Source organism: Balaenoptera physalus (genome assembly GCF_965194825.1).
Source record: "Balaenoptera physalus genome assembly, chromosome: 21".
NCBI classification, from domain to species: domain Eukaryota; kingdom Metazoa; phylum Chordata; class Mammalia; order Artiodactyla; family Balaenopteridae; genus Balaenoptera; species Balaenoptera physalus.
In genome coordinates, this window is record NC_138902.1 from 40190467 (window position 1) to 40262555 (window position 72089).

General features: G+C 36.9%; 1 long non-coding RNA gene across 1 annotated transcript; it reads right to left on the reverse strand.

Annotated features, from left to right (window-relative positions):
* Positions 1–27945: 27945 nt before the first annotated feature.
* Positions 27946–53516, reverse strand: LOC309651419. The gene is made up of 2 exons (XR_014258114.1): positions 45872–53516; positions 27946–45545 (listed from the first exon to the last, which is right to left on the reverse strand). It is a non-coding gene; the product is annotated as an uncharacterized lncRNA (long non-coding RNA).
* Between the last annotated feature and the right edge of the window lie 18573 nt (positions 53517–72089).

Sequence of the window (72089 nt, forward strand, 5' to 3'; positions counted from 1 at the left end):
ATCTATCTATCTATGAGAGAGAGAAAGAGAGGAAGGAATGAAGGAAGGAAGGAAGGAAGGAAGGAAGGAAGGAAGGAAGGAAGGAAGGAAGGAAGGAAGAAGGAAGGAAGGAAAGAAAGGCCCAACAGTGACCATAATAGGAAAGAGAATGTTGCAAAAATTAGAAATAGACATTAGTGGATAGGATAATTTATTAGGGTAGGAGTCAAAGACCTGGAGTTTCTCCCAGTGTCCTTCTGGACACACTTTATGAACTCCAGGAAACAATCCTTATATGTTTACATTTTCATACACGTAAGATGATAATATACTCTTTGTTCGAGGTTGTAGATTCTGTTTCCCAAGTGTCCTCATTAGGTTCTCTCAGAAATCACTATTTTTTATGAAAAATTCATTTTATACCTCTAAATTCATTATCAACCTTTTGGTTGAGGCTGATACTATCTTCTGTTCTACAAATTATATATTGGCCTTAATTAGTAAGATATTAATTAGTAAAATTAGTAAAAAAAAATCCTGAATTCATAAAGTCATTTACTATGTACTGTGTGCTCATCTTTACTTCTGAAGGTCGGAAAAACTTTATATAGGGAAACGGGAATAGAATTCAAAAAAATTATCTCTACATAGATTTGTAGTGCACTACATTAGTAGCTAAAGAGGAAAAGGTAATTTTAGGTAATTTCTTATATAGTTAAAGCCAAGGAAATGAACAGAATATTAGAAAGGGTTGTTTTATATGCCAACTTTATTTCAGAAATTAAAATTACATGGTACTCCCTCCCATTCACCAACACATACACATACATATTGTTTGCATGAAAAGATATTACAAAATAGATGGCAAAATGAGGCCCTAAAATTTTGAATAATGTGAGAGTAAATTACAGTATGAGTTTCCCTAAGACAGGTAATATTTACATCTAAAATGATTTAAATAAGTTCTTTGGGAAAAAGAATCATGAAACTGGAATGATAATAGAAGACTATGATATTAAGTCTTTCAGATTTAGCCAGAAAAACATGAACAGAACTATTTACCCCAAGATCAGATGACAACCAAATGAAGCCTCCATGAAAAGTAAACACTAAGCCTTCTTTATTTGAGAAAATAGTTGTGTCTCCAGAAAGCAGAACTATATTTACCTGTCTTTCTGTTAATATGAATTACTTTATTTCAATGATTTAATATTATAAAATCAGAAAGGTTATGTTTGCTATCAAATATGATATTGAATTATCGGGCTTTTGAATTGAATCATTCTTTTTGTCTTAAGGAACTTTCCTTCAAATCTAAGTTCATTCAGATTTACTCAGAACTTTTATGAGAGAAAAATGGTGAAATTTTCTGATGTCTTCTTGAAACTAATTAAAGTGGTTCTGATTTTTCTCCCTTGGCCCACTATATGTAGTATTTGAGTAATGGGTACCCTAAGATTATACTTTTAAAGGGTGTTAAATAAGTCAGAGTGTATTTTTCTTAATTTCTGAAATGGATTGAACAACATGTTATTGGGGGGATTTTGTATCGATTTTCATGTTATAATGGTCAGAAGTTTTCTTTTTTATGTTGATCTCAGCCTGGTTTTGTGATTGTCTTAGAGTGTTTCTGTAAATATCAGTGCACTGGGTACCTAGTTTGTCTTCCCACTCACGTAATCCGTCTTTTTTCCTCACCAGTCCACGGAGCCATATGGTCCAGGTCATCCACAATCTTCTCATCATCAAATAGAACCCATTCATCTTCCCTCCTACTTGAACTTTTATCTACTAGGTGGCATTTTTTAAAACACTTTACTTCTTTTTTTTTTTTTTAACATCTTTATTGGAGTATAATTGCTCCACAATGGTGTATTAGTTTCCGCTTTATAACAAAGTGAATCAGTTACACACATACACATGTTCCCATATCTCTTCCCTCTTGCGTCTCCCTCCCTCCCACCCTCCCTGTCCCACCCCCCTAGGTGGTCGGTCACAAAGCACCGAGCTGATCTCCCTGTGCTATGCGGCTGCTTCCCACTAGCTATCTATTTTACATTTGGTAGTGTGTATATGTCCACGCCACTCTCTCACTTCGTCCCAGCTTACCCTTCCCCCTCCCCGTGTCCTCAAGTCCATTCTCTAGTAGGTCTGCATCTTTATTCCTGTCATGCGCCTAGGTTCTTCATGACCTTTTTTTTTTTTTTTCCTTAGATTCCATATGTATGTGTTAGCATATGGTATTTGTTTTTCTCTTTCTGACTTCTTCACTCTGTATGACAGACTCTAGGTCCATCCACCTCACTACAAATAACTCAATTTCGTTTCTTTTTATGGCTGAGTAATATTCCATTGTATATACGTGCCACATCTTCTTTATCCATTCATCTGTTGATGGACACTTAGGCTGCTTCCATGTCCTGGCTATTGTAAATAGTGCTGCAATGAACATTGTGGTACATGACTCTTTTTGAATGATGGTTTTCTCAGGGTATATGCCCAGTAGTGGGATTGCTGTGTCATATGGTAGTTCTATTTTTAGTTTTTTAAGGAACCTCCATACTGCTGTCCATAGTGGCTGTATCAATTTACATTCCCACCAACAGTGCAAGAGGGTTCCCTTTTCTCCACACCCTCTCCAGCATTTATTGTCTGTAGATGTTTTGATGATGGCCATTCTGACTAGTGTGAGATGATACCTCATTGTAGTTTTCATTTGCATTTCTCTAATGATTCGTGATGTTGAGCATCCTTCATGTGTTTGTTGGCGATCTGTATATCTTCTTTGGAGAAATGTCTATTTAGGTCTTCCGCCCATTTTTGGATTAGGTTGTTTGTTTTTTTGATATTGAGCTGCATGAGCTGCTTGTAAATTTTGGAGATTAATCCTTTGTCAGTTGCTTCATTTGCAAATATTTTCTTCCATTCTGATGGTTGTCTTTTGGTCTTGTTTATGGTTTCCTTTGCTGTGCAAAAGCTTTTAAGTTTCATTAGGTCCCATTTGTTTATTTTTGTTTTTATTTCCATTTCTTTAGGAGGTGGGTCAAAAAGGATCTTGCTGTGGTTTATATCATAGAGTGTAAAACCCTTTACTTCTTGAAATTTGATTTTGTCTAGACTTTCCCTCTTTGGTCTTTTTTTTTTTTTTTTTTAATTTACGTTATGAAGTTTGCTTTGCCTGCCAGTCCCTTAAATATCAATTTCTACCAAAGCGTGGTCCACCGCTAATTCTAATTCTACTTGTACTCCCTGGACAACCTCATCCAATATCATGACTTCGATTCTTAATCACACGATGGTATCTCTATATCTCCAGGATGCCTCTCCCCATTCCCATTCTGCATATCCAGCTTCCCAATGAATATGTTTGCTGGCGTGTTCCAGAGCCTCCCAAACTCCAAGTCCCACATCTACTCCTCTGTGTCCCTAATCTGTCATCCACTAGATTTTCCAAGGCAGACCCTAGAGTTGCCTTCCTTCATTTTGTTTATCTCAAATAAACACACCCATCTGGTAACCAAACCATTTGATTTCTGTCTCATGAACATTTCTAACTTCTGTCATCTCTTCTCTGTGTCTACTACCACTTACCCTCTGAATTCCTTTTCTAATTCACTAGATTTTGTTATTTTCTATTAAGTCTTCTTTTCTCCAGTACTTTTGCCCCCAACCTATTTCTCTGGTTGTCACAACCATAATTGTTCTAAAATTCTAACATGATCATATCACCCACGAACATACAATACTTAACACCCTTAAAGAGTTCCCAATAACCCATAAGAAAAATTAAAAGTCTAATTTGAAGTGGTTTACGAAATATATAAACTGTCAGGGAAAACAAATAGAGGTTATCATGTTACAAGTAAAATTTGAAAATTTGATAATGTAAGAGGTAAAATTAATTTATACATATGTGAAGATAGGATTCAAATCTGGCCGTAAGCTTCCCAGTAATGCAAAAAAAGAATAAGAATGTCATACATTAGATTGAGCCCTTTTCCATAAGACTGTTTTCCCTTAGAAGAAAATAGGTTCTTGTGATACTGTGTCTTAAGAGAAATTTCTCCCCTGGCTCCTCACAAAACCAAAGTTATGTTATGTAATGGTCAATGTCCTCAGACACAGCTGCATGATAAAATGAAGTCGTTTTTTATGGCATTATGTAAAGGTAAAATTCTCTAGCAAAACATGATTATGAGTTGAGTCAAAGCAGCAGTCTACTTGTTTCTCTGGTGAACCATTTTCATCCAAGGATAAAGTTTAATATTTTTTAAATACTCTGTAAGATATTTTACATACCCTGCAACCGATATTCCATCAGTATTATCAAACTTCTGTTAAGATGTAGGCAACATAAAGATGTGAAAAAAGAAAAAGATGTAGGCAACAGCAAATTTCAGGTTATATTTTCTAGCAAGTGCCTGCAATACAGTTTTTTTTTTATGGTTTTAATTAAGGACAGATTGATTGTTCTTGATGTTGAACTTGAAGGGTGGTAAGATTTTAAAAGACATGAGTTCATTTTTTTTAATTAAGAAGACAAATTGACTTGTATCTGAACGGATTACTTCTTTTTTTTTTACATTAAAACAAATTTATTTACTTACTTATTTATTTATTTATTTTTGTCTGCATCGGGTCTTCGTTGCTGCGCGCGGGCTTTCTCTAGCTGCAGTGAGTGGGGGCTACTCTTTGTTGCGGTGCGCGGGCTTAGTTGCTCCATGGCATGTGGGATCTTCCCAGATCAGGGCTCAAACCCGCGTCGCCTGCATTGGCAGGTGGACTCTTAACCACTGCGCCACCAGCGAAGTCCAGATTACTTTTTAATTCCCTACAGACTTTGTCAAAGTGAGTACCTGCAGACAAGGTGAATCTTTCCCTCAGGAAACAGTTTGGGATTATTCCAGCATTCTAACTGTAAGTAAATATGTAAATTACTTAGGCCATAATATACAAAATGTGAATAATGGAAACAAGAAACGTATAAATAGAGTAACAATAACTATAATAGTGACTTAAGCATGAAAGATTGAAAATTTCTCATATATTCTCGATCAATTTCCTATTTTTCTGCAGAAGTATTTTCTCCTTTACTTCAAAACTTTGAAAATTCAACACACCTAGTGTATGTCTAGTCTTTTCTCTCTCATTCTCCCAATGACAAATATATTGACTTTATAACAATAGGTAGTCAAATTTACTGTATTCATAGTAGAAATGAAAACATCACATAGATTAAACCTAATATTCTGTGGTTCGCAAAAAAAATAAGTTATTTCTGTCTTCTTAATAGACAGCTAATGGCAAAATAAATACACTGCTACTAAGCCAGTCTGAAGCACAATCAATAAATTTACTTGCATAAATTTTATAATAAAAACCAATATAGTGATAGCTAAGCCATTGGAACTTGCTTAGGTTGCCAAAAGGATATTGGGTAATTTTTAGTTTTTGCGCCTTTTTGGAGAGAAAAAGGAAAAAATACTCCTTCAAAAAATCTACCTAAATCTTCAGCGTGGTCATCTGAATGATTTCTGACTTAGTATTTGTGCATACTGATTATGAAGATGGCCGAAATGTCAAATCAGCTTTGCTACTCTAAGCTAAAAATGATTTTCCTAAATGTAATTTAAAGATTATGTTAACACTCATGAAATGAAGGCTGGATATTAAATTTGAAAGAACACCCATCACTTACTACTGTATTTATTGGTGGCCAATTAGTTCTTCCAGTCTGTTTTAGACGGAAAACGTGTTTTAGACTGTGCTGAAAGGTCTCCAGCACACAGATTGAAAATATCACTGGCTTGTTTCTTGGCCTAAATTACTCCGTTATCTCTATGTCAAAGACTTATTATGGCACTTACTATCTAAGTGTGCTTATTTCACCAATCATACCAACTGGAGTTTGTTAAAAAGCTGCTTACACTCTGAGTCTAGTGTTAAAATTTTTAAGAGTTACTCCACAAGTCACACTCTGTGCTACTAGCGCTTTAAACAAAGTTCATGCCGTATGACGGAAATAACTGATGGTTTGCAAATTACACCCGGCAATGGGTCTCCTGCATATTTGGCTTTGTGTCCTTGGAGTGATTTTCAGCATCATTAAGCAGAAAGCACATCATTTCCTAAGTAACAAGGAATGAAGCACACACAGAGATTGACTTGGCGTCTCTTACATAAACTTTCTGTTTTAGATTTGCAGAATTTACATAATATTGGAACAAAGCAATACCCAAACATATTTGTGGTGTCAATTCAGTTTCCCCACAGTGCCATTCTGTGGTCAACCCTGCCAAAGGTTGCTAAATTTGATGACATGATTCTTTTAATACAAAAATATCCTTCACTTTTTAAAAGCATTGATTATTTTTAGAGGGTTTTTTTTTTCTATGTAATAGATGCCTATTTGAAATTTAGGAAAATTGGAAATTATTTAACATATTGGAAAATATTTTTATAATTGCTTTGGTAATTAGTAATTTTTGAAAGATCCACAACTCTCCTACTACAAGATTAATCTCAACTAAAACTATATAAAGGAATTACGATTTATATATATAGGAGTTTTATATATATAAAGGTTTTATAGCTTTTCTTTTGCAAGTGCAAACTCAAAGCTATATTTAAATATTTCTTAAAGATTTTTTTTTTTCTTTTGGAGCTCTAAAACTACATATCCATCTGCCATTTGGACGTCTTTACTGGGGCATCTGACCTTTAAAATAGGTCAGATGTATTATCTACCTAATGAAACAAAATTCTACTACCTCTGTGGAGCATTTACCCATTACCTTTGCTACTATGGGAAATGTACTTTTACCAGGAAAGGGTATTATTTTATTTCACTTATTATTTTTGCAGACAATAGCAATATCTACTAAATAATATTTTATGATTAAAATCGTGATCCTTTTGACAATAAGCAAGGATATAATAAAATCCCTCTACTTCCCAGAAGGATTGCAAATAAGCTACAAACTTGCTTTGGTGAATGTCAGGAATCATCCTATTGAATGGTGATATATGTACTACCAGTACCACTACTTAGTAACTTAGGTTGGTGCCCCTCAGAAGACCCAAAGACAAAATTCAGTTACAGGGCTCTATTTACAATAGCCAGGACATGGAAGCAACCTAAGTGTGCATTGACAGAGGAATGGATAAAGAAGATGTGGCACATATATACAATGGAATATTACTCAGCCATAGAAGGAAACGAAATTGAGTTATTTGTAGTGAGGTGGATGGACCTAGAGTCTGTCATACAGAGTGAAGTAAGTCAGAAAGAGAAAAACAAATACCATATGCTAACACATATATATGGAATCTAAAAAAAAAAAAAATTGGTTCTGAAGAACCTAGGGGCAGGACAGGAATAAAGACGCAGACATAGAGAATGGACTTGAGGACACGGGGAGGGGGAAGGGGAAGCTGGGACGAAGTGAGAGAGTGGCATGGACATATATACACTACCAAATGTAAAATAGGTAGCTAGTGGGAAGCAGCCACATAGTACAGGGAGATCAGCTCGGTGCTTTGTGACCACCTAGAGGGGTGGGATAGGGAGGGTGGGAGAGAAACGCAAGAGGGAGAAGATATGGGGATATATGTATATGTATAGCTGATTCACTTTGTTATACAGCAGAAACTAACACACCACTGTAAAGCAATTCTACTCCAATAAAGATGCTAAAAAAAAAAAAAATTCAATCGCAGGGAGTTTATTTGGAAGCCAGTTTTTGGAAGCATCAGTAAGGGAGTGAGGCCGTGATAGTAAGAAGGGAAGGTGACTTATGTTGGTACCATAACCGGAGTGCAGGTTCACTGTGGTCTTCCAGTAGACTATAGGTTCTGTGACTTAAGAGTTGTCTCAATTGGAAGGCAAGGTATTTGGGGTATTTGTTCATTTTTAGAGGGTGCATTAACTCTTTGGCATGTCTAGCCTTTTCCACAGCAATTTTTGTGCATCCATGTTGGGAAACCAGAGGTAAGCAATGGGATAGACTTTCTGGTGGTCTCTCTCCAGTTCAGCCTGGGGCCCATGTGCAGGGTGCAGACTGCGCAAATTTGTGCATAAATTTGGCAGAACTGTTTCTCTCCGGCTTTGTGAATGCATATCCTTTCTCTCTGCACCACATTTTCCAATCTTGGTGTAGCTGGTATTGAGCTAATGATCTGCTAGGCAGTTACTACTTCATGACACAGAGCAGCAGTTTTGGGTGGGAGTGAGAAGCTGGTGAAGCATTTGGTGGCACCCTGAGATTTTTGGTATCTTATTTGGACATATGGAATTGGGTTACAAAATTGGGTTACTAATCATACATAGTGGAAATGTTATGCATAACGTAATATTAATATTTTCTTCTTTCCATCCTTCTTTGGATTTACTGGAACATTCAACATGCTGTCAAGCATGAAATATTTTTAAATAAAATTCTGAATTATATACGTTTTGCCATCAGAGTATTGAAGGATGCCCAGAACTGCCTTGACCTATTTGAAATCTCTCCCTCCATATAGAATTACTTTAGGTCTCTTGCAAATTTTTTAAAAAATTTCTGGCCACCTAGTATTCTGATTGCAAATGTACCACCACAAACGTGCTGACACTTCAGTGACAGTCAATGAAATGATGAAATATCATGAGGAAGATTGTGTCCCCAATGGGGAAAAAAGGGAAAACATTGTCGAAAGCTTGGTGGTATTTACCCCGCTTTATGCAGATCAGTTTCTCCTTTGCAAAATTATTTAACAACAAGTAGTTGAAATATACTGCTGAGAGGCCTGGACCTTTCCTCTCCAGAGCTGACAGTCAAAGGAAGTCAAGATAAAACCCAACTAGCCAGTGCAGGGCAGAAGCTCCAGCCCCTCTGGGTTCTCCACTCCTGTGACTTCCCTGACTTCCCTGGATGCCAGGGAACACACATGGGATGTGCTGATTGACGCCGTCCTCTGCAGGATTAGAGCAAAGGCAGCGGGTCATCTGCGGCAGCTGCTCACAGGACGGTACAGTGATCATTACCCAGCATTCTTCGCTCACCGGAGGGCCTCGGCTGAGAGTACCAGGTTTTTTTGTTTTTAAATTATTTATTTATTTATTTATTTATTTTTGGCTGTGTTGGGTCTTCATTTCTGTGCGAGGGCTTTCTCTAGTTGCGGCAAGTGGGGGCCACTCCTCATCGCGGTGCGCGGGCCTCTCACTATCGCGGCCTCTCTTGTTGAGGAGCACAGGCTCCAGACGCGCAGGCTCAGTAGTTGTGGCTCATGGGCCTAGTTGCTCCGCGGCATGTGGGATCTTCTCAGACCAGGGCTCGAACCCGTGTCCCCTGCATTGGCAGGCAGATTCTCAACCACTGCGCCACCAGGGAAGCCCGAGAGTACCAGTTTTACCCTGTAGCATGCTAATTCTGACCTTATGCACATGACAGATTACTAACGCGAATTAAATCAGTGCTTCTCATAGACTGAAACTGTTGCCCACGGCCACTCCCATCTATTTCCATAGAACAACTGCTCCAGAGCTCTGCCATTTGACCCTGAACTTTGGACACCCAATCCTTGCCTTTAGTCCCACAGGCCAAGAAAGACACTGCAGGTTGAGCGGGACACTCTCGGTAGGGATTGTGAGATGTAGGGACAAAGCCGGAGTATCGGATGGGGCTTTTTTTAGTAAGAATTTCTGGGATTTTTCTTCCCTTTCTGCCTGGCTTGCACGTATGGGTGGCCTTTCTTTCTGCGGTTGACAGCCAAAGGATGGTGGGATCCAACTGTGTCACATCTTATTCGAGTTGGCATTTGCGGCAGCAACAGCATGCTGTGTTCACTCAGCTCCCCAGAGGCTGTGATTAGTGAATTTACAGAGGTAGTGACTCAAAATAAACAACTCTCCTATTTTCCCTCCTCTGCTGCTAGGGAATCTCACAAGCAGTCAGACTGTCTTACTTTAGATTTTGGATCAGTTTCCACACCACCTGGAGGGTTTTTAAGGGATTTTATTGTATAATTTGCAAACCACTCATCTAGATTGTACTATTCTTTTATGGAAAGTTTGGTAAAATCAGTTATTGCTGGCAATCTGAGTCTCATCTGCTCACAACAAAAGATGCTCAGTGAGCTGTATTTGTGCCTAGAGTGAAGATTAGACACGTATCTCTATATTGAAATGTGTCAGCACTGCACAAGAACATAATGCACTGAAAGCTGTGATCTTATTGTACTCCAATTTCTTATTAAAATCTTACACAATTCTCTCCAAAACTTACCTTTCTTGATTATGTTCAAAAGCATTCTTTGTTTTTATAAACATGTAGTTACCCAGGTTATAAAGAGCAGGGAATGTTAGTTACGGCAGTTTACTGTCTAACTTCAAATATTTGAAAATAAGTTAATGAATAATTCCATTAAAATTTTGAAAAGCTAAACCTTCATTAGTTCATAGTTGATTTTTAATTGGTCTTCATGGCCCAATGTACTTAAAATTAAGAAGAGTTTGAGGGAGTGTGTGGGGTTTGAGTTTACATAATTTCAGTCAGTATTATCAAGTTTATTTTGGTTTTATTTTGTTTCCTGATTTATCTTATGTGGGGATCCTGGTGGCTTGGGAGAACTCTAAGTACTATTTCAAATTCTTTGCAAAATGTTCCATGAAATAGTCCCAGTGTAATAACATTAGTATTAAAAACATAAAAACAGGGTCTTATTAGAAGGTAATTAGAGGTTATAACCACTTTAGGAAATCAGTGAAAGAGCATGTTTATTCCAAGTTGCCCATCTGCAAGTTACAACTAGAGTATTAATTTTATACTTTGAACCAAGTATAATTGTTCATGGAAATATATGTTTCCATGGCAGTGACTTCTGTGACAAAAGATACTGCCTTCCAAATCCATCCCATTTTCTCTTGAAGGAGCTTGTGGACAGTAAGGCCGTTATTGGCATATGTTTGTTTGCCTGTGAACGTGGGTCATGGATACCTGGATCATCAGGTAGTGTATTAGCATCCTGTGGGCACTGAGAGTGTGGACTGTGGGAACTCCAGTACTCAGGCTGTATATTTAGGTACTGCTTTGTCTACAACGTGCAGGCCTTTCTGCCTTGAATTACAGTCTCACCTATTCCAGTTCATTCATTGACTTAACCAATATCTACGGAATGTGCTCCAGACACTGTCCTAGGGGCCAGGTATAAAGCAGTGAACAAAGAGAGATGCAAACCCCATTTCTTTCTTTTTTTTTTTTTTTTTTGTCTTCTTTTATTTCCTCATGTGTGTTCCGCCTTCTCAACTGAAGTCCTAAGGACCAAAGAGAACAGGATTCCCTTTAGTTCCTTTCAGTGTGAGCCTTAGTGGCTTCACTTCCATTTTCTCTAAATGTAATTATTTGCATATATTTCAGAGGATAACCTGTGGCTTAATTAGTATCTGTCTTTTTTTCTTTTTAATTTAATTTAATTTTTTATATAGCAGGTTCTTATTAGTATATCTATTTTATACATATTAGCATGTATATGTCAATCCCAATCTCCCAGTTCATCCCACTTTCCCCCCTTGGTGTCCATACGGCAAACCCCATTTCTTATGGAGCTTCCAGTCTACCAAGAGGAGATGGACTAAAATTAAACACGTAAATAAATATAAAGTCTTAGGTCATCATAAGTGCACACGGGGCGGGTGCAGAGAGGCTGATGGTGAGGCAAACAAAAGTTGATAATCAGGTCATGAAAAGTCTCTGAACCGGGGTGGAGTTGAGGTGAACACTGAATGTAGGGGACAGGATTAGCCAAGTACAGACATGGAGAAGGGCTTTCCTGGCCATGGGAAAAGAAGGACAAAGGATGAGAGGGAAGAATGAGCTTGTCTAGAGATGGAAAGAGGGCAGTGGAGCTGGACCCTGATGACAAGGGGGCAAAGCAAGACATGACATTGAAGACAGGAGAGGACCAGCTTTGTAGGCCTTGTAGGAGTTCAGACTTAACTTCGGTTGAAATGGAAAGTGTTGGAGGGCTTCTGGTTCCAGAGGAAGGTGTTTTGATGTCACTGAGAGCAGTCACTATGTAATCCACCTTGCAGACTCTTCTACCTTTCCTAAATACTGATCCAAGCATCACACTGCCTGTTCAGAAGTCTTCAACGTCTCTTCAGCTCTGTCAGAGTAAAATGACAATTTTCATAAATGATGTTCTTGGCCTTCCGCCACGTGGAATTTGTGGAGCTCCTCAGATCTTACTAAGCACAGCTTCCCTCCATGCCCTCGGTGCCACGTTCAAGCTCTCTGGTCAGGATCTTCTGAAATGTATCATTTCCTTTCTCACTTTCATAACCCTGCCCGTTGCACCCCCCCGACACCCACTTCATCGCTCATTTCTTCTTCCCAAAACCCTTCCCGTTCTGTTCCCACTATCTGGACATCTGGATGACTGACGCAGATCATCCTTGAAGAGACCGTTCCTCCTTTACCACTCACTTGGCACCCAGTGAAGCCTGGCTTTGCACTATGGTTCATGAGACCAAATAAATCAACTGTGAGTTTGCCCATCAGTGACTGGGACTTTCCTTCTCCCATCACTAGCACATAGTTCTTAATATAATGGACACTCTTTAAGGCTTGAGAAAAGTGGTATAACTCATCCATGATCAACGTATGCTTATCTGTCTAAGCTGTTGTGCTTGCTGTTATTGTTGTTAAACTTGAAGCAATAGGCACCCTTCTGAGATGGCTAGTTGGTCTGGGGTATAGTCCATGATCATGAAATAGAAAAAAAAAATCAAACATGTAGAGGGAATGAGCCAATAGCCTTGAACTCACTGGCGTTATTTTTAAGATTTCTAACAATTCTGGAATGTTCAATGTTTTTCTTTAGGGAAACAAAGAACAACACCCATGAAGGGATCTATTAATTTGTCTGAGATAGTTTCACCTCAAGCCCAAGAATTTTATAAATGAGTGGAATGAGTTCATTTTCCTCCCAGATATCTATTTGGAACACAAAGCAACCACTTGCTAGAGTTTAAAAATAAATCAACATGGTCAGCTATGGCCTTTTCCAGCACTTTCCATCAACCTTAAGTCAATGAAATAGATTTAATTAGCTTGTTTTGCTTCAAAATAAACTACAGGAAAGTATTCAACATTAATGACTCTACTCCTTATGGAGTGCAAAGAAAAATTGATTTTGCTGGAATATACAACCAAGGAGTGAATACTTAGAATAGGCACAGATGTCAAAGAAATGTAAATGTCGAACTGCCAACAACTGAATTTTTCATTTTCAATTTTAGGAAAATAGAACACTTGTTAGTGTGTAGACTGTTGCCCATTATTATACTATACAGCTGGGAAAAGTATGGTTCTATTTAGACGTCGGATAATTATACATGCTAGTCACTGAAATACAGTTTTTATCAGTGATGTTTGGACTATGTAGAGCATAAGTCATCCCAGGAAATAAAAATACTTTGAGACTAATGGTGTGATCTCATAGAAGGTCAGCACCTTTATATTTAGTACAAATGTTTCTGTTAGTGAATTTCAAAATCACTTGAAATATGTAACTGAGAAAGGATCCTGGGCCATGGAACAGAAGAAACACACATGCACATATGTACACATAAGGGGAAAAAATCTCATTTGATATCCTGCTTTGCTTTTTTTAATATTTCTCAATCTCTGCTTTTATAAAAAAGATTAAAAATAAATTTAAGTGAGAGAAAAAAGGATGGGCTATGATGCTGTGATTGGAATTTGTTATACATTCCACTAAACTGTTTCTATGACATTAAGGTAAATGAAAGGAGAATCTCTTCCTCCACAAATAAGTGATCACTAACATTTTCTTCATGCACATCACCAGAAACAAGATGATGAAAAGGTCAAATTCAACTCAGCTTCTAAATATTTATTTAGTGCTCATCTTCCTTGAGTCTTCTAAAGAAACTTCTGCCAAATTAGAGGAACATTTTTCTTGCTGGAACTCAGGCTTCCCCAGCCAGATGTGAAATTGATGTTTATGAGAAGGCAAAGCCCAAATTATTCCATAAACAATTTAATAACACAAATATTATTTTCTTTTTAAATGTCTATATTTACTGTCGCTAGTATGGTATTTTAGGAGATGCAGATTTGAACCTAGAAATTAGTTTGTTCTTGTTTCCACAGTTAAAGCAGGCGGCTAGTACATGTCTGGCTATGTCAGGCTTCCTTCTGCCATACCTCTCTCTCATCTTATGCGTACTAATCTAATTCTTAGCAAGAGTGTGGAAGATTTCTGGAAGTTTTAAGCCCAGAAAATGTACCTGTAATTACCACAGCCAGTGAACCCAGGGATGAATCAGGAAGTAAACTCCTAGCTGCACAGAACTAGCTTTCCTACATGGAGTTCCTCAAGCCAAGCAAAAACATTTCCTCCTCATATTCATAACTATTTGTCTTTTTTTTGTTTTCTGAAAACAAAAATTCTGCAGGAAGGTGTAAAATCTAGCTACTTTTTTAAGGGAGTTTTAGTCTCATATGATAACCTATCATTTGTGATCATTTGTATGCGTTTTGGTTAGCATATTTCTTTTCAACTTCCATAGCCCAGACACAACGAAAAATAAAAACGTGACATTAAAGGGCAGAGGAAAAACCTCGTCCTAGTGTTATTCAGACAGTTTCCTAATTAATTCCACACTGGGAACGCCTGAGTAAAATCAAGTGCATTCTCATTTTGTATCGTCTAGAAGAGGACAACCTTGAAATGTTATCTGGCTTTTCTTCGCACAGGGTGATGTTCTTTGGAACCCTATTAAGTAAATCAAAATATCAATGATAAATAGGGGAGTTACAGAGCATTCAGTATGGTACACAGCAAATAAAACATTTTTTCATATTATTACAAATATCTAAGTCATCTCAAGTGAATTTGAACCAAATTAATTTCATAAGCATTTCTTCCATAAAAATTAAAAGTGCCTCAAAATTTTGTAATTTTGACAACTACATTGTTTTTCAATACTCCAATTTTTTTAAAAAAATAGTAAAAGATGGATATCTTTTTAAATGAGATTTTTATTGGAAAGGAAATTATAAGTAAATAGCTAAACATTTGATGATCAGTTAATTTTTTATTGAACTTTTGGATTTGCCTACCTTGGATAATGAAAAACATCTAGACCATTATTTTATTTTATGCTACCTTCTAAATTATTATTCTTCTGTTTCTTTAGTGATAAGGATAAGGCCTTAGAGTTAATTGTTCTACAGCATTCAGAGTATAAGTCCCTCTAAGGGTTTGGTAGCCACCAAATATTCTCAACAGGGTAAAACAGATCACGGAACAGAGAATTCACATGTGGAGTCTCACTGAAACCCAGTTGAACCAAAGAAACCACAAATGAATAGAGAGAAAGAGATGGCTCAGAGCAAAAGAGGACATGGGAGTGAGAGAACAGAAGACTGTGGTCAATCTAATAACTTTATCCAGGAAATAACTGATTATTCTTTTTGAAGCATGAAGCTGGCTAGAATCAAATACATAAGAAGTCAATCAGGTTTTTAAGAATATTTTATTGTCAAAACCACCACCATTCTGGACCAAAAGAGACTATTACTTTTTAAGACTTAGAGCTGTCATTGGGATCCCAACCATCTCTGAGCAGGACACAGGCAAATACAACTGCTTGATCTCAAGAGGGCTCATTCCCCAATGCTTATTAGGAAAATAAAAGAAGAAGGAAAAAGAAGGTAATGGAAAAGAAAATTTCCCAGAAGTTGGAATCATGAACTCTGGGGGACAGATGGACCAGGACACTACTTCCAGGGATTAGGGACTTCTCACAGGCTGGGGACTCTCAAAATGTCTCTCCTTGGGGATTTCAGAATGGTTAAGAGCCACTTTTTAAATCTGTGGTGAGTCTCCCATTCTTCCCCTTTCTGAATCAAATTGGTTACTCTATATCCTGTCTTGGTCCCTGTACCATGAAGGATGAGTGGGATACAGATCATTTGTCTTTTAAACCCATGTATCAATGGATCAAGAGAAGCCCCATCCAGGGATGTGAAGCTGAGGTGAAGACGCCATAGTGCATCACCCAGAGCCCCAGGACTTTGAACTTGACTCACAGCCTGGATTTTTGTGTCTCCTTCAGGATAGGGTAGGTCATTTGCATGTGAGAAGAAAAGTGAACAGAACATTTGGTGTTTAGCAGGGATGACTGTGGTTTACTAGTATCCTGATTCCCTTCTTTCTATAAGCAAATGTCAGGATGGCCATTTCCCCTCTATAGAAAGCATGTTTGGGTGATTTGCTTTGACCAATGAAATGTGAACAGTAGAGACCTCAAAACACTTCTGCAGAAAAGCCTTACCAGGTAGTGCCTGACTTACCATGTTTGCTCTTCCTGTCTCAGCTTCAGTCAAAATGTTGTCTCCCTCAGTCTGCGTCCCTGAGAGACTAGAGTGAGATAACCTCTCCCACTGACCTGCCTCAGGCTTGTCAAATGAGTATGAAATAGTTTGTGTGAGGGGGTTAAACTACTGCAATATCTAGGCAATCCTAGATAGCCAATCTAGTACATTCCAGGGGAAAATAATCATAATAATTAAAAAAAAGAACAGCATGGAGGTAGAAGAAAACAATGAAGATCAAAAAAATAAAGGAACCACAAAACTTATAGCTACTGCACCCAACAATGGGAGAATTCACATATATACATTTTTTTAAACACATGTAGAATGTTAACAAAAGTTGACCAGGTGATAAGACATAAAGACATCCTAGATATGTTTCAAATGGAATATAAGATAAGACTCATAAAATTATGAAGAATTAATATAATATACTTTCTCACAATGCAAATAATGTAGAAATCAATACCAAAGATTATCACTAGGAAAGCACTAAATATTTGGTAATTAAGAGGTTTATTTCTAAAGAAACTATGGATCAAGAAAAAAAATTATGAAAAGAATTTAGAAACTGTAACTCAAGAGCAACAAAGATGAAATACATAAAAACTTGTGGAATGCAGATAAAGCAGGACACATAGGCAAATTCATTATCTAACCTCCTTAAAATATTTTAATGTATGTTTCTATAATCATTTTGATCATTAAAATTTTTTCTAGCTTGATTATTTAGTTGTGAATAAAAAAATAAAAATAATTTCTTAAGTTCATTTCCATAATGTTTATAGTAGAATAGAAGAAAGGCTGAAAGTTAATGAGCCAATTAACATCTAAAGACATTATAAGAACAAAGCAAAGCAAGCTCAAATAAAGTAGAAGCAAGGAAATAATAAAGATAAGAGGAAAAACTGGTGGCATAGAAAATAAACATATAATAGGGAGGATACAAAGATAAAAGTTGATTCTTTGAAAAGAAAAATTAAATTGACAAAACTCTGGCTTGACTGATTAATTTAAAAATGAAAGAAGGCACAAATAAACAGTATTAAGAAATGGGGACACAACTACTGGTGCTACAGACATTAAACAGATGATAAAAGGGTATTTTGAAATAGCTTTTTGCCAATAATATTGAAAATTTCAATTAAATGGACAAACTCCCTATATTATATAACATATTAAAAAGAAGAACTATTTTTACATTATCAAGGAATTTGAAAAAGTAATTTACAATCTTCACGTAATGAAAACTCCAGGCACAGACAACTTTTTTTTTATTGAAGTATAGCTGACTCACAATATTATATTAGTTTCAGGTGTACAAAATAGAGATTCAATATCTTTATAGATTACACTCCATTTAAAGTTATTATAAAATATCGACTGTATTCCCTGTGCTGTACAATATATCTTTGTATCTTATTCATTTTATACACAATAGGTTGTACCTCTTAACCCCCTACCCCTGCCTTGTCCCTACTCCTTCCCTCTCCCCACTAGTAACCACTAGCTTGTTCTCTATATCTGTAAACCTGTTTCTGGTTTGTTGTATTCATGCGTTTCATTTTTTAGATTCCACATGTCAGTGATATCATATAGTATTTGTCTTTCTCTGACTCATCTCACTAAGCATAATACCCTCCAGGTCCATCCATGTTGCTGCAAACGGCAATATTTCATTCATTTTTATGGCTGAGCAGTAGCTGCGTTGTGTATATGTATCACATCCTCTTTATCCATTCATCTGTTGATGGGCACTTAGGTTGCGTCCATATTTTGGCTGTTGTAAATAGTGCAACTGTGAACATTGGGGTGCATGTATCTTTCCAAATTAGTGTTTTCATTTTCTTTGAATATATACCCAGGAGTGAAATTGTAGATCATAAGGTAGTTCTATTTTTAGTTCTTTTGAGGAACCTCCATAGTGTTTTCCATAGTGACTGCACCACTTTATATTCCCACCAACATCAACATTTGTTATTTGTGGTCTTTTTGATGATGGCCATTCTGACAGGTGTGAGGCGGTGTGTCATTGTGATTTTGATGTGCATTTCCCTGATGATTAGCAATGTTGAGCATCTTTTCACCAGACACAGCAATTTGATTGGCAAATTCTAACAACCGAGGAACACATAATTCTGATGAATCATAAACTATTCCAAAACACAAAAAAAGAGAACAATCTCAGCTCACTTTATAAGGCAAGTGTAACCTTGATACAAAATTTCGCATGAATAAAAGGAGAAGGAAAATTATAGGTTGATCTCATCTCATTCATGAACATAGAAACAAACATCCTAAACTAGATATTAATTAAATAAATCTAATAACTCCCAGGAATGCAATTTTCTTTTAACTTTAGAAAATAAATGCATGCAATTTGTCACACTAACAGATTTTTTAAAAAGCATACATATTATTATCATATTAAATTCAGAAATAGAATTTGATAAATTCAAATATCCAATCATTTTTTTTAATGTTTCAAAACTAGCAACAGAAAAACTTTTTAGTCTAATAAAGAGTATCTACAAAAATCCCTATAGTGGGCACCTTATTTAATTGTGAAACATTGAAATTATTCCTTTAAGATCTGGAACAAGACAAGGATGGCCCCTAAATCCAGTTCTATTCAACATTATACTTTAGGATCTATCCCCTATAGTAGAGCAATATAAAGAAATAATGTGAAAGCAAATTGTCATCTTCCATCATCTTCATAACATGATTATATTCATACAAAATGTATAAGAACCTACGGATAAATACAGAAAATATATATTGTATATATTTAGTTTGGCAAGTATGCTGCTATAAAATCAATATGGAATAATAAATCAAATATATCATTAAAAATTGGATATTACCATAAAATTTTTTAAAGAACATTTTCAAACATGTTTTCAAAAGTATCAAAAATAAAATACATGTATAACCATCAATGAAATAATTACAAAACTTTATTGGAGAAGTCCTAGATAAATGGAAAAAATACCCCATTTTGGTTGGAAGACTATATATTATAAAGATAATATTTCTCCCCAAATTGAATTATTGATACAAAGTAAGCCAATCAAAATCTCAGTAAAGTTTTCCTTGGGATACTTAACAAGCTTATTCTTAAATTTTTATGAAATCACAAAAGAATCCAAGAATATCAAAGAAATGAATAAAAGCAAATATTAAGATGAGGACATTTGTCCAAATGGATATAAAGGTTTATTATGAATCTATAGTCACTAAATGGTATGGCATTTTTCTGGGATAGAAAAACTAATGAAACAGGATGAAAAACTGAGAAATAGCCTCATGCAGATATGCATGCATTTGATTTATTACTGAGCAGACATGGTAGACACTGGACAATAAATTCTCCTGGGGCATTTGGATAACATGAAAAAACGAATTAAACTGGGAAATTTAACTTTAAGTAGATTAAAGGCCTAAATGTAAAAGGCAAAACTGCAAAACATTTTCTAGAAGAAAATTCCTTTGTAATCTTACAGGTAAGGAGGGAACGATTTCTTAAACAAGATATAAAAAGTACAGACCATAAAAGAAAGAATTGTTCAGTTTGACTACAGTAACATTAAGAACTTCTGTGTATTAAATGACACCATAAAGAAAGCAAAAAACATAAAACATGAATTATGCAAATGTATTTGAAAAATATATGTGATTAATATATGTATTTAAAAACTCTATGAATAAATAAGAAAAACAACCCAATAGAAGAATATTTGAAAAATGTGGAACCTTACAAAGAGTCAGGGAAATGCAAGTTTCAACAAGATAGCTTTTCAGGCCCATCAGTTTGGGAAAAAAAATTAGTGTGAAATATAAAATTCTGTAGATCATGTGGAACAAAAGAAACGTTCAGTGACTTCTAGGGGGATGTAAATTGGTACAACTGAACTTTAAAATGACTTAGTATTTACCTATTTAAGTTGAACAAGAGCAAACTGGACACCAAAGCAGTCCCACTTCTGTATATAGACGTGTTACACCAGGAGACACGTACAAATACATTCGCAGAAAAATCGCTCATAATTGCCCCAAACCAGAAGTGGCACCACAATAGAATGGTAAATGCACTGTGGCATATTTATACCGTGGAATACTCTAGAGCAGGGAAAGTGAAAGAACCACAACTAAATGCATCAACAGTGATGAATTTGAAAAATATAATGTTAAGTGAAAGAAGCAAGTTGCCTGTGAATATACAGTTATAGGATAATTGGTTTGTATAATATTGAAAAGCAGGCAAAACTAAGCAATATATCATTTACAAATACGTTCATTGACTGAAGCATTTTGAAAAATCTGTGGAATGATTACCACAGAATTCAGGATAGTAATTACACGTTTAGTGGCCAGGAGAGAAATGCAAATAGGGAGAGGCACTGAGAAAACTTCTAAGATACAAGGGATTACCTATATTTTACTTTGAGTGAGAGATACAATTTAAAAAATAGTTAAATTTAACTAATTGGAATAATGCATCTATAAAGAATAACATAGTTTTAAGAAAATAGAAGTGACGTAATATAAAAAATAAAAATCATAAAAAGAATCTTGAATTTAAAATTCTAGAAGATGTCAGCAAACACTAGGGGTAGAGGGGAAATGGATCGAGTGCAGCAAAACTGTGCAGGGTCTCATTTTATTTGAGAGGAAGTCACAGATTTTTAATAATTCTCTACAATGATAGAAAATATAGATTAAATATACTTGGTAAAAATATAATGGTGACCATAAGAATAGAAATATGCTGTAGAACTTTCAAATGCCTAGATAATTAAAAGAAAGTCATAAATCTGGGGAAAAAGATGAAAAGGGAAAAGGAAATTAAATAGAAAACAAATAAGATGGAATGAATAAAGTCAAATATAACAACACAATGTGTATCAATGTACAGAGCATATCTATATAAAAAGTTAACTTTTAATACTAACCTTTGTTCTTGATTATACATTTTTGCAAAGGAGAATAACAGAGGAAACTTGTTCTAACAGATATCAATATATAATATTTTAATAATTAAAACAGTGATATAACCCATGGGGAACTCACCTAGTGACTGACATTCACACCGCTTTACAGGAGACGGGCGTTGAAATCTTTCTTACACATCTTTTTTAGCAGCAGTTCCGTGAAAGTGTGAAGCAAGACTAGAGAGTGGAGGGGGTGGGGATGACAGAGCAGAACTCCCAGAACTTCAAGTTCAAAGACAAAATTCCAAATGTGCCTAATACTGTCCCACATGATGCTGATTTGACAATGTGCGTAAATCCATATTTGGGAGGTAATAAAGAAAGTGGCGTTCATTTTGCCAGATCCTCTCAAAGCTGAAGTTCTGGATTGAATTAATCTGGCAAATTTAGAAACCAATGATCTCTCTTCAGATTATGAAGTAAGAACCAACTTTAAAACACTGGGAAAATACGGCACTCTTTCCTGTGCCGACTTTTCACTTCTCCTTTCCTTTTCACTCTGCCATCTCTAACGACTCTTCGTAATGAAGAAACTCCCCTTTTCTGCAAACTTTGCCAACACCTCTTGGCCTTAATTGAAACATAACGTTTCCTTGAGGCACCATTCCTTCCGCTGCACCATCCAGAGGAAGATGTTCTTTCCCTCTCTCCACCCCTGTCCTCCTCTCCTCCAATAAAAGTTAGATGGGATCTGTGTGTTTCATGCTACTTTTAGATGATCAGGTCTCCACTCGTTATGAAAGCAGCTCTTTCTTTGAGGTTTCTCCTTGCTGACTGCTCCACTTTCTATTCCGTTTGTCTCTGTCCTTAATCCACTTCCTGGTCCTGCTCCCTCAGTACTGAAAATGCTCACACTTGGTTCAGAAGCTCCCTCTACCCCAGCCCCACCATAAATCTGTGCCACGTCAAGATGTATGAAGACAATTCCTCCAGCATCCTGGTTTCTTTGTGACTTGTCAGTTATTGTATATATAGTCCATTCTAGCTACTCCTCTCATGGATACATCCCAGAATGTCTTATCATTAAGAAATGTACCACCTGTGTAATGAAATTCCAAATTTCCTATTACCTGATCATTAACTTCAATCCTTAAACACCACTTGCTTTATCATTTTCAATGAACTCACTCCTTAAAGCATTTCAGGACATCAGTTCATTGACCCACTCCTTTCTCCCTATCTATCCATACCTGATTGTATGCTCTCTATATATAGATAGGAATGAAATAGTCAAGAACTTCATTTCCCTTTGACTAATAGTTTAAATGCCCTCGAGATAACTCTTTTTGTTTCATTCACTCAGCACAGCCCCAGCCTGTAAGGAGCTTATCTGACTGTCTGTTCCACTCCTGTCCCCAGGTTCTGAGCATTGCCAGAATAAACCACACAATAAAACAATAAAAATTGATACCACTATAATATTCATGGTTTTCATGATCAACTGGGACCTCAACATGGACTTACAGTCTTATGATATTTCCCTAGACCAATGTATTTCTGGTTCTCCACTAGCATATTTTGCAATTTCTCCTCTCTTGAAATGTTTGTTTCTTCCTTCTTCCTGACTATCTTGCCCTCATAAGATGATCTTGCTTCCATTCATAAAGAAAATAAAAACTTCAGGAGGGAACTTCCTAAATCTCTTGCTTCTGTTAAAAAAGAAAGAAACTAATCCTTTTACCTCTGGTCCGAGTCGAGTCGTATTCCTTAACTTCTTCTCATTAACTTCTCTGTACTCTACTGATATCTTCCCATCAATGTCCAAACAAACCCAAACTTTTCTTATCTTAAAAAACAATGAGGGCTTCCCTGGTGGCGCAGTGGTTAAGAATCTGCCTGCCAATGCAGGAGACACGGGTTCGAGCTCTGGTCTGGGAAGATCCCACATGCCACGGAGCAACTAAGCCCGTGAGCCACAACTACTGAGCGTGCGCGTCTGGAGCTTGTGCTCCGCAACGGGAGAGGCCGCGACAGTAAGAGGCCCGCGCACCGCGATGAGGAGTGGCCCCCGCTCGCCGCAACTGGAGAAAGCCCTCGCACAGAAACGAAGACCCAACACAGCCAAAAATAAATAAATAAATAAATTAACTAATTAAAAAAAAAAAAAACTTCCTGGTCCACAAATGTTATAAAAAAAAAAAACAGTGAGGTTTCTCTGACATAACTTTCTTTTTTTTTTAACGTTAGTGGACTGACATCACTTTCTATACTTACCATCTTGCCTTCCTTACGATCACAAACAATTTTTAAAAAATATTTTCAGCATATCATAAAATAAATATACCTTTGTCAAAGTGATTTTACTGACAGTGTTACTCATGTCAATAAAGGTAACACAATTGATTCATTTGCCCAAGACACAAGATACAACATTTATCCTTTGTATCTTCCTCTTGTTAATTCCTGCATATCAGTGACAAAGTCTGGTTACTTCTACATCTGAATAGTTGTTCAGTTTGTTAAATTCTTTCCATCCGTTATTTCTCACTTCAGTTTCTGCCCCAGCCTTCGAAGGTGGTCTCTCTGCCTCCAACCTTGCTCTCCAAGAAGCCATTCTGTGCACTCAGAGGTTGCCATTCCCACGTCCCGTTGTCCCCACGTTAAAAGAGGTGGCCTTTTCTGCCTCTCTTTCCCTTCTAATTCAGAAATCTATATCCAAAGCCAACGTACTTAAATTCTTTGATTGTGCTTCTCTTTTTCTCATCTCCTTTCACCACATTTCTTTTAGATGTATGCATTCCTTGTGAATTGGGTAAACATTTTGCTTGTTTGGCACATAAAAACAAATAGCTACCTCCACCTGAAATATGTATCTTTTCTCTTCTTTTCCTCTTCAAATGATTACTCACCCTCCAATCTCAATCTGTCACATAAACAGGGGAGTTTTCCTTATGTCTTAAAATAAGGACCCCCTCCATCGGTTCTTGTAACACCTGCACTCCTCTAATATCACATTTTATTTATCATATTTTATTTACTCATTTTGATTATACCTGTCTTCCTTACATAACGGACAGCTCTCTGAGACCAGGGTCTGTAGGTATCTTATTTACAGTTGTTTGCCCAACGTCTAACATGGTACATATACGTAGTAAATAATATATGCCCAAATGAATGAATACATGATTAAATACTTGAATAAATTTCTTAGAACTTGAAAGAGATAATGATTTCTATCTTCTATGGTAAATCACAAAATTTGAAAATGGTATTTTCCTAAAATCTTGCAGATAAAAACAAATTAAACAAATGCTAGAGTAAAAATATAACTAAATTGAAAAAGAGGTATTTTTGTCATCTATTGTGCTAATTTAATAAAACTAAATGAAAACCTGTAGTTTATAAAGGGGGCTTTATTTGTGCTTCTCAACAGAGTGTTGGCATTATTTATTAATAATTTGTATTATTATTTCAATTACTCTTCTATTGTTACCTCTATTTAATAGTGATGATCTCAGAAATTCTTAAAAGTGAGCTCTTCCTTTTAAAGTGTTTTTGTTTCCTTTGCATTGCCACTCTTGTACGTGACTCTACATAGTTATAAAGTTTTAATACCACTGGCGACTTTCTATATTTTAAAACAGCTATTAATTTACAAACAGTCTCAAACCATAGTTTAAATTCTCTGTATCCTTTTTGTTGACAACATCAGGGAAAACATACCCTATTTTTCACTCACTAATTCACAAATAGTATCATTGTCTATTGTTTCTCAGTTTATTTTTAATTGTATATTTAAGATGTATAACATGATTTGATGTTCATGTACATCGTGAAATAACTTCTACAATCAAGCTAACATCCACCCCCTCACATAGAAGCAGCTTATTAATCCCCTATATCCTTACAGAAAATGAAAGATAGCTAATAACTCCTGAAAACCACTTTTTAAAATACTGTTTTCTCAGTATATTATTCCCTTCATTTATTAATTTAATGAATATTTATTGGCACTCTGGGCACTGTGCCCTATGTCTCATAAACAACACAGTGATAATGTTTTGTATGTATTACATCTGATGATTTAATTTTAAAAATAGAATCCATGTAATCTGCACATATTTAAGATGAACTATAAATATCCTACATGATGAAAAGAATTTAATAGCTAGAAACTTCTGTCTTGTATAATTGGAATATAAAATTATTTAGTGGAGAGACCCAGGGGAGGAACTACTTTGATTTAACACTGCTGGAACCTCCAGCATTTGGCTGATGACCAGTGGAACACAGTATTATAAACCTAGTCATTGAAAAGAACACTAAGACTCACTTGCCATTTTCCTTACATAAGCCACGAATCCATATGTTACACATGAATCCAGAAAAATAATTAGGGTAAGGTGACCTCAAAACTAATGCTGACATAATTTTCTCTAGCTGTAATCAAAGTTTCAACTAAAGATGGAAGTAATAGAAAATATGTGTCTTTGTAATCTGAGAAAGAGCTGGAAGGGACCATGACACTCTAATTTTTCTACCTCATTTTTTACGGACTTCGTTAGATATGAAGGATCTAATATGAGGAATTACTATCTATTACAATATAAGATCACATATAGTTTTATATATAATTATGTAAAACATAAGGGTAAGATAATTAGTCTCACACATGTCTTCAGAATGCTAACATTAACTCTAAGTCATTTTACTAAAAGTAAGAAATTCCCATTATTTTCCACTTAAGAAGAAATAGAATGCTTCTCTACAACAGTTACTCATTTGGAAGATAGGTGAAGCCTAGCAGTTGCTTGGCTTTGGAAGGAATAAAACTTTGAAAGGGTTCAGATGAATTTCTCTAACTGTGGATTTTCATTGTTTTCTTCACTTTCCATGGCCTGTAGAATACTCAGAGGAGCTTGAAAACAAAATGTATTTCCTTTTTCACACTGCTCCTTGCCACTGGCAAAGTCTGCTTATTGTCACGTGTTTCAGATTAGCTGAATTAACATGACTGGATTTGTTTAGCAATGACTTCAAATAACTGGACCTTTTATCAGGCATTTTTGTATACCAGCACTATTCCTAATATTATCAAAGAAGGAAAAACAATATTTTTGGTAAATGCTGAGCAAAATGGCAAAGAGGGTGATGGCAACAGTAACAAATTTATCATGAGATGCTGGTAAGGAAAGTTAAGAAAACCAAAAACTGAATGTTAAGACTAAATATGGGGGGTTTCCCTGGTGGCGCAGTGGTTAAGAATCCGCCTGCCAATGCAGGGGACACAGGTTCGAGCCCTGGTCCGGGAAGATCCCACATGCTGCGGAGCAACTAAGCCCGTGCGCCACAACTACTGAGCCCACGAGCCACAAATCTTGAACCCCGCATGCCTAGAGCACGTGCTCCGCAACAAGAGAAGCCACCGCAATGAGAAGCCCACGCACCGCAACAAAGAGTTGAAGAGTAGCCCCCTCTCCCCGCAACTAGAGAAAGCCCACGTGCAGCAACAAAGACCCAACGCAGCCAAAAAATAAAAATAAATAAAATAAATAAATTTTTTAAAAAAGACTAAATATGGGCTTTCAAAGAAAATATTTCAAAGGCATGTGTGTGTGAATAAGTATTTTCAGAGTTAGTTTCTATTAATTAGTCATAGGTTAAACATTTTCTCTTCTACAACGTATTTAATACCTACACATTATTCTGTCATAATTATGAAATGTAACTTATTTATCTAATCCACTGGCATTTTGTTGATCTTCAGTGTTCTCTCTGTGATCATGAATCACACATTTTTGCATGCATTTCTAATTATTCCCAGAGACTACAGTCATTGAGTTGTAATTGCTGGGTCACAGGGCATCGCCGTGTCATTTGTAATTTTGGGAGCAGGTTCCACATTGTAATGCCCATCAGTCCCAAATAGGACCACCCTGCCACCTAAAGGTGGCATCGTGTAAGCTCCCCACTAAGGTCGACCAGATGTTGTTTACAACTCAACCATCTCTGAGCCCAGAAAGACTGATTTTATAGAGCTTCCTAATCATACACATCATTGAGTAGTTGACCCACTTCTCCAGCTTCTTCAATAAAGAGGGTAGTTAGTTAAAAATTAATAATATAAGGATTTTCTACTTGCTTCACAAAGGAAAAATAATTCTGACCTCACGAAGGATTTAAGTCTTATTTGAATTCATTTACACTAGATAGAATAATTTCATATTCTTGAGGAAGTATATTGAATTATTTATTTAGCAATTTGTGTTTTCAGATCCTGAGTAGTAACATTGATTTCCATTTGAATGAATGTGAGAACGTTTGATTAGATTGTAGTTTTGCCTACTTTGTCTGAAAAATTCCTTTCCATGGATAAATTGAGAAATTAATTAGAATATAGGTTAATGGTTTGGCTTAACAAATCACTATTAAATTAAAATAAAAAATAACTGCTTCCACTTCTAGATAATAGAATAAACACATACATTTGCCTTACCTCCCTCCTGAAAACATATTAAGTTGACTATTAAAAATGTACAAATAGGGGGGACTTCCCTGGTGGTCCAGTGGTTAGGACTTCATCTTTCCATTGCAGGGGGCATGGGTTTGATCCCTGGTCAGGGAACTAAGATCCCACAAGCCGTGCGGTGCGGCAAAAAAAACAAACAAACAAAAAACCTGTACAAATAGCTTAGAAAAAAAGAGCAAATGTAGAGATGCTGTGGGAGTTCCCACATTTCCTTTTGCAGAGCCAATGCCCTCATCCTCAAGCTGCCACAAATATCTGCTGCTGATTGGCTCATGGCTGTGTTTCTCACAAGGAAACAGATTCTAGAATGAGATTTTGGATATGAATCAATCACCAGAAATCTGGCATTAAGGACTCCATTACCAGTGGTGGATGGAGAACAGATAGCCCATGACTGCTGTAACAACGCAGTTGTTAACACATTTATCATTAGTGAACCGGGATGGAATAATGGTGGGATGGAGTACATCAGCCAGGGCAATATTTCTGCACTTGAGAAGTAGGAGAGAATAGATTATTGAATCGCGCGGCTGTGGTGGAGTGCCGTTAATCCAGTGAAGGGAGATAATCACAAACCCAGGATGATTAATCACCAATTAAGGACAAAATCTGAAAGTCAAAGGGCTGCCTTGACAGATTTTAAGGAAGCCTATCTCCTGCAAAAGGAGAGCAGACAGAGTGGAGCACTGAGCTCAAGATTAAATCATAGGAATAGAGAAGATTCAGAGAAGGTTTAAATGCTGCAACAGTTACAATAGGGTCAGATAAGTAAAAGGACTCACAAGATTCCACAGAGCACATTCATTTAAAGCTTTTAATAAAGGCAAAGGGGACAGTACAGAAGGAATAAGAGGATGTAAGGAAGCATCAGGGCCCAAGAGACTTCCAAGCATAGCTACTTCGGGTTCATCTTATTCACACAGGGCTTGCTTTGTCTCTGGACTGAGCCTCTGAGATTTGTGCAAACTTGGTTCCTAGAATTTTCAGCAGGGTCCTGCATTCCCTTGTAGTCACCTAGCCAAACCGGTTATGCCAGATATAAGCCATTAATAAAAACAACCAGCCTGTGTCTCAGCAGGGAGTTCCAAACTTTGAACTGCATGTCATAAATCATTAGTTAGCCTACTACCTTATCTGGCCAAGAGTCAATGCTGTACTTCCTGGTGTCCCCAGAAATAAGCACGTAACTGACACCGTCCATCTGTAAAGTAACTGTCCTACAAAATGCCTAGCTCCAGCCAGGCTCCCATACCGATGTCAAATCCCTCATAGAGGAACTTTGCAGCGTCACTCCTTCCCCCGTAGCTTAGAGCTATGGAGGCCAGTGAGTGAATGCCCGGCTTCCCCAGCGGCGCACAATTAGAAAGAACAGAAAAATCAAAAACCATATAAAGAGATCATAGTACAAATATAAAGCTAATTAACACCTGTCATAATTTCAATAATAATTGAAGGAATGTAAGAAAAGATAATTATTTTGACCTTGATCTAGGAACACATTCTTTGAGGCAACCCAGCAGTGGTGATGTTGGACTCAAAATGAAGAAAATGTAATCCTGGCCATTCCTTAGCTCTAAAGAGAGCAACATTGACCAAGCCACAGCCATTGCGATGCTATTTTATTGGTTTTCCACTTTTAAAATCCACCTATAGATAAAGCATGAAGAAAGTATAGCTACAAACAATACTACCAAGTTGGTAATGTAAAAATAAAGGAATAACTGACAGAATCTAGGAGGTATTTTTGGAAGAAGAGGGAAGATTAGAAGGGTATGGCTAGAATGGAGAAATAGGGAGACATGACTTAAATCAATGGAATAAAATTTAGAGGTTTAAATATATTTTTTAAATTATATGATAAAGTACAAAGAATAACTCAAATATATCTGCAGGAAGGGGAAGGGAAATGATGGTGGTGTGAAAGGAGACATCCTTCTTTCATGGAGCAGGGAATCAGATGTCTTAGAAAGTGTGAGCATTAAATGACCACATAAACTCATTCTTGGAATTTTAAAATAATTATATAAAATTCTTTACCTTGTAACTGCTTGTATTTAAAATATTTTAATGCATCAACAAATCTGAGCAAACATTTTGAGTACAGATAATTAATTGCACTGTAGATGTCAGACTGAGACACAGTTCAAGTTGCAAAAAAAAAGAGTAATTATTTTGTGATTGCATAAAACATTTATTTTTAATATTGCCAAAATATGTGATGTCAGTTATGTTAAAAAAAAAAGTTATGATGAAAACGTGGATATTCCTAGCAAGGAGATAAAACGCCTGAGGTATTACCTGATCCATAGCTTACATTTTAATTTTTTAATTTTTAAAAATTTTTTAACGTCTTTATTGGAGTGTAATTGCTTTACAATGGTGTGTTAGTTTCTGCTTTATAACAAAGTGAATCAGCTGCACATATACATATATCCCCATATCTCCTACCTCTTCTGTCTCCCTCACACCCTCCTTATCCCACCCCTCTACATGGACACACAGCACCGAGCTGATCTCCCTGTGCAATGCGGCTGCTTCCAACTAGCTATCTATTTTACATTTGGTAGTGTATATATTTTCATGCCACTCTCTCACTTCATCCCAGCTTACCCTTCCCCCTCCCCGTGTCCTCAAGTCCATTCTCTGTGTCTGCGCTTTATTCCTGTCCTGTCCTTAGGTTCTTCAGAACTATTTTTTTTAGATTCCATATATATGTGTTAGACTACGGTATTTGTTTTTCTCTTTCTGACTTACTTCACTCTGTATGACAGACTCTAGGTCCATCCACCTCACTACAAATAACTCAATTTCATTTCTTTTTATGGCTGAGTAATATTCCATTGTATGTATGTGCCACATCTTTATCCATTCATCTGTCGATGGACAATTAGGTTGCTTCCATGTCCTGGCTGTTGTAAATAGAGCTGCAATGCACATTGTGATATGTGACTCTTTTTGAATGATGGTTTTCTCAGGGTACATGCCCAGTAGTGGGATTTCTGGGTCGTATGGTAGTTGTATTTTTAGTTTTTTAAGGAACGTCCATACTGTTCTCCATAGTGGCTGTATCAATTTACATTCCCACCAACAGTGCAAGAGGGTTTCCTTTCCTCCACACCCTCTCCAGCATTTATTGTTTGTAGATTTTTTGATGGTGGCCATTCTGACTGGTGTGAGGTGATACCTCATTGTAGTTTTGATTTCCATTTCTCTACTGATTAGTGACGTTGAGCATCCTTTCATGTGTTTGTTGGCAATCTGTATATCTTCTTCGAAGAAATGTCTATTTAGGTCTTCTGCCCATTTTTGGATTGGGTTGTTTGTTTTTTGATATTGAGCTGCATGAGCTGCTTGTATATTTTGGAGATTAATCCTTTCTCAGTTGCTTCATTTTGCAAATATTTTCTCCCATTCTGAGGGTTGTCTTTTCATCTTGTTTATGGTTTCCTTTGCTGTGCAAAAGCTTTTAAGTTTCATTAGATCCCATTTGTTTATTTTTCTTTTTATTTCCATTTCTCTAGGAGGTGGGTCGAAAAGGATCTTGCTGTGATTTATGTCATAGAGTGTTCTGCCTATGTTTTCCTCTAAGAGTTTGATGGTGTCTGGCCTTACATTTGGGTCTTAAATCCATTTTGAGTTTATTTTTGTGTATGGTGTTAGGGAGTGTTCTAATTTCATTCTTTTACCCGTAGCTGTCCAGTGTTCCCAGCACCACTTACTGAAGAGGCTCCCTTTTCTCCTTTGTATATTCTTGCCTCCTTTATCAAAAATAAGGTGACCATATGTGCGTGGGTTTATCTCTGGGCTTTCTATCCTGTTCCATTGATCTATATTTGTGTTTTTGTGCCAGTACCATACTGTCTTGATTACTGTAGCTTTGTAGTATAGTCTGAAGGCCAGGAGCCTGATTCCTCCAGCTCCATTTTTCTTTCTCAAGATTGCTTTGACTATTCGGGATCTTTTGTGTTTCCATACAAATTGTGAAATTTTTTGTTCTAGTTCTGTGAGAAATGCCATTGGTAGTTTGATAGGGATTGCATTGAATCTGTAGATTGCTTTGGGTAATATAGTCATTTTCACAATGTTGATTCTTCCAGTCCAAGAACATGGTGTATCTCTCCATCTATTTGTATCATCTTTAATTTCTTTCATCAGTGTCTTATACTTTTCTGCATACAGATCTTTTGTCTCCTTAGGTAGGTTTATTCCTAGGTATTTTATTCTTCTGTTGCAATGGTAAATGGGAGTGTTTCCTTAATTTCTCTTTCAGGTTTTTCATCATTAGTTTATAAGAATGCAAGAGATTTCTGTGCATTAATTTTCTATCCTGCTACTTTACCAAATTCTTTGATTAGCTCTAGTAGTTTTCTGGTAGCATCTTTAGGATTCTCTATGTATAGTATCATGTCATCTGCAAACACTGACAGCTTTACTTCTTCTTTTCCAATTTGGATTCCTTTTATTTCTTTTTCTTCTCTGATTGCTGTGGCTAAAACTTCCAAAACGATGTTGAATAATAGGTGAGAGTGGACAACCTTGTCTTGTTCCTGATATTAGAGGAAATGGTTTCAGTTTTTCACCAATGACAACGATGTTGGCTGTTGGTTTGTCATATATGGCCTTTATTATGTTGAGGTAAGTTCCCTCTATGCCTACTTTCTGGAGGGTTTTTATCATAAATGGTTGTTGAAGTTTGTCAAAATCTTTTTCTGCGTCTATTGAGATGATCATATGGTTTTTCTCCTTCAATTTGTTAATATGGTGTATCACATTGATTGATTTGCATATATTGAAGAATCCTTGCATTCCTGGGATAAACCCCACTTGATCATGGTGTATGATCCTTTTAATGTGCTATTGGATTCTGTTTGCTAGTATTTTGTTGAGGATTTTTGCATCTATGTTCATCAGTGATATTGACCTGTAGTTTTCTTTCCTTGTGACATCTTTGTCTGGTTGTGGTATCAGGGTGATGGTGGCCTCATAGAATGAGTTTGGGAGTGTTCCTCCCTCTGCTATATTTTGGAAGAGTTTGAGAAGGATAGGCGTTAGCTCTACTCTAAATGTTTGATAGAATTTGCCTGTGAAGCCATTTGGTCCTGGGCTTTTGTTTGTTGGGAGATTTTTAATCACAGTGTCAATTTCAGTGCTTGTGAGTGGTCTGTTTATATTTTCTATTTCTTCCTGGTTCAGTCCTGGAAGGTTGTGCTTTTCTAAGAATTTGTGCATTTCTTCCAGGTTGTCCATTTTATTGGCATAGGGTTGCTTGTAGTAATCTCTCATGATCCTTTGTATTTCTGCAGTGTCAGTTGTTACTTCTCCCTTTTCATTTCTAATTCTATTGATTTGAGTCTTCTCCCTTTTTTTCTTGATGAGTCTGGCTGATGGTTTATCAATTTTGTTTATCTTCTCGAAGAACCAGCTTTTAGTTTTATTGATCTTTGCTATTGTTTCCTTCATTTCTTTTTCATTTATTTCTGATCTGATCTTTATGATTTCTCTCCTTCTGTTAACTTCGGGGTTTTTTTGTTCCTCTTTCTCTAATTGCTTTAGGTGCATAGCTTAAAATCCTACCTTGGGATCAAGGAGATTAAAAGTTATCCTATGTGTTTATATGATATGTGTGTAGCCTGAAGTCTATTCAAAGCAGAGTTTGGTGGTTCTTTGAGGTTGCATCCTGGCTCTGTCCCTTACCAGCTGTGTGATCTTGTACTTAATCTCTTTGATCTCAGTTTCCTCACCTATAAAAGCAGAATAATATCAGCTCTTACCTAACTGATTGTGACAGTAAAATGAGTTAATTATCATAAAATGAGTTAATTAACATAAAATTACTCAAGATTTCTTCATACATAATTAGTTATTATCATCATCCTAAAGAAGGAATGAGGCTTTATGAGTTTAACTTAGGAACAAAGTAAATATATGGAGGGCAGTAGTCTGTGTCATGGCTACAACTGTAGCTATGTAAACCAGCTGGAAAACTAGCCCTCTGGATGCAAATATGTATCAGGAAGGGAGAGAGAGAGGCTCATTTAAAACTTGAGAGTAATTTTTCTAAACTTTTAAAATCAAGGGATACAAATAATACTGACTTGTGTCATAGACAAGGAGGAAAAAGTCATTCTCCATCCCTGCAGACCCACCAATTCTCCAATTTTACCTTGCACTATATAAAGATTGGCACAGTGCAGCCTCTAGATAATGGCAGTGAACTTCTGTGGTCAGTGGAGTGGCAAGAGAAGTTACGATGCCTGACAGGTCAGTCTGAAGTGAAGTGATACCCAGCAAGCAGGACAGCACATGAAGTAGGGTATTGAGAGCACCAGAGGCTAGACGTCCCCCTTCTCCTTCTCACCCCATATACTCTGCCCCCATGGCGATCTCTCCAAAGCATATATACTCTTTCCAGCCATACTCTGTGGAAATGATGGCCCAAAATATAATCATTGCTCCAGAAACTGAATGTTAGAATTTCTTCCATATTGACAGCTCTCAAAGTCCCCAGAGTAGTTGAGGAGAGTTAGACGGTAAAAATGTTGTTTTCTTTCATCATGAAAATGCCCTCTCTAACACATCCATGAGTTAAAATCCATGGTATCCAACATAACTTATGCTCTCAAATCAGACAAGTCCAAAAAAGAAATCTGTACTTCAGGGAGAAAGAATTTGTTAGAAGATTCCCTTGTATGACAGTTCTGTAGATTTAATCCTGGAAGATGAATAGGTACTTCTAAACATTTTATAACTATTAGAAACCCCAGCTTGCTGCTGTGTCACAATTAATTAAAATAATACACTTTCTTTCAATACAGAGCTTCAACTAAAGTATAGTGATCAACTCAAATTTATTTCCCACATCAAGAAAACTAAGGTTAAACTAGCTTGGACTTGGGTCACTCTCTGAGATAGTTTTGTATTTGTGAAAAATGCACACATTTCAAATAAAATCCCGAATTTCCCTTTACAATTAAGTCCTGCCTAAAAGACAAAGCTTTTAAGCATAGGAACCAAAAATGTCTTCGTCTTACCTTCCTTCAGAATTTCAGTGTAAGTATTTCTTGGATTCATAAAGCCGTTGGGAATTTTTATTGACTACCTTCAAAATTAAAAGGAAATAATGTGTTTAAGAAATTTCAGTGCTAATTACTTTACTCCATTTCTTTCTACTCCAAACCCCATCTGATCGCATCTACCAATTTCCTGTTTACCAATTTCTAGATGATATAGATAAACTTTATGTTATGAAAAAATACTTAGGTAGTAAACTTTGATTAATAGCTAAAGAAAATTCTAATTATACCTCTAAACAAGGAGCCCACTTTCTTATTTAGATACAAATCATCATATTTTTATCTTTGAGATAAATATTTTGGAGTAGGCTGAGAGTGATCATTTCTTTTTAAGTTTTCTCACCATATTACCAAGTCTGACCTACACATGAGTAGAACAGTGATATCATAGAAATTAAATTTAAATGGAACAGGATTCTCTCCTAGTTCATCTGTAATCTTTGGAGAGTTTAAGAACCTGTAGCATTTTGTTCATGCAATCTTTTGGGTAAGCTTCCTATCCTAGTTAAGTTTCAACAGACTGTGGTCATAACAGAAACAAGTTTTGACTCCCCTGTCACTGAGCAAACAAAGAACTGACCATCTGGACTCCTGGTTTGATAAAAAACTTTTAGGAAGCCAGAAAAATCCTGGCAAGTAAAGGAACATAGCTCCAGTGGAACTCAGAAAAATTCTCAAAGACATTATATTCAAACATTGTTTTATGAAAAACACGGACTTTTCACAACAAACACACACATACACACACCTTAAAATTCCAATAGGAGGCTTTGGACTCGACAATTAAGGATGATGATTTGGGTGACCATATAATTTATTGTTTTAATCAGGACTTTTTTTTAAGTGTGAAAGGAAGTACTATTAATTATTACACTGAGAGCACCGTAAACCCGGAAAATCCCTGACCCTAAAGATAATGAAAGGAGAATTGGGTGATGTTCTCTTTGCTAAACAAATCCATGAAAAGATAAAAAGTATTTCTGGCTGACAAATGAATTCAGTCATAGTGACATTTTTATGTTACCTTAAAAGTAACACATTCCATGTTCACCCTAGCTATGGTCTCATAATTTCATCTATTATAAATTTTGACCAATTTTCCAAACCTGAAAATGGCCTCAAGAGAATAGTCACTTGCCAGTAGATTTATCTGGACCCTGCTTGATGTGGTAGGACCAAATCCTTGCTAAATGAGTAATCAATGACAACGGTAACTGCTACAGCATGAATGCCAATTTTTGAAAGGGAGGTATTATCTCCACACAGTTGAAAATTTATTAAAACTCAATATCCCATTGGAACAAATTAATGCTAAGAAATCTTTCAAAAGTATTGTTATTGATTTGGAATTTGGTCTCACTGCTATACAAAACTTGGAGGAATAAAAAAGTGATTTTCCAGTCTTCCACCAAAAAGAATCCATGCAAGAAGGAAGCTGAAACGGTCCAAGAAATGAGTGAGATGAGCTCTTTGCTTTGTGAAGAATGTGGAAGAGGCCTGACCCAGAAAGAGAATGCATCTTCAGAGAGAGAAAGAGGAGGGGTGACAGGATCCAAGGGTGCTTGACCTCAGTTGCCCTCTTGAAGGTCATGATCAGAAGGAATAACCTCCTTGAAAGGACAGGGAAGGAATAATGTCTGATGTCTAAGGAATAATTACCATGGGATTACAATCCTTGGAAAACTTCCCAGGGGCCAAGTTCTCATAGAGGAATTGGTAGCCATAGCTTTCCTTATGAGAACAGACGGTCTAGGCTGAGATATCTTGTGTCCAACCACACACTTCTAAGTCTATACTTCACTCCAATCATTACCGCAGAAATAGAGTCTATCACTTTACTTTGGTCCCATTGGGACCTGCTGCTCTTTGCTCTGGGACATGGACCATGTTGGCACTCATGCATGCACAGTTATGGAAGTACGAGCAAGTTAGGAACTGAGGAAGCAACCTTGACCAATGGGAGACAGAAGTCAGTGGATAAATAATCCACCTTTCATATCTCAAGTTGATAATTCTAAAGTGCATTCTACAAAGCTCCTCAGAAACACAAGACTGAATTCCATTTACCCACTCAAAATGAATCCTGGAATTGGCTTTCCCTCCTTCACCACTTCACTCTTCCCCACTCTTCTTCACTCTTCTTCCAATTCACTTGCCCTTACTTTTCTTCTGGGATAACTTCTTGTTCCTGCTTCTCCCCAAAAGAAAACCTTATGCAAAGGATAAAAGCAGTTAGAATGATAGCAATTTGTCATCAGATAGATTTCCTCCATCTAACCACGGAGGCAAGAAGGAAGTGGCACACCATTTTTTAAGTGCTAAAAGAAAAGAACCCTCAACCCAGAATTCTGTATGCAGCAAAAATATCCTTCAAGAGTGAAGGGGAACCCGAGACATTCGCACAGGGAGGAAAACTAACAGAATTTGTTACCAGCAGGACCAACCCTAAAAGAATGGCTAAAGAATTTCTTAAAAACAGAAAGTAAATGATAAGGGAAGAAATCTTGGGACATCTGGAATTTTAAAAGGACAATAGAAAGAGTAAAAACATGAGTAAACACAACAGACTTTCCTTTTCCTCTTGAGTTTTTAACGTTTGATGGTTGAAACAAAAACTATAACAATGTCTGATGTGGTTCTCAATAACATGTAGGAAATATATAAGACGTTTATATGATAAATGGGGAAAAGACAAAGGACGTAAAGGGAGGTAAGATTTCCATACTTCACTCAAACTGGTACAGCCACTCTGGGAAATAAATTGGTAGTTTCTTAAAACACTAAACATGCAGAGCAAATTATGCAGCAGTCACACTCCTGGGCATGTATTCTAGAGAAATGAAAATTATGTCCACATAAAAACAGCTTTATCTGTAATAGCCCAAACCAGAATCAACAAAAATAGCATACGATAGATGAATATTACACACACTGAGGCACATCCATAGCATGGAATGCCTCTTAGCAGTAAAAAAGAATGAGATATTGGTATCTGCAACAACTTATGTAGATCTCAAAGGCATTATGCTGAGTGGGGAAAGAAAGCCAATCTCAGAAGATCATATACTGTGTTATTCTACTTACGTAACATTCTCAGAATGAAAAAATAATAGATACGGAGAAATAAGTTGGTAGTTGCCAGAGGTCAGGAGCGGTGGTGGGAGGAGGGAAGGGGCTAAGTGTTGTGTTCCTATGAAGAGGTTGCACCAGGGAGACCGTGGCCTTGCAACATTTGTGTGTCTTTATTGAGGTGGTGGTCACACAAATCTACATATGGCATAGAACTGTATGCACACATTGGACCGATATCAATCTCCTGGCTGTCATATTGCACTGTAGGTACACAAAATGTACCCATCAGGAGAAAACATGCCCTCTCTGCACTATCCTTGCAGCTTTCTATGAATTCATAATTATTTCAAAATAAAAATCTAATATTGTTAAAAGAATTAAAAAAGAGGGCTCACTAGGGCAACTTCTTGTTAAGCTTTATCTCAGAGTAAGAACTCACAAGTGCCCACTTTTTGTCCGTTATTGATTTCTTCTACATGCTTTGGTATCTTTCACAGTGATCCTATTTCTCCCCAAACTGCTTCTCAATACAATTTATCTTTCTTTTTGCTGCTTCACTCATGTCTGCAATAAGGTGGGGTTTTTTCTAACTTTTGTTTTTAGGAGATGAACATTCTGCTTATTTCTATCTTCCAGCATAGAACATGTATTTTTCCAGAGTTTCAGTTAATATAGAACAGCTTCTGGGATGAATTTTTATAACATTACTAAGCCACTAGCTCCTTTTCAGTATTGCCTTAATAAAATTATTTAAAAAGAACTGTATATATAAATAAATTCGAAGAGCATAAAAAATTCTTAACATTAAATTTTATATATATATATATATACTCTACATACCCATAAATTAATCAATAGTGTATGCACACACACATATATATGTATACCTACACATATAGACAAATTAATGCAAGTGTGGCCTATAGAGAAAATAAGTTCATTAACACTGAGGAAATACAAAGCACAAGTGTTATCAGAATAATTATGTTAATCAAAAATTTACTTTATTTGAGAGGTACACTGAGATGCATGCCAGCATCTAAGACAGAGTCAAGCTAATGGTCAAGGGAAGAAAATAAGATAAATTATTAGTTATCATTCTAACATGTCAGAATCTTACTTCAAGAAAACCAACTCCACAATTAGTTCTACATTTAACTCCTTACCAAAGAAAAGATCAACTTCTTTAAAAATTAAAGCTCTAAAGACCCTATCCTTTCTCATATGGCATCATTTTTTAATTGTCAGAAGTCCACTGAAAATGTTACTTTTGGGGCGATGATCCCAGGTGCACTGAACGGGAATCCATACATCACTCTTCATTGTCTACAACTTTAGTAACAATAGGGAAGTTCTAATGCGGTCATGCCAAAACACTCTTCTCTCCTTTTCAGTTTTTTCCACAACTGTTTTATCAGTAAAGATAAATGGGATTAATTTTACATTTTTGGAATGATATATTGTCTCTAGGATTGCTTTGGAAGTCTCTTTGCCCCTAAATATTAAAGATGATTTGGAGGTAATTGGAGGTAACTTGACTAATCTAAAATATTATTACATTCAAGAAAAAAAAAAAAAAAAACCTTGAAAATATATCTCACCTGAATAGTACAAATCTTTCAACAATGAGAATAGAGTAACTGAATTATGAAAATAAATACAGTCATGAAGGAAAAATGCAGAGGAATGGGAAACCAAACACCATCTTAATAAAAACAAATGAAGACAGATTGGGGCACAATACCTCATGGAAATTTATTTGGTTAATCATCACTATGAAAATGGATATACCTCTGTCAAAAAAAGAGGGGTGAATTCAACACACAAAAATTATCTACAAAATATGTTTTTTAAAATGGTGTTTTAGGGCATAAAAACACGTCAATTCTTCCTATTACAAACTCCCCAATCAAAAGAAAATTAAAGATTGGAGTCTAAACAGCACGATATTAACTAGAAGTTTAAATTCACATAAATAGTTTGCTATGTGCAAAGATACGAAGATGAGTAGGAATCTTGTTTCTACATACAAATTGCCAAGTACCCAGTTACCTGATTAACGAAGAAAAGAAACACAGATAATTGAAGAGCCAATATAATTTCCCTGACCTTTACACCACTCATACCCACCAAATGAATAGTTTTTCTCTATATATTGTTATGTGACCAAATCTCAAGTTCACTTCTCTTTGAAATATGCACTAAAATGTTGGTTACTTGCAGCACATCCTGAACACGTAGATGATATAGTTACAAAATATTACTCATTTCATTCAGATTATCCCTGTAGTACATAAGGTTTTTTTCAACTAGTATGAAAGACACAGTTTTAAAATCAATTTGCTTTTGCATTTCTCAGCCTCTTTCAAAATGTGTGTGTTTTGGGCTGTGCCCTGTTGACCCTCTGACCTCTTCTCTTACCATCTCCGTTTTCCTCACTCCAGCCGCACTGCCCCTCTGGATGTTCCTCCAACATGCCAGACAAGATCACACCTTAGGGTCTTTGCATAGCCTCCTCTCTCTGCTTGGAACTCTCTTCCCCAGGAAGCATCTCTTTTAAGTACCTGTTAAAATGTCACAGACTCAATAAAATGTGTCTGTCGCCCTATTTAACAGTGCAGCCATCCTTCTCACAACACCACATTCTTCATTCTCTCTGACCTTTCTTTTTTTCCTTTTTCCATTTCACTCATCATTTACTTATATTCCTTATAATCATCTCATTCGTTAGAGCTGTTTTTCATCTTTTTCACCTGTTTTTCGTCTCCTCCGAGTGTAAACTCCATGTGAAAGGTGTCTTTATCTCTTTTATGCACTAATATATCTCAATTTTCCAGAAATTCTTGGTGCAGAATAAGCACCGTAAAGGTTTGCTGAATCAATGAATGAGTGAATGGATGCGTGAATGTCTCACTCATCCTGAATCTTACTCAATATATTGGTAGGGTTTACCAAGGGGAATCACTCTCAATAGGAAACAAATCCTCTGAAATTCAAGTTGTTACAATTCATTATTTTGAATAAAACTAAAGAATATTTAATTTATTTATTTTTATAAATTTATTTATTTATTTATTTTGGCTGCATTGGGTCTTCGTTGCTGCGCAGGCTTTCTCTAGTTGCACTGAGCGGGGGTTACTCTTCCTTATGGTGCACGGGCTTCTTATTGTGGTGGCTTCTCTTGTTGCGGAGCATGGGTTCTAGGCACGTGGGCTTCAGTAGTTGTGGCACGTGGGCTCAGTAGTTGTGGCTCGCGGGCTCTAGAGCGCAGGCTCAGTGGTTGTGGCGCACAGGCTTAGTTGCTCCACGGCATTTGGGATCTTTCTGGACCAGGGGGCTCGAACCTGTGTCCCCTGCATTGGCAGGCAGATTCTTAACCACTGCACCACCAGAGAAGTCCTAAAGAACATTAGAAAAAAAAAAACACTTTAGAGGACCACCTAAATAAGTACATGGGAACATAGAGGTTTTCCAAATCATTTTAGATTAAAAAGACCCCTGGCACAGGAAAGATCGTAGAAGGAAACTGTGGAGGATACTCGCAAACTGCTTATGAAATCCATTTGCTCTTTTTTTCTAAGAACTAGCTTGTTACGGTGACCGTGTTACTGAGTCCCAGCCGGTAGAATGTGGGAGAAACCGATGTGCATTGCTTCCAGAACTAGCTCTTTAAAAGCTCCACCCTTGTGATTTCTATGCCCGTTCTTCTTCAAGGACTTGACGCAGATAAGCATGGTAAACCAGGAAGCCACCTGCTCAACAGTGTGGTGCTACAAGCTGAAGGAAGCCTGGGCCATAGAATCACTGCTTGGAGAGAGGCACCTGCCACTGTGAATACCCATTTGGATGTTACATCAACATGAAGTATACATACATCTCTTATTTTAAATTACTGAGAATTTGCAGTTCAAGTATTATAGTAGTTAATGTTACTTTCAGTGATACAGGAATATTCCCACCGTGTTAAATAGGAAATTTTTTTCTTTCAGAGACTAACATTCTAGCATAGTTAAACATGCAGAATCCAGATGTAGGTCTGAGAACCCAGAAGACATAAAAAATGCTTTTTCTTGCAATGCAAGATCACATCTGGTGAAGGCTTCAATAAATGTTTCTAATAGGCCTCCTCTCATCTTTAGAACTCAGCCAACATTTTTGTGATAGTACAGAGAACAGCTGGATTGTTTGAAAAACTTACCTCTGAAAGGGATGAGACAGGAAGCTAGTAGGGCAATTGCAAACATGTTCATTGTACCATCATGGGACTGCTTTTAAAAGGCTCTATGTTTTTTGGAAAATTTCCTCTTGAATCAGATTTGATTTTTATGAATTGCTTGCCTAAGCTCAACCTCTAGAATTTAAGATTCTAGTCATTATATAAATCCACTACATAAAGAAGCCCTCGATAATTATTTTTTCATTTACAGTAAGTTTTAGCAAGACAAATGACTAATAAGTCTTCAATTCAGTAAAGGGAAATTTTGAAAATAGTAGACTCCAAAAATAATACATTAATAACTCAGGCTCATTGGGAACTTCAGAAGAGTTTTAAACATATGAATCTTCCTCTAAAAAGTCATAAATTCACATATCCTCGAATAAAACCATCTGTGAAATAAAATTATTTCCTTCATATTTGCTAGTGTAAAACTAGAAAATGGTCAAGCAGCTTAAATTACCAGCTGCTTATGAGGACGTTAAAATGATATTCTTAACTGACACCTCCATCTGGAGACACTGTATATTTTTGTCACCTAAAATAATTATAGCCTCTTCAGAAAAATAAGGATGAATATTTTAAATAGTGGCATACAAGGTTATGAAATTTCTCTGTTGTTTTCCTATATTATATGTCCTCATGACAATTTTTTATATCATGTGAAAGGATAATTGGTTCCCTAAAGAAGCAATGATTTATACCAGCAAAAGCAATAACAAAAGAGAATATCTCTAAATCTACAGGAACAGATGCTACCGCTGCCTCTAGTGTACCTCTTCCCTTCTATTCACTGTCAGAAACTCAAATACTGCCACTTGTAATTATTCTTTCTCCCTCTTTACACATAATCACTCCTTCTTTTGTACTCCCTGAGAAGTTAGTTTGTACATTGATTTTAGCATTTAGGTTACTGTTTTATAATTACTTACATTTCTGACTTGTCTCACCAACTGTAAATTCACATTTTCTTCTTCCTTGTGTCTTGGCATTTTACATACTGGCATATAGTAGTTTCTCAGTGGATATATGTTAAAGCAGGGATTTTTGTTTCCTCAGTAAAACCATTTTATGCCACTGGACAAATTCAGGTATGAAATTAGAGACTTCAAAATTGTATTCTCCCATGTAACTAAAGGTATTCCTGAAAAATATTTCTTCATGAAAAAGTGTGTGTATAACATTTAAAAGCAGATGACTGGGGTTTAATAGCTGCAGAATAAGAGCAGGCTAGAGAATTGTACTGAATGTATCAAACAATGAGTCTATAGTTGCGACCAGAGCCAAGTCAAAGGACCCAGACAGTGGAGGCCATAAGAAGGTGCCTTGAGATTGTAGAATCCATAGCAAACACTATGCATATCCATATATCATGAAATTAAGCAGAAACAATGAGAAGAGTAAGGTACTCACTAGAGGCAAGGTCACTGAAAACATAGGGAGAGAAAAATGGAGTCATCACAAAAGTGGAACAACAGTGGAATGGCACTAAACAGAAGAGTGTAGACATGATTTTGAAAAAAATGAGAGGCTGGTTGCTTATGTGGCAAGTCTACACTCTTCCCTGGCTTTGGACTCTGCAGTGTCCCATGGAGAACACTGAATTAGACAATTACCCACGGAGGAGAGAGCCTTTGTGGGAGTTCAGGTTTCCAAAGAACGAGTTCCAGACTGGAGCAAAAATTGTGCGTTTAGATGCATTGAAGTTGTTAGTAAAAACTGGAAGGGTTGTTTGCTACGTCAAATACAAAGACAGCAACACAAAAGTTTAAAGAACGTGAATAATCAAGATAACATGACACCACAAAGGATCACAATGATCTTCCAGTAACCAAACCCAAACATATGATGATCTGTGATTTACCAGATAAGAATTCAAAAGATCTGTTTTAAGGAAACTTAATGAGCCACAGGAAAACACAACATAAAATAGAAAAGGGAGTCAAAGCATACCACTATTAAAAAAAACCATCAATTCAAAAAGGAAGGCAGCAAGAGAGTAGGAAAAGAACAAGAGAACCCCAAAACGTCCAGGAAACAATTAATAATATGGCATTAGTAAGTCTTACATCTCAATAATTACTCTAAATGGAAATAAATTGAATTCTCCAATCAAAAGACACAGAGTGGCTGGATGGATGTAAAAACAAAAAACAACAAAACAAAACCAAAGAAAAGAAAAACCCAAAAACCCAAGACCCAACTATATGCTGCCTATAAGAGGCTTATTTCAGCTTTAAGGATACACATAGGCTCAAAGTAAAGGTGTGGCAAAAGGTATTTCATGCAGATGAAAACCAAAGGAAATCAGAGTTAGCTACACCTATATCAAACAAAAAATCTTTGAGTTGAAAATTGTAATGAGACAAAATGCTCTATATATAACAATAAAGGGTCAATTAATCAAGAATATACAATGTTCATAAATACATTTTCACCCAATATTGTAGCACTTAAGTATATTAAGCAAATACTAACAAATCTGAAGGGATTAATGACAAGGCAACAATAATAGAGGACCTCCATGGATAGAACATCCAGATAGAAAATCAACAAGGAAACATTAAACTCAGACCATACATTAAACCAAATTGACCTAACAGACATTTATAAAACGTTCATCCAACAGCAGAAGAGTACATATTTTTCTCAAATGAGCATGGAACATTCTCCAGGATAGACTATATGATAGGACACAAAACAAGTCTTAGAAAATTTAAGAAGACTGAAATCATACCAATTATCTTTTCAAATCACAATGGTATGAAGCTAGAAATCAACAAAAAGAAGAAAGCTATAAATTCTACAAATATGTAGAAATTAAACAACACTCCTGAATAACCAATGAATCAAAGAAGAAATCAGAAAGGAAATAAAAGAATATTTCAAAACAAATGAAAATGAACATCAAAACTGATGGGATGCTACAAAAGTAGTTCCGAAAGGAAAGTTCATAGAGTTAAGTTAAGTTAAGAAATAGAAAGATATCAAATAAACAACCCAACTTTACACTTCAAGGAACTAGAAAAAGAAGAACAAACTAAGCTGAAAATTGACAGAAGGAAGGAAATAAAGACGAGAGCAAAAATAAAATATAGACTAGAAAGACAATAGAAAAGATTAAGAAAACTAAAAGCTATTTTTGTGAAAAGATAAATAGACAAACCTTTAGCTCAACTGAGAGAAAATAGAGAAGATTCTTAAATAAAATAAGAAATGAAAGAGGAGACATTACAATTGCTACCACAGATATACAAAGAATCATAACAGATTAATATAAACAATTATATGCCAACATTTGGATAACCTAGAAGTGGCCAAGACTGAATCATTAAGAAATAAATAATCTGGGCTTCCCTGGTGGTGCAGTGGTTGGGAGTCTGCCTGCCAATGCGGGGGACACGGGTTCGAGCCCTGGTCTGGGAGGATCCCACATGCCGTGGAGCGACTGGGCCCATGAGCCACGGTTACTGAGCCTGCGCGTCTGGAGCCTGTGCTCCGCAACAAGAGAGGCCGCGATGGTGAGAGGCCCGCGCACCGCGATGAAGAGTGGTCCCCACTTGCCGCAACTGGAGAAAGCCCTCGCACAGAAACGAAGACTCAACACAGTCATAAATAAATAAATAAAAGAACGTGAATTTCTTAAAAAAAAAAAAAAAAAGAAATAAATAATCTGAATAGACCAATAATGAGTAAGGAGTTTGCATCATTAATCCAAAACCTTCCAGCAGAAGAGAACCCAGGACCAGATGGTTTCACTGGTACATTCACCCAAACATTTAAAGAAGAATGAATGCCAGTCCTTCTCAAACTCTTCCCAAAAAATTGAAAAGTAGCAAACACACCCAAACTCATATTATGAGGCCAACATTACCCTGATACCAAAGCCAGACGTGGACACCACAAGAAAAGAAAACTACAGACCAATATCCCTGAAGAATATAGATGTAAAAATTCTCAGCAAAATACTAGCAAACAGAATTCAACAGCACATACACTATGGTCAAGCAGGATTTATTCCTGGGAAGCAAGGATGGTTCAATATACTCCAAGTAATAAATATAATACACCACCATTAATAAATGAAAGATAGTTATGAACATCACAACAGAAGCATAAAAGGCTTTGACAAAATACAACATCCTTTTAAGATTAAAAAACCCTCAACAAAATGGTTATAGAAGGAATATACTTCAATGTAATAAAGGCCATATATGATAAGCCCACAGCTAACATTATACTCAATGGTGAAAGGCTGAAAGCTTTTCCTCTAAGATCATGAATAAGACAAGGGTGCCCACTCTTACCACTCCATAGTCCTGGAGGTTCTAGCCAGAGCAGTCAGGCAAGAAAAAGAAATAAAAGGCATCTGAATCAGAAAGGAAGAATTTAAACTGTCTCTGTTTGCAGATGATATGATCTTGTATATAGAAAATCCTAAAGACTTTACCAAAAAACCTGTTAAATCTAATCAACAAATTCAGTGAAGTTGTAGGATAAAAAATAGACATATAGAAGTCAGTAATAGATACAAAATATAGATATTCAGGAAGAATATAGAAAAAATTTTTTAACTGGGCTTCATCAAAATCAAAAACACTGTTAAGAGAATGAAAAGACAAGCGGTAGTCTGAGAGAAAATAATTGCAAATCATGTACCTAACAGAAGATTTGCATCCAGAATATATAAATAAAACTTTCAAAAGTCAGTAGTAAGAAAACAACCCAATTTTTAAAAATGGTCAAATGGGTTGACAGATACTTCACAAATAACATTTGAATATCAAATAAGTACATGGAAAGATGCTCAACATCATTTGTCACAATGATTAACTGTAATAAGCGTTGTAATAGGTCTCAAAAATGAAATAATATTCAGTTGGCGAAACTGTTTAAATACTAGAATAACAAAATAGCAAAATACCAGAAGCTCAATGTCTTACAATAAAATATATACTACTTTCCTTTCAGTTTATGTTGTAAAAAGATAGAAATAATAGGAATACCTTATAGTACAAAGTTTTAAAGTGAAAGTATGTGGAATATTATATTTTGTGATTTCTCCTATTTTTATATATGTTTGTTGCTAATAATATCATTACCACCTCCAAATCGAGTAGCAAATAAAGTCAAAGTTGCATTTTTCTGTATGCTATTGACTCAAAAACTATACTTAATATAACACAGAGTCTATGAAATCTAAAGTTGGAGAACTCTAATAATTTCCAAATATTTCTGCTATTTGGATACACAGAACTTTTTTGTTATGAAGAATTCTTTCTCAAAGTTTAACTTAGTTTAGATGTTAGCAAATAATTATTTTTTCAGTTTTAATACCCTGTACTAGTATATTATGCAGAAAAAAACACTCTTATATACTTCTGGATGGAGTGTATAAAAAATTCCAGAAGGAAATCTTTAATATTTAAACTAATTCTAAAATTAAAGAATCACTTTTACTTTAGAACATAATTTTAACAATTATTAACTAATATTGAGCACATAATCTATCCTAGGCACTTTGGCAAATAAATGAAATTCATTGTCTTCATGAATCATTTCAACAAATATATAAAGTAGACAATATTTTTGTTATATTCATTTTATCTATGAGAAAATGGAGCTTGAAAAGTCTTATCCAAAGTCATACAATTAGTAGAAATAGAGTCATGAGCCGCTAAATATATATAAAATACTTAGCATCATGCCTCTCCAATAGTGAATGCTTAGTAAATGCTTTTTAAAAATAATTTTAGATGATGGTTTTTATAAATTTTTTTAAAATCACTACTCATTTTTTAAAAATCACTACTAAAATCTAATTTATTTGGATAAAATTTGGAAAAATGATCTCTGGTATCTCTTGACAGCATTGTTTGCAAGGGCAAATGTAACAAAAGAGTATTATTTAATGGTGAATATTTTGTAGTGAATCTGCTGATTGACCTCAAAAGATCTATGGGGAAAGCAGGAGCATTTCCAGAGGCCAAGGAAGGAAACAGGCCTTGATTAGAAGGGAGGGAATTAAATTTCTTAGCTCTAGCAAGAATAGAGATTGGGAAGTGTCACTGCTGTGGTTACAGGATCACTTGATCCTGTGTTAAAGGTGAAGAAGTGAATTATATATTTCCTCTTCTGCGTGCTCTTCTGCTATGCTTCTATTCTTTTTTTTTTTTTCTGAGTTAAAAACTACTAACTGAAACATGTTTACTGATAAACTGTTTTATTGTCTTAACATCTATACTGCCTTCTTCTCTGAATTTCCAATGTAAATGTCATTCTAATCCCTAAATTTGTACCTCCATATAACGGGAGATAGAGGAAACCCTTCCTAATCTTTTCCATAATAATTTTTTTGTGAATATAAACAGCCCACTCTGGACTTGCACTGTTATAAGTGAGCTTAATGGAAGACGAGCTGGTTGGCTAATATCCAATTATAGTGGCGTCAGCAGTCACATTAGCATCGCCTCTGCTTTCTTGCCCTGTTGCTCACCAGGTGGCTTCTATGACCTCTTGTCCACAGACCCTAGGTCATTGGTCTCTAGTAACTGCCATTAATTTAAAAGATTGGAGCTTTGCTTCTTTTTTTTTTTTTTTTTAATTTATTTATTTATTTATTTATTTTTGGCTGTGTTGGGTCTTCGTTTCTGTGCAAGGGCTTTCTCCAGTTGCGGCGAGCAGGGGCCACTCTTCATCGCGGTGCGCGAACCTCTCACCGTCGCGGCCTCTCTTGTTGCGGAGCACAGGCTCCAGACGCGCAGGCTCAGTAGTTGTGGCTCACGGGCCTAGTCGCTCCGCGGCATGTGGGATCCTCCCAGACCAGGGCTCGAACCCGTATCCCCCGCATTGGCAGGCGGATTCTCAACCACTGCGCCACCAGGGAAGCCCAGGAGCTTTGCTTCTTAATCTTCCTTAGAAGAAGGTCCTAATGTTAATTGCCTTATTTTTGTTTTTTGGCACTAGGTTGATTTTCCTTTTCTTTCAAAATATGGCAAAAGTAAAGTTACATCTTAGCCAAAAAAAGTTCATCTTCAGCAGAAATTACTGGCTTGAGCTGTAGAATATTTCTTAAACCTATCTTATTATTCTGGTTAGTTTGCCACTAATCATTAAGTTTATAGAAAATACCAACAAAATATGAAAAAAACCCTACTTTTTAAAAGTATATGACATGTTAAATATCGTTTCAGTGATTCCCTTCTTTATTATGCTTTTCAATTTCTATGCCAAATAGGAAAATAGATCTCCCTCTGGGTTTTGAGTTGTCAATTATTAACGTCTCTAGATTTTCTCCTCCCACAAATCTAGTATTCTTTCCTTGAAATGCATACTCCTCATGAAAGAAAAAACAAACCCTACTTTTCATTTGAAAAGTCTGACTAAAAGCTTGTTATGCAGCATCAACCTACTCTCTGCCTTCCATATCCTCCAGAAATCTAGAAAGACATTTTTTATCACGTCCACACTTGTTTTTGAGGCAGCCAGAGTACTTGCTTAATCCCAGGAAGCAAAAGAACTGAGAGTGAGAGAGGGGAAGAGCAAAGGAAAATGCTGATCACAAAGTGCAGATTGAGAACATAACCCTCCCCAGCCATGCAAGTCACGAGGGCAGAGTTTAATACAGGAGGAAAACTCTGGACACTTAGCTTACCACGTATTCCTTATACCCAGAATCACTGAATGGATGTCTAGGAGAAATGTCCTTAAATCTGTCCATAGGAACCATTCTTTCTCTTTATATCTAAGAGAGGAATTTCAGCAAGACTTACATAGCCAGTGAACAATTTAAAGAACAATCTATACTACCTGTCTCCTCTAAATACCTCACCTAACTGAATGACTCTTAGATCAGAAATTAATGAATAACAATAAAATTATTTAAAGGGCACCATGCAAAGATATTTCAGATCAAGGGAAAGATGAGTTTAGTTTCAAAAACAGTGCGGAATTAATTAATAGGATGGTGGGGTATTTTTAATTGACTTGGTAATAAAGCCAAGTATTTAATGTTTTTTTAAGACCATGAAATAGGTGTGATCACCAAAATAGCCATGACATCCAATTGGCCATTTCAAAATACTCTGTATATGGAATTTCAGGTTATGGCTTGAAGTGTCAGGTCACTATAGCCCATTCCTTCTGTGACACACAAGCAAAACTGCAGACAAAATTCAAAGAACAACCACCTAAGCACTCTGAAAATTAGACGAGTGGATTGTGGAGAGTAATCAAAGCTTGGAGAAGCAAACACGTGGAGTAGATTTTCCATTTTCCCTCTCTCTCAACTTTGCTTCCATTTCTCTGGCACCAAGAATAAATTCTGTTATTAGGTGTATCTATGATTATGAAATGTTTCTTTTCATCTCTGGTTTTAATCTTATCTTGAGGTCTATTTTATCTTATATTAAAATTGCCATTCTAGCTTATTTTTCCTGCTGTTTCTTCCATACATTTATTCTCAATCCATCATTGACTTTATCTGTAAATCAACTTTCAGAATTAATAAGTTTAGCAAGTTTGCTTATTACAAGGTACATATAAAAATCAATTCTTTCTGTTTATTAGCAACATATAATAAAAAGTGAAATATATAAAATAATGCCATTAACAGTAACATCAGTAAAGTCAAATACATAAAAATCAATCTAACAAAATATATGGAAGACCTCTAACAGAAAACTTACGGAGGGAAAATTTTAAAGACCTAAATAAATGGAGGACTAGATCAATTTGATGATTAAGAAGATTCAGTATTTCAAATGTCAGTTCTCTTCTAATATTCCTTAGAGCTTATGTATTTACAATCAAAATCCTGATGTGTATTCTATGATAAACTGATTTTAAAATTTATATGGGGAGTCAAAGAGCCAAGAATGACTGTCACTCTTGAAGATGAACAAAGTTAGATTTCCCTACCTGATATCAAGACTTAGAAAACTACAGTAAGAATACAATGTGGGATTAGGACAAGGTTTAAGTGAAATACACACCTGGAACAGAAGAGGAAGTTCAGAAACACCTCCACACGTATATGGTCACCTGACTTATGATCCAGGTGGAATTGCAGGGAAGACTTTTTTTTCAATAAATGGTGCTAGATAAGTTGGATATTCATATGGGAGGAAAAAAAAATGTAACCTTGACCCCTATTTTGCATCATACTCCAAAAAACCAGCTCCAGGTGATTTCTAAGTTTAAATGTGCGAGGTAAAACATCAAAGTTTTAGAGGAAAATATACAACATCTTCATGACTTAGGGGGCTTGGAAAGATTTTTAAATAGGACACAAAAACTACTAACCATAAAATTTAAAAATGGCTTTTTTAAAATTAATTTTAAAAAAAATAAGGGAGACATGCTGTATTTTTTGTTTTGTTTTGGTTTGGCTTGGTTTTTTTGGCCACACTGCACGGCATGCGGGATCTTAGTTCCCTGACCAGGGATCAAACCCGCGCCCCCCTCATTGGCAGTGCAGAGTCTTAACCACTGGACCGCCAGGGAAGTCCCTTAAATTAATTTTTATTGGAGTATAGTTGATTTACAATGTTGTGCTATTTTCTGCTGTACAGCAAAGTGAATCAGTTATACATATACATATATCCACTCTTTTTTAGATTCTTTTCCCATATAGGGGACCTATTGGATTTTATTAAAATTATGACCCTCTAGGCTCACCAAAAGACACCATTAAGAGAGTGGAAAGGTATAAAGGGATACACATATTTTATACATATATAGTATGCGTGTACACACTTATACATATGCATATCCAGAACATACAACGTAAATCTACCAAAGACTGTCTAATAGACACATGGACGAAAGATATGATGAACGGCTCTCCACAAAGGAATATACTCGAGTGGCTCAATGTGCTCTAGATCATTAATCACCAAGGAAATGCAAATTAAAACCACCATAAAATACCACTCTGTGCTCCTGGGAAGACTAATGTGAAACACATACATGTGATAACAAGTGTGAGTGCGGATTTGGAGCAACTGAAAATCATGTGTATCGCTACTGGGAGTCTGAGTTGATAAAATGTCTTGGGAAGTGATTTTGGTTATCTACTAGCTCCAAACTATGATGCAGCAATTTTGCTCTTAGTACTATCTCTACCCAAAAGACGTGTGTATATACTCATGGCAGCTTTATTTATGATAGCCACTGAAGTAAGTGTCAAGCCTAGAAAAATACTCTTGGTTGATGGACATCAGAATAGTGATTACTTTGGGGAGGGAGTTGGAAATGATAAGAAGGGGCATGAGGAGAGTTTCTGTGGTGCTGGTAACTTTCTGTATGTTGTGCTGAGTGATGGTTATGCAAGGGCATTTACTTAATTCATTTTAGATCCATGCATGTTATGCAGTTATACTTCAGTAATAAAAGTTTGCTTAAAAAGATGACACAACTTAACAACTATCCTTAAAGAATTGTATTTTAACTTAACAATATTTAATTTAGAATCCCACCCAGTTCTGAACTCCAGGCCCTATGTAGTTGCACATAAAAGAGATTTAATTTTAAAAATAGTTTATAAGCCAGTTAGTAAAGTATATAAATTCCAATGAATATTTTTGAAAATCAGTTTCATCATTCTGTGTTGTATCTCGCTAACATGAAAAATACAGCATTTTCATGGTTACTTTTATTAATTTTCAGTTAATTTTTATTATTTTATTAACTTTTATTAAGCCTCTCACGTCCGTACTGTGAACATATTCATATGTACACATTACATTCATAAATATCTATATGCCATTAACACCTAATAGAATCCAGAGGAGTTTGATATTTTAAAAAATTAGAATTAGCGAGAATAAATTAGAGAAAACTTCCATTTTCATCACTATCCAGCTGTTGAACTGGAAATCTTTCTTCTTCCTAGGCGGCAGATACAACAGTGGCTTGAGCTCAGGCCGGTCAGTCTCTCTGCGGTGTAGCTGAGCCATCAGTAATCAACAGGCTACCTTAGATGGTCACTGAGGTTGATTCTATATCTAACACACTGTGATTCCAATTTAATAGGATTTCCTGAAAGAAAGTATCTCAACCAGTCTTTTTATTACTGTCTGATATAGGGAATGCCTCATTTCCTCCATAATTTGCTTGAATGATCAAATTATGAATTAATTGAAAACAGATGACTATTTCTAGCTTGCCCAGAATCAAATGTATTGACTTTCCTTTGTTTGGTTAAGTTTTACTTAGTACTCGCTAAGCCATAATTAATAAAGCATGACTTAAATTTTCCCAGACCTACTAATCACATGACAGATGTTTGCTGCATAAAGGGACACTGTCTTATAAAGGACAGCTGTAAATGGATTAAGGACCTAAATGTAAGGCCAGACACTATCAAACTCTTAGAGGAAAACATAGGCAGAACACTCTATGACATAAATCACAGCAAGATCCTTTTTGACCCACCTCCTAGAGAAATGGAAATAAAAACAAAAATAAACAAATGGGACCTAATGAAACTTAAAAGCTTTTGCACAGCAAAGGAAACCATAAACAAGACCAAAAGACAACCCTTAGAATGGGAGAAAACATTTGCAAATGAAGCAACTGACAAAGGATTAATCTCCAATATTTACAAGCAGCTCATGCAGCTCAATAACAAAAAAACAAACAACCCAATCCAAAAAAGGGCAGAAGACCTAAATAGGCATTTCTCCAAAGAAGATATACAGATTGCCAACAAACACATGAAAGAATGCTCAACATCATTAATCATTAGAGAAATGCAAATCAAAACTACAATGAGATATCATCTCACACTGGTCAGAATGGCCATCATCAAAAAATCTAGAAACAATAAATGCTGGAGAGGGTGTGGAGAAAAGGGAACCCTCTTGCACTGTTGGTGGGAATGTAAATTGATACAGCCACTATGGAGAACAGTATGGAGGTTCCTTAAAAAACTAAAAATAGAACTACCATACGACCCAGCAATCCCACTACTGGGCATACACCCTGAGAAAAGCATAATTCAAAAAGAGTCATGTACCAAAATGTTCATTGCAGCTCTATTTACAATAGCCAGGACATGGAAGCAACCTAAGTGTCCATCATCGGATGAATGGATAAAGAAGATGTGGCACATATATACAATGGAATATTACTCAGCCATAAAAAGAAACTAAATTGAGTTATTTGTAGTGAGGTGGGTGGACCTAGAAGACTGTCATACAGAGTGAAGTAAGTCAGAAAGAGAAAAACAAATACCGTATGCTAACACATATATACGGAATCTAAAAAAAAAAAAGGTTCTGATGAACCTAGGGGCAGGACAGGAATAAAGACACAGACCTACTAGAGAATGGACTTGAGGATACGGGGAGGGGGAAGGGTAAGCTGGGACGAAGTGAGAGAGTGGCATGGACATATATACACTACCAAACGTAAAATAGATAACTAGTGGGAAGCAGCCGCATAGCTCAGGGAGATCAGCCTGGTGCTTTGTGACCACCTACAGGGGTGGGATAGGGAGGGTGGGAGGGAGGGAGATGCAAGAGGGAAGAGATATGGGAACATATGTATATGTATAACTGATTTACTTTGTTATACAGCAGAAACTAACACACCATTGTAAAGCAGTTATACTCCAATAAAGATGTTAAAAAAAAAAGGACAGCTGTAAATAGAAGAGTTAATTAAGCCTAAAATCCACTTGTTAGATTTATATGAAAACGTGGACTCAGTACTACAGTTTAGCAGGACTTGTGCTTTGACCATATTTTATTAAGGAAAGTTTTAAAATCTTCCTTTGAAAAGGCAAATAATCTGTTTTATATTTAAATGATTTTCATTATATTTTTCAGATCTCTTTTAGAGTTATTCTCAGATTACAGTTTGACATAAATCAACAAAACATGTTACTATCAAAGGCAGCATAAATTTAAGTGAAGGGAATATGTAATTTTATAGAGAAGGGGACAAAAGAATTCTAAGCAAATCAAACAATATGCACAAAATCACAGGGACTCTGCAAAAGTCAAATTTCACTAAAACAGACTAAGAGAGGTATATAATGGGAGATAAAGCTGAAATGACAGAGTTTGATGACATCATAAGAGACTTTTATGGTACATGCAGGCAAGTTTACCTTCCTAGCCATGGGTATCACCCAGGATCAGGAGAGGAGTGACAGATCGAAACGGTACTTTAGGAAAATTTAATCTGGTAGAATATTTAAAATGTAGCCATAGAAGGATTTTCTGAATTCCCCAGTTTTAATTACCACTATGCATACTCTGATCATTCCCAAATATTTATTGCTAACCCTTTAATTCTCACTAAATGTGCAAAAATGAAAGTACAAGTGAACGGTTATCTGATAGGACTCTCAAATTCACATATGCAAAACTCAAATTTTACACTCAAACTCATCTTCTGACCGTATTTTCTATTCTTCATACTAACACTACCATCCACATTGCCATAAATCTAGATGCCTCATGCCATATCTAATGAATGTCCAATTTGGCTTTGCTGCCTTTTATTGATAAATCCTTCTCAAGTCTGGCTGCTATGGCCCCCGTTTCCACCGCACTGCCTTAGGTCAAGGCTACATCCTTACAACTGACATCTAGCTGACGTTTCTTCTTCCAATACTTTCCATTTTTAATTTATGCTACATCCTGCCACCCCATAATTTTGAAAATAAAAAATAAGTAAACAATCTAGTAAATAAGTAAATAAACAAAAGTTTGAGGTAGCCAGTTCGCTCATGTCATCGTTCAAGTCCTTCACGTCTCTCGAATCTAAAGGGCAAAGTTCTTGCACTTTAATCTATCACACAAGAGGGCGATAGAAAACGTAACTAGTAAAAGATGGACACAGCGCCATCTGCAGACTGCAAGCCGATTCAGAAGACAGGATGCCTCCGAACAGCCAGCATGGAGAAAGGACGTGAGCCAGCTTTACGCGAGCCCCGCGTGCACGGTCCTTCATGATCTCACGCCTGCCGTCCCCTCGGCCGCTGCGAGGCTGCTCCCGCGGACGCACTTTGTGCTCCAGCCATGTGGAGTCGAGCCTGGTTTTGTTCCTGGGAAGTTCAGACCTTCATAACTCACCTTATGGCCCAACTTCGGTAACTACATGGCGTATCAGAGCGTGCATTTCAAAGCACAGGTTTTCTTCTTCATAATATCTTATTATGCTACTTCTCTCCATTTGTCCTTAGTCATAAATAGTCATCATAAAATATGTACACATATTTCTATTGTGTATGACTCTATATATTTTATGATATATACATGATATATGTGTTTAGGATATAAACATATATACACATACACGTGTGTGTGTGTGTGTGTGTGTGTGTGTGTGTGTGATGCTGGGACGCCTCAGAGCTCTTCTTCATTTACACTCACTCTCCTGGAAATCTCAACCTGTCCCATGGCTTTAAATGCCATCTCTATGCTGATGACTTCCAAATGTCTGCCCCCAACCCAGATTTCTCCCCTGAACATCAGTGATGTATCTACCATCTAGTTGACATTTTCACTTGCATGACTAATAGATGTGTTATACCTAATCTGTGCATAACCAATCTCCTGATAAGCCTCCAAACTATTCTCCAACACAGCCTTGCCCATCTCAGTTGATAGCAACTGCACTGTCTCATTTGTTCAAGCTGGAAATCCTAGAGTTATACTGGATTCCTCTCTCTCTCACACCCCCATCCAACCCAACGGGAATTCATGCCAGGTCTATCTTCAAATTAAATCCAGAATTTGACCACTTCTCAACATCTTCACTGTTAGGACCTTAGTTCCCTGCTTCTGACTTTGCCTCTCTGCAGTTTATTTACAACACAGCAGCGGAATTATCCTTTCCAAATCTGTCTGTAATGTCACTATTTGCTCAGAAACCCAGCAGCCACTGGTAACTTTACTTAGATGAAAATCTGAAGTCCTCCTACTGGCCTGTCGGGCTGGACAGGACCCTACGTGATCTTCCTCCTGGCTAGCCTCTCTCCTTACCTCTGCCCTGTCATACTGTTCTCTCCAGGGCTTGTTCTGCACCCAACACCTGCTCTCTCTCCCCTCAGCCTGGAAGATTCTAGCCCTCTGCACCTCCTCACAGCCTTCACTGTGTCCCTTCTCTGCCTTCACTTCCTTCAGGCCTTTGATCAAATTGTATCTTATCCGTGAAGCATACCTTGACTGTCCAATTTAAAATTGCCATATTCCCATCCTCTCCTATCTTGACTGTCCAACTATCCACTACACTGTTCTCCAGAGCACCTATCACTTTCAACATACTATACAGTTGACTTATTTGTTGGGCTTATTGCTGTTGTGGCATCTCTCCAGCTAGAAATTAAGTTCCATGAGGAAAAGGATTTTTGTTTTGTTGACTAATGTGAACAGATGCACAAGTGTCCATAATAATGCCCAGTATATATTAGAAGCTCAATAGCTGTTTATTAAATATTACCTATACTAGCACTGTGAAAGTCACCTCAAGTATCCTTTTTGTGAATGAAGAGTGAAAATTCTGTGTCACGAAAACACCCCAGATCTCGTGGGCTGCCCGCTTCTCTGCCTAGAACGCCTTCACCCACTCAAACTCCTCACCACTATGCACCCCACAAACACACCACACACATAAAACCGTGCAGACACAGGTCAGGTATTACCTTTTATTTGAGGCTTTTCAGGCTTCCAGAAAGAGGAAATTGCTGTTTCTTCTCTAGTAACCCTTTAAGCTGTACATATTTTAATAGTGCTTTTAATGCATTTTATTTTTGTGTTCTAGTTAAATGCCTGTCTGTAGGATATTTCTGTTTAAACACGTATCCTCAGACCATGAGCTCCTAGAGGGCAGAGTCCATGTCTTATTCATCTTTGAATGGCCAGACCTAAAACAGTATAGATATTACTTAAATGTTCATTGAATTAGGAATTAACAAAGCACTGGGAGAGAGAAGAAAACTAAGAGACATTCAGAGTCAGTTTATAACTTGGTATTCTGCCAGTACTGCCCTGTCAGACTCTTAAATAGGAGCCTAGCTTTCTGGAAGGCATACTCAGAACATCAAGGACCAGCGTCCTGAAATTACGACCCCGCTGGAGCACAGCCTTCAGCTGACTGTTTCTCTGGGTCCATATCTGGGGGCAGCTTCCGTCTTCCATTGTCAGTACATAGAACCAGCCGCTTACGGTTTCTGTGACAATCACACACCTTTGGGCTGTAGGAAGTGCCATCCATGGATGATGTTTTAAAAATTCCCAGTACATTGAGGATGTCCCAGGTTTTAGGAAATGCCTGTAAGTAAGCAAATAAGAAAAGCTGCTTTGAGACAACAGTCCTCAAACGATGTTGGTGAGTTGGTTAATATGCGTGAAAGGCAAACTAATTATTTTAACGAAAAGTTTTTCATGATAGATTGTGTTCCTTCTCTGGTTGTCATTCTGTGATATGCTTGCATTTCATTAACGTGGTAGAGTTTTCATAAACCAGCAGATCTACACTGAGTGAAATCTGCCATGAAGCCAAGAAACACATGATGGGATGCATCTTTTTGGGCCTGTCTAGAAGGCCCTTTGCTAACTTTCTTTCTAAGTGGCATGCTTGGTCTAGATTCCAAGGATTTAAAATAAACATTTTAAAGGAAAGCTTGAATAAAATGCTCCATTTTCCAAGTTTAACAACAACATCAACAAAACAGCATCAACTTGATGCAGAAAAATCCCTGAAAAAGGGATTTTTAAAAGAATCTATGTAGTACCCCATTTTGATAAGGTCAATATTAAGTGAATATTGCTTGAGGTACTCAAATTTCACATATCCAATAAACTACAATGTTTGCATTGCTTTAAAAAAGTGTTCATTTTAAACATAATATCATTTCATTCCATAGCACATTTATGCATACGTATGACAAATATATTTTAAAGAATGCATTTTGTTGGATTGTAAGCATCGCTTTTTTTAAACGAATGCTCATGATAATGACTCTTTTCTCAACAATTAAATCCAAACTTTGGTTCAAAAATACAGTAAGTAAACTACATGTCTTACACGTGACAAATATATCAAACTTTGTTTACTCGTTTTTTACAGAATTTTTATTTCCCCCAAGAAGTAAACAGATAACTTTGGTTTAAATATGTAGCTTTTTAAAAATAAAACGTTGGCTTTTAAAAAGCAAGTATCGGTCAGGGTTCAGTTGCTGAAGCAGAACCTCTGGGAGATACGGGGGAGGGATCAAGTATAAAAATTAGACCTTACACAACTGCAGGAGAATCTGGGGAAGCAGGCACCAGCAGGGGAGTGGTAAGATCAAGTATATGGTCACCAGCCAGAACTCTGAAAAGTCAGAACACACGCTCACCAAACCGGGAGTGAGGCAACAGGCAAGCTGGGAGGGAGGCCCGTGGAGACCGTGCTTCTGCATTGCTACCGCTCCTGGGGGGGCAGCTGCGGAGCTTCTGGAGGTGGGCCTGGGGCTGGTGGTGTTCAGTGTGGCCAGCAGTCAGGAAGAAGAGCTGCACGTGGGCTGGAGAAAGCAGGAACAAGCTGGAACCTCTGCGTCTGTCACCACACCCAGCCACGACGAATTTACTGGAGATTAACTATCCCCTCTTCACTTGAGCCCCCTCAGTCTCACACAAACCCTGCTTTGGGCCTACTCTAGTCCAGAACCGCAGTGAAGGACCGTCCCTCCCCTTCCAATCAAGCTCTCCCTCCTTTTTTCTCCTGAAATATCAATAATAGCAACCATTTCCCCTGGCACCTGACTGTACTTACTGTGCATGCGTGCATCCAGTCTTACTACCAGGTTTCCTTCCCAGCCAGTCTGCTGCTGGCCATCCAGGTTTTGTTTGTTTGTTTGTTTTTTAAATTAATTAATTTATTTATTTTTGGCTGCGTTGGGTCTTCGTTTCTGTGCGAGGGCTTTCTCTAGTTGCGGCAAGCGGGGGCCACTCTTCATCGCGGTGCGCAGGCCTCTCACTATCGCGGCCTCTCTTGTTGCGGAGCACAGGCTCCAGACGTGCAGGCTCAGTAGTTGTGGCTCACGGGCCCAGTTGCTCCGCAGCATGTGGAATCTTCCCAGACCAGGGCTCGAACCCGTGTCCCCTGCATTAGCAGGCAGACTCTCAACCACTGCACCACCCGGGAAGCCCCCATCCATGTTTCTGATAACCAGACTCTCTTCATCCAGCACTTTCCATATGACTTCCTTACCTCCTGCTCACCTCTTCTTGTCTTACATCCTATGGAGATCGCACCATGATATTTAGATAACAATAGGTCTCCTTCCTCTTCACCTAAAAAATTCCCATTGTTGAAGCCAACCAACTGTCTGCATTCTGTAGGCTGAGAGTTGGCAGACAAAGCTAGAAAATCAGTTTGGTGTCCCAGCTTCAAGTAGGGTCCCAGTACTTTCATAAGGTCTCCTGATTTTTCTCTTGTTAGCTCTCACTTACAGGACTAACAAAGACTTAAAAAAGACTAAGAACTTTCTTAGTAATGGCCCAGCAGGCAGCATGGGTTTCACATGTGCATCAGTTGCTCTTTGCCCCCAGATCCCATGGGGGCAAAACAGAGGCAAATCTCGGTGGAAGCTGTACATACAGTAGGTTTCCATCACAGATGACATTAGGCAACCACAGTCCTTTTTAATGGAATGCAAGCAAACCAGCCCAATATTTGCACTGGAGGGAAACGTTACTCTTACTAATTTGCAAGCAAACCAGCTCTCGGCTTCAGAGGAAGACACTGTCTGTCCTCTAAGGCTGTTTGCTCTACAAATACCACTGCAAAGGTAACTTGGAACCAGAGCTGTTAGAGACATCACATTAAAAGAATACAGAGGTATACTTAAGCCAATAATACAAATAAAATGGAATTCTAAACAAAATAATCAATCATTCTAAAAGAAGGTTTAGAAGGAAGAAAAAGGAACAAAGAAAAAATGGACTAAATATAAAACAACCTTTAACATGGTAGGCCTAAGTCCAATCATATATATAATTCTATTGCCTAAATGGAATTATTGGTGTCTAAATACACCAATTTAAAAAGATATTAAAGAAGCAAAATGCAGCTATATGCTGTCTACAGGGAATCCACATTCATAAGATACAGATACAATAAAATAAAATCAGTGAAAGAGCTATACCACACAAATCTAAGCATAAGAAAGAATGGCTATACTAAAATCAGACAAAGTAAAAGTCAGGACATTTTATAATGATAAAGGGCCCAGTTCTAAATGCGTATGCTTCCAATATCAGAGCTTCAAAATACAGGAAGCACAAAATGACAAGACTAAAATTAATCCTGTGTGTAGAAATCCCAGCAAGTCTACCAAAAGCTACGAGGACGTGAAAAATTGAATTTAGCAAGTTTGTAGGATATAAGGTTAGTACAAAAATCGATTGCATTCTGATACACTAGCACTTATTGTAAAACTATCATAGTATAGACAGCATGATATTTTTGTGTGGATAGAAATACAAATTAATGGAACAGATGAGACACTCATAAATGGCAAACTGATTTTTGGCAAAAATGCTAAGGTACTTCAAGAGGAAGTACTTTTCAACAAATGGAGCTAGAACAACTAGGTCACCATTTGGGAAAATAAAATGAACTACTATTGTCTCATACTTTATACAAAATTACCTTGAAATTAACCGTAGACATTAACATAAAATCTAAAATTTGTATAACGAAACATAGAGAACATTTTCACAATCTATTATTTCTTAGATGAGACACCAAAAGTCCAAAATAAAAGGAAAAAATTGATAAATTGGACTTGGTAAATTAAAATTTTCTATTCCTCAAATAAGGTATTGACAAAATGAAGAAAGTCCCTGCCACATGTAGGAAGAAAATGTTTACTAAACATATATCTCACAAAGGAATGAAACCAAATAAAGAAGTTTTACACATAAACAATAGGGGAAAAAATCTCATGAATAATTTTATAGATGCATATACCAAAAATAGGTATATAATGGTCAGTAACCAGTTACATGCAAAGATGTGTAACATCTTTAGTTGTTAGGGAAATGCAAAGTAAACCATAATGTGATAACAAAATAAAAACATGAGAATGGTTAAAAATAATAAAACGTTATTAGACAGAGGTCTCCAGAGAAACACAAATGAATATAAAAAATATGCTGAGTGAAAAAAAAGCCAGTTCCATGAGAGTATATACCGTAGAATTCCATTTATGTGAATCTCTAGAAAGACAAATATTATCTATAGTGACAGAAAACAGCAATGGTTGCCTTTGTGTGGTACTGAAATGGGAAAATTATTTGGAAAAGCCTCAGGGAATGTGATTGGAGTCATGGAAATGTCCTGTGTCTTAATTGTTGTAGTGGTTACCAAGGTGTGTATAAATCTGTCAAAATTTACACTTAAAATAGATGCATTTTATTGTATGTAAATTATATTCCAATAAAGTTGATTTAGGTTAAATAGAAGGCACAAAAATTTCTGAATTTACGACTGATAAAGTATTAAATTGCTTTAAATGGAGACAAGGTCTGGGGACAAAGAATGATTGGCAGTAACAAAGAAAAACTCCTACAATTTATTGAGTACTTCCTAGGTGCATTCTGCTAAGCCCTTGAATGCATTGTTTTATTTTATGTTTTTAAATGAACCCAGAGGGTATTACCATTAATCCCACTTTGCAGGTGAGGAAACTAATACCTGGACAGTTTACACTGCTAGACAACATGCCTGTTATTACACCCAGCAAAGCTGCAGTGCTAGACCCTGACTGCAGCCGTGTGTGACTCTAAACGACTCTACGATCTTCATTACAGGGATAGAACCATCGAGAAAAAAATCTTAGAAGGATTTTATATTTAGAAATAACAGTGTGCAGTTGAGTAACTAAGATTACATTCCACATACTTTTAGCATTGCTTAAGTATTGCTAAGAGTTTGGAATCCTTTGTTAAACATTTGCGCTCTGTCTCAGCTGACACAAACAGATGAGACATACACAATACAAAGAAGTGTTGTACAAATTACAGCCCTCAGAGTTGAGTTTCAAAGGGAGTGATTTACCAAATAGCCCAGAACGTTGCCCACAGTAGAAGAGAAAGTATGTTGTTGAATGGTTTCCATGCCACAGATGCTCCCTTGGTTTCGGGGCATCAATCTGAACCACAGTGAACTTGGACGGCAGCCTCAATTGAGTCAGAGGTATTCTTTGGGGGCTTTATGGGGTCATGAACTGAACTAAACCCAAAGGCCTGAATTCCTTTGTTAACCCTGAAACTACCCCAACTTCCTCAAATTCCTTCAGATCAGTGAATGATCTAGAACAAAGTTTGACCTTCAAAGTTTTTTGGAACAAACCTGAATCTAAAATTAATGTTTGTTTAATTTTAACCTTATCTTTTTGCTGTTTTTTATCTGACGTCTAATATCTTGTTACTATTCAGAAGACAAATATATATATATATATATATATATATATATATATATATAAACTTTTCTTCTCCCAATTTCATTGCTGTATTCTAAATAAAAGGCTTCATAATTCATAGTTAATCTGATGAATTATCTCCCTGAGGAAATGATGCTAGAATCTTTTTAAGGATAAAATCATATTCCATGAAGAACATATATTGTATGCCATAAATTTAAGTATCATTAAGTGAGTTTTAACAAAAGACTTCAGGCCTCTGTTACCAGACAATACTTGTTTATAAAAATAGTATGGAGGATTTTAAGGATTTTTAAATTATTTCTACATGGAAAAATCATTGCCCCTTCAGAAAAATTCTGGCTGATATTTAAGTGAAAAAACACCAATTTTAAAACAGATTTACTATATTGGATCCAGCATTAGCTATGCAGAAAATTCTTCCTTCAGATCTCCTAACACTGAAGCGCCCAGTGGCTCAGACCTTGGTCCTTTTCTCTGTCTATACCCACTGCATGGTGATATCACCTGTTCTCCTGCCTTTAAGTATCATCTGTAAGTCGGCCCCTCCCACATGCGTCATTCTCTCATGTAGCCTTGCTCAATCGTATGTCCTGCCCCTCATTTAACCTCTCTTCTGGCATCTCCAAATAAACATGATCTCACCAGCTCCACCCAAGCACATTCATCTGCCCTCTTCACTCTCTGCCTTGATTGCAGCTCCATCCTCCCAGTTAAGCAGGGCGAAATCCTCGGGGTTATCTTTAACTCCTTACTTCCTTTCAGACTCCCATCCAGTGCAACAGCAGAACCTGTTGGCTCTAACTTCAAAATGCATCCAGAATCCAACAATTTTTTTCCCACCTCCACTGCTGTATTGTGATTCAAGTGACCATCTTCTCTTGCCTGAATTCTTCAGAAGCCTTCTGTCTGGTCTCCCTACTCCCACCCATGGCTCGCTACAATCCATTCTACACAGAGCAGCCACCTTGATCCACGGAAGGCGTAAGTAAGGTGTGTCACTCTTGTGCTGAAACCATTTGATGGATCACCCAGCTCGGTCATTATAGACACCAAAGTAATGACAGTGGTCATAAAAAGCCTACATTATCTGACTTGTTCTAGCTGTTTCTTTTGGCAGGAAAATTCTTTCTCTAGATACCCGAATAGCTAACACCACTTGCTTCACTTGCTTCAATTCTCTCCCCAAATGTAACCTATTCAATAAGGCCTAAACTGATCATTTATTAAAATGGCAAATCACATTCCTCTGGCACACCTCATTTTGTTTTCCTGCTCCAGTTTTGTTCTTTACCACACTTCTCCCTCTAAAACACTATGTAATTTATAATATTTGTTGTTTATTATTGGTTTTCCTATACTAGGAGGAAAGCTCCACAAGAGCAGGGTTTTTTGTTTCTTTTTGTCTCTTTGTCTCTTTTGTATCCAATGAGCTGAAGACAGTGCTTTACACAAGATACATATCTTATTGAATAACTGAACTAATAAACTGTGAGATATGGAATTTCCATTCATTCATTTAACAAGTATATTAAATGCCTACTATCTGCCAGTGTCTGTACTAGCCATTAGGATACAGTAGGAAGCAAAAGATTCATGGTCCCTACTCTCGTGGGGCTCACAGCCTATGAAGAAAACCGTCACTATAGAAATATCTGCACAAACAACAAGTGCCTAAATAGAAACTGAGGAAAGCGCTGTGAGGGAAAATTACAATATACCGTAAAATAGGATAATAGAACTACCTTAAATCCGAGATTCAGAGGAAACCTCATTAAAAAAGTAACATATCAGATGAAAATGAAAGGCTAAATAGCAATTGAGATGTTAAAGAATACATGTGAAAGAAATATATGTGCAAAGGTCAAAAGTTGAGAAAGATGGAAAGATGGTCAGGGCTGTTAGAACATAATTTATAGAAGGAGAACAGCATAGCTGTAGCTAATGAAGTCACTATGGACCAGACATGCCAAGCTTTGTTGGCTGTGAAAGAATTTTGATTTTATCCTAGATGGGAAGAGAAGACTTTGAAGAGAATTAAACAGGGTAACAATGTAATGAGACTTTGCGATTTGCACTATCATTCTGCCTGTTGTGTGTTCCAGAATGACTTAGAAAAGAACAGAAGTGGAATCAGGAAGGCCAGCCAGAATGCAGTGATATTAGTACCAGTGAGAGATGACAGTGTGATATACAAATGTGACCTGGGTGGTGACTGTTGAAAAGGAAATAATGAGATGGATATAAAGTATATTTTTATTAGAATGTCAAGGATTAGATATAGAAACAGATATGACTTCCTGGTTACTATCATAAGCAAATGAATGGATACAGGTAGATGCAAATGTTAGGATAAGAAACAGATAATAATACAGTGAATCACTAAGTGCCTTTGCAGGGACATTGGGTTTAGGAATCAGGTGATAGAAAAATATTAGGACCGTTGTTCAAATTTATTTAGGTTCAATTTATGATCACCCTATATTTTGTCTCAAATTGTCCCAGAAGGCTCTGGAAGAATGCCTGAGTCCCACAGTTTTGCACAGAATGAACAACGGGATGGATATTTTGTGCACAAAAAAACTGTCAGATGACATGTAATGTGCGTAATGCTGAATATCGACTCTTTTGGTCTTTAGACCAAGGCATGCGTAGAGTCAGTCTTCTTCCTCAATTCTCATATCCAGGATCCCATTTGGGAAAAATCTCAATCTGCTTCTCTTTCCTTTATTTTGGCAGTTAGTTGTGATCTTCCTTGGGCCTGGATAGAGCAGGTGAGATCAGGTGAGGAATAAGAATTTGGCCTACAGCAAAACCTGGGAAGAAATGCAGCTGACTTGAGTCCTAAGAGAACAAAACCAAGAGCAAAATGTCAATGTACATGAATTATCAATATGACAAGCCTGGGTATATGACGGGAGTAAGCATTCTAGAGATCCAAACCTGGCAGGTGACCCCATCAGAAACACAGTGGAGGTATACAGCTATGAAACGTACACGTACAACAGAAAAGCCACAGGCAGAAGTGATGCTGAAATGTTCAGATAAAAGTTGTGACCTTTAAGCCAATTTTGGAAAAATGGATTGAGAAGAACATGCAGTTTGGGAAACCGGTATTGTGAAGAGGTCTGTACAATGAAACGATCAGAGTATCATTGCAGAGCAAATCCATCTGCCCTAGTTTTCAGTATCCTTCCTGGACTATTGTGGGAGAATTGAGAGGTGTGGACCAGATGAAGCCAATCTAAACCAGAGGCAGTGGAAGATACAGACTGCTGATTATAGCAGAAAATGGTTCCTTTGATGAGCCTTCACTTGTATCCACTCCTCGGTTGAGTAGCTTTTTGTTGCCTAAACTTGACAACCCATAGACTGGTCGTCTTATCACTATCTTTTCGAGTTTTAAGACTCACCAAATGAATAGGTAACGTCCTCCTTGCTTTTTTCTTACTTTTAATCCTAAGAGTCACCTAAAAGAATGACTACTATATTCAAGCCTTAAAAGAGTCATTAGTGAGAAATTGATATAAATATAAAAAATCTTCCTATTGAGAAAGAATAGCAAAACTGTAGGTTTCCATTTCAGATTCTAAATATCTATTTCTTATTGACTTTGCATGCTATGAAATCACCATGTCTAAGGCATGACAGTACCATTTAAGAAATTATCATGTCTCACATAAGCTGGGATGTATTAAAACACTGCATTATCACTGTGCTAAATTAGATAAGATTTTTTTTTTTGTATCTCAAGCTAGAAGCAGTCAAATTCTTCTATAAATTCCAAAGAACATTGCACAATAACAGATACCATGGGTATGCACTGAAGCCAAGAGCAAATGATGTCTGGAATTTAGGGTCCTGCCAGTTTTACACATCTTGAAGAAATACAGTTCATAGCAACGTAGAGAGAGATTAGCTCTCTTCAAGTGGCAATTCAGTACACGCAGGAATGTTGTTTTCACACATACTCCATTCCATCCTTGGTGTCTTGTCCTTATATATGCTAGAAATATTGTCAATACATTTTCCTGTTTTTCAGACATTTCTTCTAAGGTAGCAACACATATCTTTTAATATAATAGTATCCATGGTTTTGCTTAATTATTTATAAGATTTTTTGTTCCAAGGGTACAAAATAATATTAAAATTAAGCAAAAAAAAAAGCAAAGGAATATAAATTAAAGGATTAAGATAAAACTAGGATTGAGGGAAGCACAAAATGCAATACCCTAGAGCCCAATGCTCTAAAAGCCACAAACTTGGCATTGGCTTTTCTGGACGCCAAGGAGAAGATGAGAGTGCAATCAGTTGCATTATTTCTAAATATCTCCTTAGAGTTTATAAGGTAAATACTCACAAGATAAATACCTATTACGTGTTTCTAAGATAAAAACAAATAGTAACTCAGGTTAGGCCCAGCTATTTCCAGTACTGAGTGAGTCAGGAGGGACACTTTTTCTTTCCATCCTCATTGACAAGGTGCTGTGTAATGTAGCAAACGAGCTTCTTAGCACTATCCCCACGAGGACCACATTCACAAGCCTAAGAACTAGTCTCTCCCCACCTCGGCCCATTCCAGTCTCTTCTCCATTCCTCAGGCAAAAAACCATCTTTCAAAGCTAAAATCTAATGATGTCGTCTTGTTGCTTAAATTCCTTAAAAGGTTTTCCATTGCTTTTAGAAAAAAAAAAATCAAAATCCTTATGGTCACATTGAAGGTCCTAGGTGTGCTGGCCCTGTCCGCCTCTCTAACCTGCGTCTCAGCTGAGTCCTGCGTTAAAGTCATGCTCCTTTTCTTGGATGAGTCTTCAGAGAACCAGGCATGTTTGCTCCAGGACAGTCATCTCTGTTCTTAACTCTACAGTATTCATGTAATGGCTTGATTATTGTCTGTCTCTACACTGTAAGCTTCAGAAGACTGGGCTCCTTGTTTGGCTATTTTCCCTGTGCCAATCATATTTCTGTCTCAATGAAAATTTGAATTTCAGTGGATAGATGGACGGATAAATGAATGAATTAGCAAAGAGAGAGAGTGAGCGTTTTGTCCTTCAGTGATGTTGTAACTTAAGGATAGATTTGAATACTGACAGGAAAGGAAAGGCAATCTTCTGAAACTATTTTGATCTCACCAAAGTTTTAACAAGTATTGAACATCTGTGAATTTAGAATATAATTTCAAACATGTTTTAAATGTATGAACATAAAAACATTACAATGTTTTACCATGTATTAAATATCAAATTTTAGGTTCTATCAATCACCTGACCTTGGTGATTACCTATTACTCATTGAGAAACAACTCTATGTGAAGCCACTTTGATTTAAATATCCCATCTGCATTATTGGGGGGGAGTGGAGGAGGACCAAACTTACCTGGAAAGGATTCTATGAGATTATGTCTCCAGAGTGGGACTTGTAATTTTAGAGGACACAATGTAAAGGGCAGTAATGAGTAATAATTATAAGAATGACGGAAGTCCACTTTCACTACATTGGTGCAATGACCTTTAAAAGTAGGATTTTATCCAGTGAATAATCTCAACTTGTGTTAACAGAAGTATCTATTATAGTGGCCCGAGGGCAAATTTAACTTGAATAGTATTTCACTGACTGAAAATTTACCAAAAAATGTATAGTTTCATTTTTGGTTTCAGCCTCAAAGTGCCTTTTCCTGGAAAGCTTATCAACTTTTCCCAACTGTTTATGAATTATTATTATAAGAAAAAAATGTTGACATTGGTAACGTTTGCCAGTCTTGGTGGCTTGAGAAATGTCCAAAAACAGCTGAAACCATTTCCAGTTAACTTAAAAAGTCAAGGGAAGGCTCAAAAAGAAGAAGAAGGTACTTCATGCATGGTAAACAGTAGGGATTTGGTGAAAGAATTCTGAGTTTAGTTGAACTCGTTTGTGCCCTTTGTGCATGTGATATTGTAGAGAAGTTGAAGATGTCTTAGCAGTTGAAGCCTGATGGGGTTAGTGAAATGTTAGTAAGTGCCCTGTCCTAGATGGCTTACTGAGGCGGTACTACATCAACTACAATAGAGGGAGAAATGTATCTAGAAACTGTAGCTTTGTTCTAGGTTATCAAGGCTTCTGCATGAGCCTGTAAAACAAGAGGAAAGCTTATTTTACATTATCTTAACCTTTCTGGTGAAAAGTGAAGTATAGAGAAGGAATACAAATATTTAAAAGAAGAAACTAGAAGGCAGTAGGGAAACTATCAAGATGAATCTGACTTTCACCAAAACTAAAATAGGAAACACGCACTTTCAGTGTTCTTTTTGTCCTTTTGTTTACAAACAACAGAGCCACTTTAAGAAACTATTTACTTGTCTTTGTTCCCTTCTTGCTTACTCTCTGTACTTTTGCAGCCTGTCTCTGGTCAGTATTCCTGAGAACTAGGATCATGTCCCCTGGGGCTAATGGATGCTGAATGGGGACGGAGAGCCCAGAGATGCAGCCCTTGTTATCTGTGGGTCAGAAACTGGGATCTTTCCCTACTTGCAGGCTAGGCTATTACTATTTCACAGACACTAGCAGAAGGTACAAGACGCCAGCGTCAGTGACAAAAGCCTTTGTTACGCACAGCAAAAGCATCAGCCAGAGCTTCATGTTGCTGTGTGTCGGTTCTCGTGGTTCCACAAGGACGATGCAAGGCCTCATCACAGAGCCTGCGCGCCCAGTGAGCTGTGACGCAGGACAGGAGCGCTGAGCCTGGGGGATTCACTGCTCTTAGGGTAAGAGCAACAGGCCTGCTCTGTGTCTGGGGGGAGACAGCCTCTCACCTCTCACAGTCGTTCACTACAAAGACAGCCCTAGGGACGGCCCAGGTAGGGAGTCTGGACCCTGCATTCCTTACACATCCAAGGAGCGCATTCAGGGCCACTCAAGCCAATGGCAGACTGCCTCTCCCAGCTCTGTGAGGGAGACCCAGGCCAGCCCTCACAGGTCTCAGCTGCTCCTCAGATCCCACCTCAGGCTCCAAATCCACACTGCCTGGGTGTGAATCCCAGCTTCACCGCTTCTTAACTTCCACCAAGTAACTTAACCACTTGCGCCTCAGTTTCCCCATCAATAACTGGGACAATAATAAAGCCACTTCATAGGATTAAATGAGTTAATACACACATTGCATTTAGAACAGTCCCTGACACATAGTAAGTGCTATTTCTGTCTTAGTTTGTGTTTTGACTTTCACATTCCAGTTACCTTTTGGACAATTTCAGATTTTCTCATTCAAATTACTCAATGGGGATTTCGTGAGAAAATTAAGCCCAAATACCCGACGACCTACACTGTCTGCAATGGCTGAACATCTTTCCTGTGCGTCTAAAGTGGTACTAGCTATGTACTGATACCTTCCTTGGAAGAACTGAGAAAACAGTGACCTGAAAAGCTTTTGAGGTTTTATGTACTTCAGATTAGGAATCCCAGTTGAACAAGGTAATTACCTTTGCTTTCAATGAGCAGAGCATTTCACTCTAGGCTACGTCCTGTATCGCTGGCCAGCCTGTGGGACCCAGGCCTTGTCTGATCAATGGCCACCCTCGGCTCAGGCAGCAGTCCTGTGCCATTTGCCTCTGCCGTCTGTCTTGTTCACCAGTGTGTCGCCAGAGCCTAGCACCAAGTCTGACACCAGCAGACACAGCAGAAAGATTTATTTATTCAATCAGTGAAGGGTGTATCACAGATTTCTAGAACAAACTTATGGTTACCAAAGTGGAAATGTGAGGAGGAGGGATAAATTAGGAGCTTGGGATTAACATACACACACTACTGTATATAAAATAGATAACCAACAAGGACCTACTGTATAGCACAGGGAGCTCTACTCAATATTCTGTAATAACCTACATGGGAAAAGAATCTGAAAAAGAATGAATATATGTATAGGTATAACTGAATCACTTTGCTGTACACCTGAAACTAACACAACAGTGAAAAAAAAAAGGACCATGATTGACAGTTTATCCCCACTTGCCCAACCCGGTCTTTTTCTTGGACTTGACTCATTATAGTATGAATGGTTTTAAAAGGACAGCTCTTTTATCTCTTTTGCTTGGTTCTGTAAAAAGTAAAATAGAGAACTTGGGAAATTCTGTGAAGGTAAATACTTTCCCTAAAACAAAATTTTTATAATACCCTTAGCTAATTCTTGCACGTGGCTGACTTAAGATACTTTATACATATCTGTGAGATCATGGAAAATATGTTCAGGTGTATTGCTTTCTGATGATGAAGATTAGAAAATCTAGGGAAACAGACAGTCGAGAGATCCTAGATAATTTCCTTCCAATATCATGTATCTCAAATAGGCTTTCAGGAAGTCCTGGATCATATTCAATGTATATTTGAATGTTCTGACATGAGACCCATATGCTTTTAATATCAGGCTGTCGGAAAGGAGAATTCCATTCCTTTGTACAGGTTTTGGCACTTGACAAATTACT